This window comes from Xyrauchen texanus, chromosome 19, assembly GCF_025860055.1.
Source record: "Xyrauchen texanus isolate HMW12.3.18 chromosome 19, RBS_HiC_50CHRs, whole genome shotgun sequence".
Classification (NCBI taxonomy): Eukaryota; Metazoa; Chordata; class Actinopteri; order Cypriniformes; family Catostomidae; genus Xyrauchen; species Xyrauchen texanus.
Genome location: NC_068294.1, coordinates 19,182,013 through 19,239,757, shown reverse-complemented (window position 1 = coordinate 19,239,757; position 57,745 = coordinate 19,182,013). Strand labels below are relative to the sequence as shown.

At 38.1% G+C, this 57,745-nt stretch overlaps 4 protein-coding genes across 5 annotated transcripts; 3 read left to right on the top strand and 1 right to left on the bottom strand.

Annotated features, from left to right (window-relative positions):
• Positions 1-9,658: 9,658 nt before the first annotated feature.
• spdl1 (spindle apparatus coiled-coil protein 1) lies at positions 9,659-20,527 on the top strand. The gene is made up of 12 exons (XM_052150209.1): positions 9,659-9,765; positions 10,157-10,321; positions 10,442-10,618; positions 10,729-10,923; positions 15,613-15,762; positions 16,309-16,407; positions 16,813-16,923; positions 17,029-17,169; positions 17,264-17,367; positions 17,454-17,641; positions 19,383-19,671; positions 20,236-20,527. The coding sequence occupies exons 2-12, from the start codon at positions 10,157-10,159 to the stop codon at positions 20,363-20,365; spliced, it is 1,749 nt and encodes a 582-aa protein (XP_052006169.1). The 5' UTR covers positions 9,659-9,765; the 3' UTR covers positions 20,366-20,527.
• Positions 20,528-23,832: 3,305 nt separating this feature from the next.
• Positions 23,833-28,374, top strand: sil1 (SIL1 nucleotide exchange factor). 2 transcript variants are annotated; one of them, XM_052149808.1, is made up of 9 exons: positions 23,833-24,168; positions 24,251-24,383; positions 24,552-24,660; positions 24,778-24,883; positions 24,959-25,147; positions 25,275-25,396; positions 25,479-25,575; positions 25,696-25,860; positions 27,712-28,374. In XM_052149808.1, the coding sequence occupies exons 1-9, from the start codon at positions 24,040-24,042 to the stop codon at positions 28,078-28,080; spliced, it is 1,419 nt and encodes a 472-aa protein (XP_052005768.1). In that variant the 5' UTR covers positions 23,833-24,039; the 3' UTR covers positions 28,081-28,374. The 2 variants fall into 2 exon arrangements, with proteins under 2 accessions (XP_052005768.1, XP_052005767.1); XM_052149807.1 differs by lacking the exon at positions 25,696-25,860.
• Positions 28,375-28,444: 70 nt separating this feature from the next.
• On the bottom strand, positions 28,445-31,349 carry LOC127659393 (serine protease inhibitor Kazal-type 1-like). Its single transcript, XM_052149186.1, has 4 exons — positions 31,209-31,349; positions 29,175-29,197; positions 28,938-29,050; positions 28,445-28,676 (listed from the first exon to the last, which is right to left on the bottom strand). Exons 1-4 carry the CDS (start codon positions 31,255-31,257, stop codon positions 28,622-28,624), a joined length of 240 nt encoding a protein of 79 aa, XP_052005146.1. The 5' UTR covers positions 31,258-31,349; the 3' UTR covers positions 28,445-28,621.
• A 1,858-nt stretch (positions 31,350-33,207) lies between these two features.
• Positions 33,208-54,142, top strand: csnk1a1 (casein kinase 1, alpha 1). The gene is made up of 5 exons (XM_052149744.1): positions 33,208-33,883; positions 34,257-34,363; positions 47,754-47,880; positions 48,016-48,114; positions 54,053-54,142. The coding sequence occupies exons 1-5, from the start codon at positions 33,761-33,763 to the stop codon at positions 54,140-54,142; spliced, it is 546 nt and encodes a 181-aa protein (XP_052005704.1). The 5' UTR covers positions 33,208-33,760.
• Positions 54,143-57,745: the final 3,603 nt, after the last annotated feature.

Here is a 57,745-nt window from a genome sequence, read left to right as displayed (position 1 = left end):
ATTTGGATTACTTTTAGATTATGTCGGACCTAACTCTTGTTTATTTGATGTCATGTGCATTTGAGTAGGATAGTCTAAATCATTGTGACTTAATGCTTAAACTTACTTAATGAATGAATCAAAAATATAATTGATATGCTTTTTGTGGTTCACTCTCAATTTGTCGGTCACTAAGTGGGAAAAAAGGCTATAAAGGGCCATGAAACATAAAAACACATTTTAACTGATATGCTTGTTTTGTCCAAAATTGCTAAAAAGATGGTGTGAATTATTCTTTTTTAGAAGAGAAAATTGTCTTCCAGGTTTGAATTTTTTTTGTCCAGTTTTCCAGAATCAATAATGACTGATTATTCAGCAATTCATCAAAAGTCACTGTATATACATCAGCAGTGTTTAGTAACTTGCATAACTATTGGTCATGAGAAGGCATGGTCTAATCTCTTTAGTGGTGCTTTAGTCCGCACAATCAGAACCATGGATCACAAATGTATTTAAATGGGGCAAAAATATGAAGGAAGTTGCATGGAAGAGCCCTAGTCCTTCCATCAGTGACAGACTGAAATATGTTTCAGTTTAACAGGCATTTCTTATAGTTTCTAGAATTATGGGCCGGAATCCTGGGGTGCGTTAAACAAATGTGTTCTTATTCCAGTACTTTCAGCATTACAAACACCATCCATGTGTTCTAACAGATCAGACCAGTCATATTTGTGAATCAAAGTCATGCAAATGATCATAAAATGTATCATTAATGCACTAATGCAATCATTTCAGCATTTATGTGTTGATTTAATTGTGAATATGAAATGACATGTATTTGTTCATATTAATGTGCTTGACAATACCATAGCGACACATGGTTATATGACACACATAGTGATAATTCAAATAATAATAAAATGTGTTCGTCAGGAGTTGTTTAAATATGCAATATAAAGTTGAAAATAAAAACATTTAAGCACACCTCCAAATGATTCTTTAGACTATAGACTTGCTTTCAGTGGACAGAATATTACATTTAGGAAGGCAGAGTTTACATTGCACAGTAATGTTTTGCCCTGTCTCTCTTTAAAAGTGAAGTTATTTTTGTAAATCCAGTGGTCAAATGTTGAGTGAGTCCTCTTCATCTTCAGTGTAATTATAGTCATTTGATATCAGGTCTGTGTGAGCATATATGTACAGTGTGATTTAATTTTTTTTAACCACAAAGACTCGATGAGGCCAATATAAGATTTAAGAATTAGAAGAATTAGATTCTTGAAATTATTTCTTAATGTTAGTAATAGATCTCTACATATATTAGTTAAGAACAAATTTACACACATTAAAACTTAAAGTATGAAAGGAAATCTATATACTGTTTAGCCTTTTCACAGACTGTGATGACTGTCATTATTTTTTTTATTGTATATTTTGTGCACTTTGTGTAATATTACCCTGGCATAATATATATATACAGGTCCTTCTCAAAAAATTAGCATATTGTGATAAAGGTCATTATTTTCCATAATGTAATGATAAAAATTAAACTTTCATATATTTTAGATTCATTGCACACCAACTGAAATATTTCAGGTCTTTTATTGTTTTAATACTGATGATTTTGGCATACAGCTCATGAAAACCCAAAATTCCTATCTCAAAAAATTAGCATATCATGAAAAGGGTCTCTAAACAAGCTATTAACCTAATCATCTGAATCAACTAATTAACTCTAAACACCTGCAAAAGATTCCTGAGGCCCAGCCTGTTTCATTTCTCAAAACCGCAATCATGGGTAAGACTGCCGACCTGACTGCTGTCCAGAAGGCCATCATTGACACCCTCAAGCAAGAAGGTAAGACACAGAAAGAAATTTCTGAACAAATAGGCTGTTCCCAGAGTGTTGTATCAAGGCACCTCAGTGGGAAGTCTGTGGGAAGGCAAAAGTGTGGCAAAAAACGCTGCACAACGAGAAGAGGTGACCGGACCCTGAGGAAGATTGTGGAGAAGGACCGATTCCAGACCTTGGGGGACCTGCGGAAGCAGTGGACTGAGTCTGGAGTAGAAACATCCCTGCATTCCCCAGGTCAAGCCACTTTTGAACCAGAAACAGCGGCAGAAGTGCCTGACCTGGGCTACAGAGAAGCAGCACTGGACTGTTGCTCAGTGGTCCAAAGTACTTTTTTCGGATGAAAGAGTCTGGAGGAAGACTGGGGAGAAGGAAATGCCAAAATGCCTGAAGTCCAGTGTCAAGTACCCACAGTCAGTGATGGTCTGGGGTGCCATGTCAGCTGCTGGTGTTGGTCCACTGTGTTTTATCAAGGGCAGGGTCAATGCAGCTGGCTATCAGGAGATTTTGGAGCACTTCATGCTTCCATCTGCTGAAAAGCTTTATGGAGATGAAGATTTCATTTTTCAGCACGACCTGGCACCTGCTCACAGTGCCAAAACCACTGGTAAATGGTTTACTGACCATGGTATTACTGTGCTCAATTGGCCTGCCAACTCTCCTGACCTGAACCCCATAGAGAATCTGTGGGATATTGTGAAGAGAAAGTTGAGACGCAAGACCCAACACTCTGGATGAGCTTAAGGCCGCTATCGAAGCATCCTGGGCCTCCATAACACCTCAGCAGTGCCACAGGCTGATTGCCTCCATGCCACGCCGCATTGAAGCAGTCATTTCTGCAAAAGGATTCCCGACCAAGTATTGAGTGCATAACTGAACATAATTATTTGAAGGTTGACTTTTTTTTTGGTATTAAAAACCCTTCTTTTATTGGTCGGATGAAATATGCAAATTTTTTTAGATAGGAATTTTGGGTTTTCATGAGCTGTATGCCAAAATCATCAGTATTAAAACAATAAAAGACCTGAAATATTTCAGTTGGTGTGCAATGAATCTAAAATATATGAAAGTTTAATTTTTATCATTAAATTATGGAAAATAATGACCTTTATCACAATATGCTAATTTTTTGAGAAGGACCTGTATATATATATATATATACATACAGGGTTGGGGAGTAACAGAATACCTGAAACGGGAATATGTATTTATAATAAAAAATATAAGTAACTGTATTAAACTACAGTTACAATTTAAATCATTGGTAATCAGAATAAAGTTACCTTCAAAATAGTATTTTGATTACTGAAGAGATTACTTTGCATTGTATTGTCATTTGTTTCATTTCATATTTAGTCTTTAAAGATTGAAACCAATTATCCATTTAAATGATGCGATCCAAAGTGCTTTTGAACAGCAGTGAATGATGTGTTACATTCATACGAGCAGACAGAGAATTAAGTCACAAGAAATAGATATAAACCTTGTGTAAATTGTCCGTTTTACGCTAAGCTAAAATGCTATTTCTAGTCATTTTACATGCACGTTATAGACACGATAAAAAAAAAATTTTGCAATAAAATTCACGTTGGATCGTCATTTCTTTTTTTCTAGTAAAACCTTTGATATTAGGGCAAAATTTTTATTCTTGATAATAATTTTTGTATTGTTTTCCTGTAAAAATATCAAAAAATCCTCAAAATAAGATTGATTTGATTTATCTTGTTTTAGAAACAACACTGCATAAGATATTTAGGTTTTTCAGAGAATGTATTTTTAACATGTGTATTTTGTTTTACTGTACTGTACTGAGTTTTTATAGTCAAAACAAGTAAAAAAATCTACCAGTGCTGAAGAAGTAATCCAAAGTATTTATAATGCGTTACCGACTTTGAGAAATATAACAGAATACGTTACAAATGACATTTTACAGCATGTATTCTGTAATCTGTATTGGAATACAAAAGTAACCCTCCCAACCTTGTATATATTTTATAAAATGCTCTAAATGTATAAAACCAAATTGGACTGCTGATGGAGTGACAATACATTTCGCATCTTTCTCTCTTCTGACTACCATATCCATCTCTCTACTTTTCTCTTCTGGAAAAATTGTGGAAACAGAATAGTTAATTTTTAATGGTATATTTTTTCCTTATGATGTTGTAGCCAAGGGAATTTATCAATAACATTTGCTATGGTTTCCCATGCACCTCTAGAGAATTTTACCCATGTATACTTCCACATTCCAAACCCAGAAATGTGAAAAGTTTTCATTTTTGTTTTGTTTGGGAAAGTACTTCATGCTCTCACACTGTATTCAAATATCCTCTCATGTTTAGGTGTATATACTGTTTGTGATACTGTATATGTAGAATAATATACACACTAAGAAATAATAAAATCATTTGAGAATTAATTTTAACCATGTGAGGTCAGTGGTTAATTGTCTTGAGATCACTGGAAATCTTCCTTGTATGGCAATTTAATATGTTTCATTGAGAAGATAGATGGGTGATGGGTTACCTATCACTCATCGTAAAAGGTGAGCAATAGGAACTTATAGACAAAATCTGCATAACAGATGAAGGGTCTGGATCCAGCACCTCACAGATATTTGGGGGATACTTAATGTTGATGTGTGAAGATAAAAGTCTTTGTATGAGAGTGTTCTGACCTTTAAACATGCAAAACAGAACCATCGTCTAAGTGTGAGATGGAACTGACACAAAGTTTCAAGCTGTTACAGCTGCATATGTTAAGCTGTTAGATGTTGGTTGTGGTTAGGCTTAGACTAAAGGGGGTTGGTTTCTGATTAAGGTAAAATAACAGAAAATATAATAAGACTTTAGACAAAATCACCTATTTTCTACAGCAAAAAGCACAAAACTGTTGAAATACTCTTAGAGTCCAAAGAGCAATGCTGAAGAAAATAGGCAACCAATAATAAATAAAAATTACAATACTAAAATATTACAGTCTGTCTTTAATCGGCATGTACAGTCAGCCAGAAAACGTACAGTATTTTGTTCATAATTTGCTCTGATAAAAAAAAGAGCCCTAGTAATTTCATAAAACAATTTGCATTTATTTTTTTGTCCTGATATATTAAATTATTTTAAAATATCTTCTCTAGAATGAACATGTTTTCAATTTCTGAGTAAAAAACAAAAACATTTGAAATATTTGTAAAAAAAAATTAATATTCATATCATGTGGTGTGACCATCTAGTGAGCTTGTTTACATGGACACCAGAAACTCGTAAAAAATAATGGAATAAACTAATAATACGTTACTGACCTTGAGAAATCTAACGTAATATGTTTCAAATTATATTTTACAGCATGTATTCTGTAATCTGTATTGGATTAAATTTTCAAAAGTAATCCTCCCAACCCTATATATATATATTTTAGAAAATGCTATAAATGTATAAAACCAAATTGGACACAAATATTAAATTTATACCAAGTTGTGTTTTAAACTAATTTTTAAAGATTACCCATTTCTTTCACCATATTTGTTAATGACCAAGATGCTAGCAGTGGTCAGACAATTAATTGTTCAGCATTATTAGGACTGCTTGAAACTGCCTAGTGATTGATGCGGTGGTACTTTTCTCATGGGGCCTGTTTACACCTGGTATACAACAGTCTTTGGTAATCTGATCACAAGTGGTCAGCCCAGTTCACTGTCTGCCATCTGTATGTTGTTTACCATCTCAGTTTACAGAGGAACTGGTTGCCAATGAATTTGAAGCTGCTTGGCAGCGTCCACAGCAACCCCATCAATGTTGATTGTTTCACACTTCCTGAAGTCAACAACAATTACTCTGGTAAAAAGTATATTTGGCATAGCATGGTGTAACCATTGATGGTCAAGGAGGAGGCGAAGGCAATTGCTCTTCCCAAGTACGTATCTTTAATGGCCACAGCAGTGCTCACAGCTTTACACACAACAGTAAACAAACTTTTCAATTCTCTTAGTGCTTCTCTCGTAGCTTCTTGTACACGCCAACACTGGATTGACGTGTGTCTCTCTCCGAGACTGGAGGTTTAATGGCTGTTTTTATGCCACTCTCTCCGTGCTCACTGAAATTAGAGACAGGTGTTAGACATAATTTAGCTCAGGTGCAAGCGCCCTTACCACTTTCTCCCCCGGATGGGCACTTGACCACAGCCCCCGCTGCCACATACCCCCACCGCTCAACTCAGGCCGGGGCGCCATCCGGCCGGCCACGGGCAATCCAGGTGTTAGTATCCTTCATGCGGTGGAGCCATTGGAGTGGGGCGTGATCAGAGCAGAGAGTGAAGGTAATATCGGAGCGCGAGGGCCGCCCACTTCATGGCCAGACACTCCTCCACGGTGCTGTACATGGTATCCCTCAAGTAGAGCTTACGGTTGATGTACAGCACCGGGCGCTCTTCCCCCTCCACCACCTGCGAGAGTATGGCCCCCAGCCCTCTGTCTGAAGCGTCCGTCTGCAATAAGGGAGAGAGAAGTTAGGAGCATGTAAAAGCGGCCCCTCACAAAGTGCGGCTTTGACCTGCGTAAACGCCTGTTGGCACTGCTCAGACCATTGGACCGGGTCTGGAGCCCCCGTTATAGTGAGATCAGCCAGCGGGATGTGACATCCGAATAATTTGGCACAAACCTCCTATAATAGCCAGCCAGCCCCAGGAACTACCTCACCCCCTTTTTGGTCTTAGGTCTTGGGCAGGTCGCAATCGCCACAGTCTTGTCAATTTGGGGACGCACCTGGCCATGACCCAAGTGGAACCCCAGATACCGTACCTCCACACGCCCAATCGCACACTTCTTGGGGTTTGCCGTGAGCCCCACCCGCCGCAGTGACCTCAGGACCGCCCTCAGATGTTGCATGTACCGCATGACCGTCAGTCATTACTGTAGATGATGATATCATCTAAATAGGCAGAGGCGTAAGCCGAATGCGGCCGGAGGATACGGCCCATGAGACGCTGAAACGTAGCCGGGGCCCCAAACAAACCGAACGGAAGTCACAAATTGGTGCAATCCGAGCGGCGTGGCAAAGGCTGTTTTCTCACGGGAAATTGGCGTCAAGGGGATCTGTCAATAACCCGTTGTTAAATCCAAGGTCGAATTAAACCGAGCAGTACCTAACCGATCGAGCAACTCATCAACACGGGGCATCGGGTATGCGTCAAATTTAGACACCGCGTTGACTTTTCTATAATCCACACAGATCCGTACAGACCTGTCACTCTTGGGAACAAGAACAACCGGGCTGGACCAATCACTGTGGGATTCCACAGGATCAGAGAAAACATGAACATGGGTCAAGAACAGGGTCAAAACACATACAACAACTGACAACCAATGATACAAACAACAGGGCTTTAAATACACAAAGGATAATGACTAAATAAAACACAAGTGAGGACAATGAAGGACAGCTAGCAGGGAATTATGGGAAGTGTAGTCCAGGAACAGATGACAGGTGAGAAACACAGGGCAGACACCAGTGAATCGTGACAAGTGGTGCGGACCCTCTTCATGTATAATAAAATAGCTTTTATAAGGTTACTAATATGACTGGAGCCATCATTTTAATGTGAGTGGCCATGATTTCCTACATATATTACAAAATAACAGTTAATGTCTTTAGCAGTTAAACTTTTTTAATATGGAAAAAAATGACTGAATACACCATTAAAAGTCTTATTAAAAGCTAAAATACTTGAAAAAAATATGTTGACATACGTAGTTTGGAACAGGGTCAGAAATGACCTGGGGCTAGGGGCAAAAATGCCACAGACAGTGATAGTGAACAGTGAAATTAATTCAAAATGTTCCGTAATTTAAAATGTTGGGGCAAAACATTTTTCCTTGTGATGAATTCTTGTCATAACTAGACTGGACTACTGTGACGCTCTCATTGCAGGCCTCCCTGCATGTGCAATTAGAACTCTGCAAATGATCCAGAATGCAGCAGCATGCTGACACAAACACACACGACGGACATGTCCGTTAACGATCTCTCTCTCCCGCACGATCCCCTGCAGTCGACCTTTATTCCTCACAGAGGCATAATTAGCCTAATACGGGACCGGGTGTGTAGGATCACGACCCAGCCCGCCCTCCGTCCTGCCACATACACACATATATATATATATATATAGTACCATTTACTTGATGGTTATACCACTTGACATATGTTGAGTAGCCTGTTAATTTTTTTTAATTTATTGTAGAAAAGGCTTTAATTCTAGATTTATTATTATAAATTAACATTTGTATTACATCGGACAATTAAATGTTCAATGACCCCCTATAACAATGTACTGAGATAGGTTAGCTACTATTACTAATGATAGATTCTGAAAGTACATCTTGTGCTGTTGATGTTAAGAGTTGATGTGTATCTATCTTATGGAGCCAGAAATATGACAAAACAATTTGAATTCCTCTGTATTTCAGTGTTCAGTTCTTTCTTTATCCTCGCGTGGCTTTACTCTATCACGCTTGCGAGTATCAATAACGCGCGGATTAATGGCGTTAAAATGCCTTCATAATGATGACCATAATGAAGAATTCAATTATGAAACAGTAAAAAGGCGTATACATTTTTACATTGTTATTATTAACAATAATCAACATTACTTAACTGACAAGAACACGTGAAATCTTCCATTTAAAATTATTCTGACAGTCAAACTAAAAATAAATGGCATAATGACTAAACATCAATAGGGAAAACATCAGTAGGGATGTGCACGTGTGAGAATGACAGTCATCCTGTTTTTGTAACGTTTGTTGGAGTTCGGTGTGTAAATTAGCCATTAAATACAATAATCCTACAATTTGCATGAAATTAATCATATAATGTAATCACGCCTGCTAAATCACACACATCTGAATGTGTGTGATTGTTCGTGATGTTCATGTCTTGAGCTCAAAACTCACTTACAAACACCAACAAGTGTTTGAAATAACATCCGACTTGGATCTGATGTGGATTCTGATCACAGAACGAAGCAGAATTACATTCATTATTGAGCTATATGTGATGCTTACTCTTACGCATACTTTCATACTAAATATACTTTATACTAAAACAAATACCAGAGACCGCTTAGACAAATGTCTCATGTGCTGAGAATGTGCTAACCATAAAAATATAAATCATAAATGTTTAAGAACCACTGTCACTGCGGTTCATGGTCAGAATGGCGACCTTTTGAATCACGCTCACGCAAGAGAATTATTGCACCTCGACCTGCAATTGGCCAAAATCCTCCGTTCGTCTTCTCCGAGACCCTCTACTCTTCCCTGTGGAACACGGAAGCTTGATCTCTGACCCACTTTCTGTAGATCAGAATTTCTGCAGATTCAAATTTATAATATTGAATTTAGTGTTCTGAGTTTCTTCTTCATCTTGAAAACTTGAAGCTGTATTTTTTAAAACGGGATATTTACAGTGTAAGAATTCAGAACCAAACATTTGCTGTTTGAAAATACATATTTATAAAATTGTGCCATTAAAAAAACCCAATTCAATTTGGTTAAATATGAAATGTCCAGGATTGGAGTTTAAAAAATTCGAATTCAAACCTATTTAAAATACAACGTAATATTACATTTGGCAAAATCACACTTATAATTCAAATTCAAAAGTCTATAATTCAAATTTACACAATTCTAATTCAAATTGTTTTGTCGTATTTCTGGCTCCATACTATCTATGGTGTGACTTGCCACTAAGTGGCACTAGAAAGCAATGTTCTGTGATGGATTACTAGAATCTCGCGTTTTCTCGCGATATGTGATAGACGACTGCTGCAGAATTCAAACCAGCAGTGTGAGGTTGTCTGGCAGAAAGGCAGTTGGGGCGGTTTATTCTTCAGAGAAAAAAATATATGATCGACTATGTTTTAAATACCAAGCTCTAAAGGTAAATATGCAGACATGATTTAGATGTGACAGTACCGAAACAGACGCTCATCATAAAGGTTACAAGATGTTTTTGATGGAAGTTTAAATAGTTAGCCAGACGCAGTGAACTAATGGGAGTTAACGATTTGCGTCTTGATATTTCAGCTTTGTATAACTAGAAGGCTGTCTGTTTATACATGATGTATCAGTATTAAGAATTTGTATTATTTTACTCAAATACGTTCAAAATTAAAAAGACAGTAATCTTAGCATGCTTCTACATTGCTGACCACATACACACTTTAAAAACAAGGAGCACCTCAGATTTCATAACATCACTCTCTCTCTCTCTCTCTCTCTCTCTCTCTCTCTCTCTCTCTCTCTCTCTCTCTCTCTCTCTCTCATTTCAGATGTCAGATCTTGAGAATGAGTTTAAAGCGTTGCGAAGGAAGGTGCAGGAGGGTGAAGAGGCTCTTCAGAGGGCTGGACAGTATGGACTTCAACTCTTGGATGATAAAATGGATCTACACAACAAACTGGAGGAGCAGCGAATTGAGATGTCCAATGTCATTGAGGTATTGGCCGATCCAGGTTGGCAGCATTTGACCACCAGATCACCGCAACATGATGCTTGACCAATAAATAGTGACTTAAATATGTTACAGTGTCATCTTGTCAGTGTACTTTAATTGCAGGCCCTGGAGCAAGAGAAATACTCTCTGCTTAGGGAAGTTGAGTTAAAGGGCCGCATATTGGAAAGTCTTCGTTCCGAATTTGATGTTGTCAAAAACCACCAGAAACATCAGCTGGAGCAGCAGCAAACTCTTTTGGAGAGGAGTCATGCTCTTGAGATCAGTGACTTAAAGAATAAGGTCAGCTCATATGTTATTGTAGGTAATGCCTCAGCATTTGGTTATGAGAATTTTTGGTTCTTAAGGTAGTTTATTTTCCTGAACAAAATGCTAATGATTTGTCTTTTTAGGTGGAGAAAATGAAGGCAGATTTAGAGGAAGCTCAACTGGCTGGGAAGCAGATGAAGCACAAGCTGGACCAGCAATCTGAAGCACTGAGCAGCAAAACTGAAGAGCTGCGTTTCTTTACTGAGCGTGCACATGAAACCATGTCCTCAGAGATCCTGGAGCTGCAAGTGCAGAAGATGGACATGGAATCAGTAATGGTAAAGTCTAACATACTCCGGTATGTCTTTTCATGGAAGAATATCAAATATTTATAAAAAAATAAGTAGTGCTGGTCGATAAGGCAAAACATTTTAATCACATTTTTTTTTTTTTCTAAATTAAAGCTACACTATGTAAGATTTTTTGTTAGAAATAATTAAAAAAAAAATTTAAAAAAGAGATGGAGTTTATCTTGCTAGAAAGGCAAGCTATTTTATTAAACCGATTGTTAGCCAGGTAGCTCTCTTAGTGCAGTAGTTCGTTAGATAGCGTTAGCCACTATAATGTGGCATTTTATTATGGATAATGAATCTGCAGTGCTTTCATTTTCGAGGAAGGAAGGACAATGGAAAAACTTTAATGCTGGTAAAAATGCCAATCTCTAAACTAGTTACTACCTTGGTCTATTTTCCTTGTAATAGTTTCCAACATTTGATTTTATCTGATGTGACTAGCAACCGTCATGTCTAATGTCATTGTTGTAAAGCTGTTTATCTTAAAAATACAGCTGAATATATGATACTTACCTGCTCATAAGGCATATTAATATATGGCTTTTTCTTCCCTCTGTTATTTATTTATTCACTTTTTGCGGGGAGGCGGAGAGTTTTGTTGTCATTAGTGGCATTCTGATAAGATGATCACCTGGAACCTTGGTTACTTCTCAAACCACAAGATTCGTCTGCGCAGAAGAGCAGAGTCGAAGCCCAACTCATGTAATTACCAAAACTATGTTCCTCCGCAAGTAACTTGCAGTTTTTTGCTTCAACCACTCGAGAGCAAAAAGTTACATAGTGCAGCTTTAAGGATTCATAAACTCTGAAACTTTAACGTCATAAAAAAATGCAGGCAACCTGGTTGGAGAAATGAAAGTTCTATTCATTATAGAAAAAAATAGGAGTTCAAGAAAAAAAACATTAAAAAACAGAATGCTCCACACAGGAAGTTGTCAACATTGTGTACATATTAAATAAATTGAAAACTAAATATTCCAGATGTTCAGAAATAACAGTTTAAAATAAGAAAACTGCTAAATAAAAGTTAGCTACAAAACAATATTTTGAGTCCAGACATCAAAACAATCTATAATCTGCAGAGTGATCTATACTCACTTTTAGAGCCAGCTAAACGCTACCTATCATACTTACCGTAATTTCCGGACTATTGAGCGCACCTGAATATAAGCCGCACCCACTGAATTTAAAAAAAAATATTATTTTGGACATAAATAAGCCGCACCTGTCTATAAGCCGCAGGTGCCTACCGGTACATTGAAACAAATGAACTTTACACAGGCATTAACGAAACACGGCTTGTAACAAAAATAAATAGGCTTTAACAAAACACGGAGTGGCAGCGGGGGCGTGGTCAAGCGCCCGTCCGGGAGAGAAAAGCCGTAAGGGCGCTTACACCTGAGCTAAATTATGTCTAACACCGGTGTCTAATTTCAGTAAGCATGGGGAGAGCGGCATAAAAAGGCAGCAGCCACAGAGCCTCGAGAGTGACACACGTCAGTCTAGTGTTGGCGCATAGAAGAATTGAGAAACTTTAGAAAATTGAAACATTGCTGTGGCCATTAAAAGCCTTACCTGGAACGTCAAGTGCCCTGCTGAAAACTGTCACACTGGTGCCCGTGTGACAGTTTTCCCAAGAAGGACACGTGAAGCAAGGCACTTGAAATTAGACACCGGTGTTAGACATAATTTAGCGCAGGTGTAAGCGCCCTTACAGTTTTTCTCTCCCGGACGGGCGCTTGACCACGACCCGCTGCCACACACGGCTTGTAACAAAAAATAAAACATTTGCAGTAAACAGTAGCCTACCAAGAAAGTCATTGTCACTATCTTCCTCGTCCTGTGCACTGAAACCACTGAAGTCATCTCCTTCGGTGTCGGAGTTGAATAGCCTCAGCTTTAGTTGTCTTTTTGCAGTCAATTCATCACGCTGCTGTTTCCAACGTCTTATCATCAACTCATTAAGACCAAGCTCCCGTGCAGCAGCTCTATTTCCTTTTCCAACAGCCAGATCAATCGCCTTCAACTTGAAAGCTGCATCATATGCATTTCTCCATGTTTTTGCCATGATGAGGGTGACAAAATCACTACCGTAATCAGAATGATGGGAAGTTTGAGCACGCTCGATTTAATCTAAACAGTAAACAAAAAAAGTTGTTTGACCTTAACCTGTTCGGCAATTTCATTGGTCTAATGAAAGCTTCACGCCGCCAAAAAACTTGAGCACGTCACAGAATTTATTTTTTTTTTTTATAAAATTTGAAAGCGGGAAAAATCCATATATTAGCCGCGTCATTGTTTAAGCCGCGAGGTTCAAAGCGTGGGAAAAAAGTTACGGCTTATAGTCCGGAAATTACGGTACTATTAGTTGGCAAAAATGGTTGGTCACCTACCAGAGTCAAGATGTATACTACAGTTGTTAGTACAGCATGAATCCATCTAGCTGTCTCGCTTCATTGATGCTGTTCAAGCATCCATTTGTGGTTGGTATTTAAGAGATTTAAATACTTTAATTTCAATTAATTCCAGGCATCCAAGGAGCATCCAGTCACCGAACAACATGGTCTACATTTTAATAATGGCGTTCTATTACAATCACATTAACTTTATTAATGTTACTTGTATTAAAGTCACTATGAATGAAGTGTCACCCACTGTTGTTTTAAATGAGTTTGACAGGTAGCTGGAAATGTTCAAGGGACAAAGACGTCACTTCCTTAAACCAACGAATAGCCCCGAAATTATCTATAGTACACTTGAAACATGTCACAGATCAAAGCAATAGTTAGAAAACTATCTGAAATATCATGGTAAAAGAGGTGGTGGCTATAGCCTTTCCATATGATTTGGTACTAAGAGCTTGTAACTGTCATGTAAATAAAGCTTTATTATGAATAATACACCTTTATAATAATACATATGTACATTTTTCACAATTCCTGACATTTAAGCATAGAAAACATTCTCTGTCTTATGTCAGTTAGGATCACTACTTATTTTAAGAATGTGAAATGTCAGAATAATAGTAGAGAGAATTATTTATTTCAGATTTTATTTCTTTCATCACATTCCCAGGTAGTCAGAGGTTTGCATTCACTTTGTAAGTATTTTGTAGCATTGCCTTTAAATTGTTTAACTTGGGTCAAATATTTTGGGTAGCCTTCCACAAGCTTCTTACTATAAGTTGCTGGAATTTTGGCCCATTCCACCAGATAGAGCTGGTGTAACTGAGTCAGGTTTGTAGGCCTCCTTGCTCGCACAGGCTTTTTCAGTTCTGCCCACAAATTCTACAGTCTATTGGATTGAGGTCATGGCTTTGTGATGGCCACTCCAATACCTTGACTTTGTTGTCCTTCAGCCATTTTGCCACAACTTTGGAGGTATGCTTTGGGTCAGTGTCCATTTGGAAGACCCATTTGCCACAGAGCTTTAACTTCCTGGCTGATGTCTTGAGATGTTGCGTCAATATATTCACATAATTTTTCTCCCTCATCTATTTTGTGGAGTAAACCAGTCCCTCCTGTCGCAGAACGCCCACACAACATGATGCTTCCAACCCCATGCTTCATGGTTGGGATGGTGTTATTTGGCTTTCAAGCTTCACCCTTTTTCCTCCAAACATAACAATGGTCATTATGGCCAAACAGTTGCATTTTGACTTCATGAGACCAGAGGAAATTTCTCTAAAAAGTAAGATCTTTATCCCCATGTGCACTAGTAAACTGTAGTCTGTCTTTTTATGGCGGTTTTGGAGCAGTGGCTGCTTTCTTGCTGAGCGGCCTTTCAGGTTACGTCAATATAGGACTTGTCTATCTATTTCCTCCAGCATCTTCACAAGGTCCTTTGCTGTTGTTCTGGTATTGATTTGCATTTTTCGCACAAAAACAACTTTCATCTCTAGGAGACAGAATTCATCTCCTTCCTGAGTGGTATGGTGGCTGCGTGGTCCCATGATGTTATACTTGCATACTTTTGTTTGTACAGATGTATGCGGTGCCTTCAGGTGTTTGGAAATTGCTCCCAAGGATAAACCAGACTTGTGGAGGTCCACAAATATTTTTCTGTGGTCTTTGTTGATTTCTTTTGATTTTAGTATGATGTCAAGAAAAGAGGCACTGAGTTTGAAAGTTGGCCTTAAAATACATCCACAGGTACACCTCCAATTGACTTAAAGTTGATGTCCTAAACGACTTGCCAAAACTATAGTTTGCTAATATGAAATTTGTGGAGTGGTTAAAAAATGAGTCTTAATGACTTCAACCTAAGTATATGTAAACTTCTGACTTCAACTGTGTATATAAATATAATGTTTGCTAATATTTTTATGTGAAACCTCGATTTAAAAAAACAAAAATCAAAACGTAAATTCAAATTTATAAGTAATGTCTGTTGAATTATGTGCTCCATTCATTTAAACACATTCAAAAGCATGAGAGCGGAGTTCATCCAAATACATTTTGTGTGACATCATATCCTGTCTGTTGCGCTGTCCAAAACAATTTAGCATGCTCAAAGTCTAGTGTGACTGTGGCTTACAACATCTACATCAACGTCTTGATAATTTTACAGTGATAACTTGTAGTTGTTCCATTGTAAATGGAAGGCTGTGAAAGTGTGCCACTTTGGTAGTTGGTCAAATTTAAAGGTACTGAAGTGTGGGACATTGCCTTTCAGGAGACTTTAGAGCAGGAACTTCAGGAGGCACGATACAAAGAAGAACAGCTGAATTTGGCCAACACGACCCTCCAGAGGCAACTGGAGAGACTCACAGAGGAGAAGGAAGAGAGAGAGAAAGAGGCAGTGTCCTGCTATAATGCTTTGGAAGTATGTAAATAAGCATTGTCAAGTTAATGTGTTTGCTAAATATTCATTATTGGTTGAGTTAAAGTGAATAATGCAGGAAATGCTCTAGACCAAGATTTCTGATACTAAAATGTTGGTCCCCATGGAACCACTTTTCAAACTTTTTGTGCTGATTTTGGGGAAATTCTACATAATGGATTAAAAGTCAAATGTGTTAAACAGAGTTGAAAGTACTACACTTGTAGCTAAAATCATTATCAAAGTATTTGATAAATATATACAACAAATACACATGCAAGGGGCAGTAGGGTAATTTGAATGACGGACATTCAAATTCTGCCGAAATCTGTGGAGCTTTCTGCGAATTGTGAATGCGCTGTTTCCAGTCCGGCTTGCTGATGAAAAGTTTTTCTGCATTACTTCCTGCATTTCTGTGTAAATTCTTGATTAAAAGCTTTTTTATTGTGTTGTATTATTGTAACTACTTGCACAATATGCATAAAGTTGAATCTGATTTTGAGGATTTAACTGGAATTGAAGGCAAAAACTTTGTTCTCTCCAATGTAGAAAGCTCGTGAAGCCAACCAAGATCTTCAAATCCAACTAGAACAAGTGTTGCAACAGGCACAGGATCCCAACAGCAAAGGCAATTCCTTGTTTTCTGAGGTACACATTATGCTTTTTATGCCATAAGTGTTTGTGGGCAGTAATTCCCCAAATGCTCTGGCATCACATGAAGGTCAAAAAGGAGTGAAGTTTCCTGCTGGTATGGAAAGCATTGCATGACTGGCTAAAGGACCTATAGGATTATTCCTCTTGGCATTATTCCCTCCTGTTTAAAATAAGGCATGAGTAATTGAAGAAACTGTACCTTATTTTCAAAACAATACAATATTAATTTAGAAAGGAAGATAAACCTATAACAAAATGGCAAATATAAGCTTAGTCACACTAAATGCTCCAGAGTATAATAGGGTTTCATACATCATTACAGGATAGTTAAAAAGCATTGTAAAGTATTTTAAGGCATAGGTTGGTGTGCCATGACACAAAATATGTGGATTTGCACAGGTAGAGGACAAAAGAGCAGAGATGGAAAGGCAAATGAACAGCATGAGAAGACAGTACGAGTCTCTACAGAAGCAGCATGTTCTCACCAAACAACACATGCACCGTATGAAGGTAAAACACATTAAGGCTATTTGCGAATGGAATAGATATTTAATTGACATTTTTCCACATTAGCAAAGGGAATCACATCTGTTTTCCTTCTGTCTGCTGTTTTAGATGCAGTTAGCCACCCTTATGCAGCTGCAGGGCAACAGGGCCGACCCAGCCCAGCTTGAACGATTGCAGTTCATGTTATCTGAAAAGAACAATGAAATAGAGACCTTGATGATGAAAGTAAGAGAGCTGGAAAAAGCAAAGGTAAGTCGATCATGTTACATATTACTTCCCACGTATAAATGAAACATAGTAATTACAGTTTGGAAAATATTGCTAATAATTCCTTTACCAACAGGTGTCTGTAACAGACCAGCATCAACCTGTCCAGTCTAAAGAAAATGAGCTTGTGGATGAGACTTACTACACAGATCTATTAAAAATGCAACTTTCAAATTCAAAGTGAGTGTTCTATTACAACTTATTTGCACTGCTGGCAGACAGCACTTCAGCAATGTTTAATACAGTTGTAAAATGTATTTATATAGAAAAGATGCAGAGAAACTGAAGGATGAGTTATCCATGGCAAGAATGAAGGGTCTCTCTGAAAGTCAGAGAGTGTTGGAGTTAGAGAGGAAACTCTATGGTGCAGAGCAAATGCTGAAACAAAGACACAGTGACAACATGAAGCTCCAAGTCAAGCTTGAAGAACTACAGATGAAATACACACCGAATGGTAATTACAATCTTGAAAAGTTACATTGTAGAATGACTGAGTTTTAAAGGAGTAGTTCCCCCCCAAAATGAATGTTCTGTCTTTATTTAAGCACCCCCATGTTAAAGAAAAAGATCTGTCTATACAATGACAGTTCATATTGACCAAGCTGCTGAAACGATGTTAATTACCACATACGTCATTGGTAAAATGACATATTCCAAGTTTTCTTAAGCCATACAATAGTTTTGTGTGAGGAACAGACTGAATTTTAAATCTTTATTAATTTGCAAATCAAATAATTTATGTAAATTAATTATTCATCTCTTTAATCAAATGTGGTACCTATTGTGCAAGTTTGACATCTTGACTTTGTTGACCAGACACATGTGAACTGAAGATGTTTGATGTTATTATTAGAACTTTTCCAACTGCAGGGACTAAAGCCCATTTTAGGTACTTTGTGTGCCTGTTACTGTGTGGTTAACTTGCATCAAGAAGTCTTTAAGTCAATGAGTGTATTGAGTATGAGTATTTCAGTACAGTAATTTATGTCGAGTCATAAGTAAGGAATAATCCACAGTTAGTTGTGCGTTAAACGATTTTCAATACACAACGTGGAGGCAAAGAACCTTGGCCTCCACAAAGTGCATTTAAAATCGTTTAACACACACACCTAGCCTTGGATTATCCCACTTATACCATAGCATTGATTATTTAAAGCTGTCATTAATTAATGCAGTGCACATTTTGACTGGAAGAATAAAAAATAATGGTTAACTTTGTCTACAGGTTGTTAGATCTACAGTTCTGGCAGTTTTAAATCAGAAACAGGATAAAGTAGTGCAATAATATTGTTTTTTGGAGACCAAACACTTTAAGAAACTGTGGATTTAAATAATCAATCCAGAAATAATAATACCCACATAATGTAGAAGGGTTGGCACTCCTGATCCAAAACGCTCTAATCCTGCAGACTTTGACCTCTGAGACATCTATATAGTATCCATTAAGGCTGATTGATTGAATTAATAATAAAATGGTGATATGGTGTTACTCGATTTCAAAACATCAAAAGGCTGTGTGTTATGAAACAAACTCCATTCAGAACTTCAGTCAGCGATGTGTGATTGCTGGGTGTCCTATAGCGGTTATAGGTGCACATGTTGAGTAGGGCAGCCATTTTAGATTAATATTTATCATATTGCAATATAAATCATCTTGTCTTGTCTTGCCGGACAGAGAAAGACACATTTGATGGGTCCCGGTTACCTTCTCCATTACTGTGCAAAACAGCTGAATGTCAAACCATACTTTCCTAATAAACATTTTGGGTGAGTAATACGGGGTTGATGAACACTTGTCTTTTCTGGGTTTCGTTTAGCTTCACTGTTGATTTAAAGATGACCCTGCACCCTGATGATGTTCCTCTTTAAGAGTTCTCATCTAGATAGTTTCTAAAGGAAAAGTGTTGGTGAGAAGACTGTTGGTGAGAAAGGGCCTAACGACATCCTTTTTGGAGCTAGATAGATGTGGTCACTATGAACTGTTGTGGAGATTCTTAAATGCTGTTTTTGTGCTGCTCGAAATAAATAACAGCATATGGGTTTGGAATGATATGATAGTAAGTAAATAATGACAGAATTTTCCTTTTGGGTGAACTATTCCTTTAATGTGTAAATTAGTTCACTGCTGTAGTAATTTATCCATAGGCTTATATAAAATGCTCTGGAATGCCTTACATGTAACGTTGTGTATTCAGAGGTGAATAAATCACAAGTACAGAAGCGTCGCCGTGAGAAGTTTCCAGTAGTCACTACAGAGGAAAAGTCAGCACCTAGCAAAGAGGAAACTGTGACAATGGATATTGAGCCAGCCAAGACCTCTAGTGGAAATACAGAGGAAAAAGCTCTCAGTCATCCTGTTGAGAAGCCCACCGTGGTCCCGTTACAGTCTGCACAAACCACAGAGCCCAACCCGGTCTTGCCTCGTGAAAACAAGTCTGTCCGAATCTGTGAGGATCCCCCAGTCTGCATTCCTGATGCACCCAGGTCAGTGCCAACCTCTGCATGCCAACCCTTCTCCCTTCTGCCTCACTGCTTGAACTTTACCATCTTTGTCATCTCCCTCTTCCTGGGTTTCATGAGGACGCTCACTCCTAGACAATCTTTTCTTGATCTATCGCTGCCTCTCAGGAATCCTGTAGCTCGGTGGAACTACTTTTGACATTTAATCTCATGTGATCCTGGCTTAATTGTTGGAAATTCTTTATTAGGAATAACCCCTTGAGAGGTACCACCAAGATTTGTATGCTTAATGGTACACTGCAAGAAATGTCAAGTTCAAAAGTGTACTATATTATCTTTAAGGACTGATAACTCAATGGGAAATGTCATTTCTTTAAAGGGATGGAGTGACATTTATGTCTGCATTTCAACTGTAGGATAATTTTAACTGTGACATTGAAATTCTAACTCCTGTGGTGATAGTAATAATGTTAATTCTAACTCCTGTGGTGATAGTAATAATGTTAATTATCACTTTTAGCACTATCTGTATTTTGAACCACCACAAACTGAATGGTTTGCCTGTATGTCTCCTGTTAATGTCTGCAGTAGCAAGATTGACGATCAAACACACAGCAATGAAGAAGAGAACTGGAGAGCTGAGAAAAAGAGGAAAAAGTACCAACCTACCCACGTTAACTCAGAAAAAACCATGGCAAGCGAGTGTGCTCAACAGTAGTGCTAATGTAAATTGTAATTGTTTTATAGTTTGTTAAAGAATTTTGTCAAGTTTATGCTTGTAATTAAGATATTTTTTAATAATAATTTGAACCATAACATGCACATGCTTTACAGCACATCTTTAATACATTTAGCAATACCTCTGTTATGAACTATTTAAGCCAGTTGAACATTGAATAAAAAAATCTGAAATTATACATTTTGGTGATTAATGCTTTGATGTTATAAACTTGCTTAACATACTAATGTACTGCACTTGCAGTATAGTTCTATTTATGCAGAATAACTAACATTTGGGCAATAAGAGAGCTCAGACTTTGAGACACATATGATTTGATAATATACAAACTAATGTGGTATCTGGGTAACGAGGAACATTTCTGACATTAAAGCCCTATAGGTTCTGCTTCAGCAATAGTTTGCGAAGCACTTCTGTTATATTTCTGCAAGTCAAGTTAACAAATCAAATTACTTTATTGTCACTCAACCATATACACAATTGCAACAGTGGGTGAAAATCTTGTGTGCAGTTCCGAGCAACATAGCAGTCATGACAGTGATGAGACATATACCAATTACAGTAAATAACACAATTTACATCAATCTAATATACACATATTACACACAACACAATGTACAAATAATAATATACAATGTACAGTATACAATACACACAATATAGAATACACAGTATACAATAAAAGTAGTATATACAGTGTATATATATATATATATATAATATACAGTAGGTTGTATGTGCTGTATTGACATCCAGGCTGTCATTTGCCAGTGTGTTGTTAAGAGAGAATATGCTTTATTACAGACAGTCCAGTGTAAGATTACTAAAGTGCAGTGCCGATTATTGATCGTGAGAGATCAAGTGTTCAAAAGTCTAATTGCTTGGGGGAAGAAGTGGGTCCTGATGCTGTGATATCGCCTGCCTGATGGTAGCAGTGAGAGCAGCCCATGACTCGGGTGGCTGGAGTCTCTGTTGATCCTCCGAGCTGTTTTCACACCGCCTGTTATATATGTCCTGGAGGGAGGGAAGCGCACCTCCGATGATGCGTCTGGCAGTTTGCACCACCATTAGCAGGGCTTTGTCCATTAATTACATATATTATTTATTGCCCTTTCTACAGAAAGATTGTACAAAATTAAACTTTATTTAAAACTAACATTTTAACCTTTGGACATCGAACACATGACACGTGTAAAAATATGTGTAGATGTTTTCAAAATTTTGGACATAAGTGTGCCAGTGATTTTACGTTTTGGTTTGTATTTTGCTAAGAATCAACAACAAAAAAATTCTGTAGAATAACAGTTTGTTGGCTTTGTTGTTTTTTTGTTGCATTTATAGGCTAGCAAAAAAAAAATCTAAACATCTAAATTGTTTACAAAATTTTTTTTGTATATTTCTTATTTAAGAAAACAGAAACACAAACAATTTTACAAAAAAAGTTGCATCAGTGGAAGCTTGCACATGTTTAAATATAATCATTTACATCACTTGTACATGGGAATACAAAATACATTTTATATATATATATATATATATATATATATATATATATATATATATATATATATATATCATTCAGGGGCAGGAAAGATCTCATCAAAACATGTAGGAAAATAATAAATAAAGAAAATCAATAATGTATCTTATAACTCTTATTAAGCACTTGATTTCTAACAAGAATTCTGCAAACTGAAAAACTTGACAAGTGTTTTCTAGGTCTCTGTTATTGTTTTCAAAATAAACATAGATTGTCTTTGATACAAAATCATATTTTAAATGTAGCTTGGAAAAACAAATGAGACTCAAATCATGCCAAAATCTGATATAACAAGAAAAACATATGATCAAGACTCACAAAAGATACATGAGCTATTCACATCAGAGTATATATAAAAGTAGGTTACAAGGGTACATCTTATGCAAGATTTTAAAATGCACATCTTTGATTTTATAAGTCTTTATAAGTTATTTTCATACGATATTTATAGGGTAACAACCATGCTTTCTTCCAATGTATGTTGTTGATGATGATATAGAGTTCCAGTGGAATTTTCCTCTTGGGGAAATAGAATATTGACGAATAAATAGTATTATTACATGTTTTACTCACTGATCTATATATATATGTTAAATCCATTAGCATATTTGTCCTCGCATATCTGCACATTTTTATTGTAATGTTCAGTTTAATAGTCAATTTTTGTGTGTACATGGAAGCTTTTGTTATTGAACAAATAAATATGTATGATTTCCTTGAGTGTCCATATGTCAATAAACTTATTTCTGATTATGATTTCAAAGATCAGGGGATTGTTGAAATAATTAAATGCTCACAAGCTGGTATGTACATATTCCAGAAATAAATGCAAATGGATAATTCCATTAAGTAAAGGTAAATTAATTGATGTGTATATATATACACACACACATACTGCATGTGAACTTGTGTGTGTGTGTATACTATAATACATTTTTACATTTGGTTCTTCTGAAAGAACTCTTTATTCTTAAAAGAGGTACTGTCTAGTTACAATAGCAACACAAATTTAGTGGTTTTTATTAACAACTTTAAAACTTGTTGATGTGCACACACACATTTAGTTAACATTTACTATATAATCTAGTTAATAATGTTGAAAAATTATGCAAATGTAGAATTTGTCAACATTATGAACAATGAGCATCAACAGGATTAAACTGAAGGCAGAGAAACTTTGCATCCTGTAACAATCTGCAGATGTCGCTAGTGGATACTTTTACTTTAAAAAGGGGCATAAATACATTTTGGTGTTGTATTTTTACTGTTGATTATTAAAGATTATGATCGTTATGCCAACTCTACATGGGGATAACGACTAATGTGTGCTTAATAGGTACACAGTCATAAATTACAACCTGTGGGCACCTTAGCCACATCCTTCAGTGAGTGTTGTTTCACGGTTAAACCCCGGCCCGCACAGGCCGCGAAGCCCTCTGTCGGTAAGGAATAGTAAAATGGCCGCCAGAGCACTTCCGGTAGCTTCACCGACTGTTATTTTGTTGTTAATTTATTTTATTTACTTGTAATATTTTGTATTGATATTGTTTTATTTTTATACTGTTCTTATTGCAATTATTGTTATTGTCATTCTGTATTTGATTATTGTGTGATTTTGATAAAAAAAAATTGTTATAATAAATAATAAAAAACCTACTGCTGTGAGCAATCCAGTTATATATATAGATCAGTGGTTTTTACTCCGTAAAGAAACGCTTTTCAACAAATGGGGAGAGAGCACTGATCTATATATAGATCAGTGGGAGAGAGGCTCAACTTTGTTTGCGTCATGAGAACGTGTTTCCTTTTGTAGCCAATCGCAGTGTCCGAATACAATGACGTTCATCAAAACACACACCTCTCTTTGTTTGATTGGTTCACGTATCCCATTTAGACGGTTAGCGGAAGTGCGCATGCGCTCTGCGGCATTACTTATCAACAAAATAAATTAAACAGATTTAGTAGTTCGTACTGTAAGTTGAGCAATTTCTTTATGACCTTTTAGAGAAATTAATAACCGAGTTTGGGGGTGGGTTTTATTTTCGGATGGTCTCGTGTATATGTTAGACATGCGATTGAACCCCACTGTCTGTGGAATTAGAATATAACGCGTATGACGTTTTCTTTGTCCAATATAACGATGACCAGACGTATAATGCAAAGCAAGAGGAGTAGCAGTTTTGGGGTGACGATAACTCTCTGGCTTTATGGTCTTCATCTCATATGTGCCCACAATGTGAAGGTGAGATCTGCTATTGGGATGTTTAAAAATATTGTATTTAATTTTCTGTACTAACTTAATAGTAGCATTGTTTCGCTTGCAGTCCCCAACAGCCCTAACTATAAAAGAGGACTCTGGTGATCTTAACCAGGTTGAAGAGACACAGTTAGATGATGAGGATCCTGAGGACCTGGAGGTGTTTCATCCCACAAACAATTGGCAAACTCTCAGACCAGGTGTATATTCCAATAAGCCACAGAACTGGCTGTTTATCTTCAAAACTGTTTAGTTTTAAATAGTTAGATGAAGCACTTGTTCTGCTTTTCGTGATTATTAATGGGTGGCTGTCAAAGTTTGAACAGGTGTGACTCGATGTGTAACTCTAATTATACTCCATTCTTTAGGTCAAGCAGTTCCAGCAGGTTCTCATGTCCGACTGAATCTTCAGACTGGGCAAAGAGAGGTCAAGCTGGGAGAGGAGGAAGGCTTCAAATACTGGAGAGATGGAAATAGGTACTGTGGAACGAGATATGTAGTATACTAAAATCAATACATGGGTGGATTGAGGTGATGCATTGTTATAAATACTGGTGTGATATTGTTATTCCTCATTTGTCATCTTCTGGTTAGGCAAGGAATGATGAACATGCAGACCCCTTCATTCACAGCTCAGGAGTTGAAAGAGGCTCTGAAATATTTAAAAGAAGGAACAGATGATTCTTCAGGCACTAAACAAGTAGGATCATTTAATTTCTTTATCCACTTTCATTTGTTGCTTATTGAGTGCTTTACTACTGATGTTTGGTTTTAGGATGAAGAAGAGGTGAGGGCCAAATTTCGCCCCATCGAAGAGCTGAAAAAAGACATGAAAGCCCTTGACATGCTGATAGAGACAGATGTTCAAGTTATGAAGAGACTTTTAACCCAATTCAATGATTCTAAAAGCACAAGTGAAGAAAAAGTCGCCGCTCTTCTTGACCTGGAGTACCTTGTGCATCAGGTGATGCCTCAATTACAGCTGTGGAACAATTGCTTGAAATTTAGTTAGCAGTTTCTGACAATTGTCGTATCCCTCGCTGTTCTCTCTGCAAATTGCAAGATAATCTTTTCTTTTTTTTTCCTAACAGGTGGACAATGCCCAAAATATGGTGTCCATGGGAGGAATGCATCTGGTTATAAATGCTTTAAACAGTACAGATATTCGTCTTCAGGAGAGTGCTGCCTTTGTGCTTGGATCGGCTGTTTCAAGGTGAGTGCCACACTTGCAATCAAAAAGAGCTATCTAAACACAATCCATTTAGAATTTGTCACAATTATCTGAATTTTTCTAGTAACCCATCAGTGCAAGTTGAGGCGGTGGAAGGTGGTGGATTACAAAAGCTGCTAACATTGCTTGCCACTCAACGACCAATGGCAGTTAAGAAAAAGGTATGAGCCAGCCAAAAAAAACCCTGGACATTTTACTGGTTTATGGCTAGTATTAAATAGTCATTGTCATAGCTAAATGAATATGAATATTCCCTCACTACAGAATTTTATTTAATGCAGGTGTTATTTGCTGTGGCCGCACTACTGCGTCAATTCCCGTTTGCTCAAAGTCACTTTTTGAAGCTTGGTGGTTTGCAGGTGCTTGCCGGACTGTTTCAAACACCAGGCGCAGAGGCCCTGCGTGTGAGAATCATTACAGTCCTCTATGATATGATCGTTGAGAAGGTTGGTTTTTTCCAAAGCACATTCTAATGCTTCGATCTTTATTCCTTTAAGCCAGTGATTCTCATTAGAAAAACTTTCAGTTTAAATATTTTTGCTGAGTAATGAAAAGTTACATTCTTAAATGAAAGAAAACATTATGTGAATTAACTTTTTGTCACTAGGACTACATTGTTCACTAGGACTACATAAGCAGTGGTGGTGGCGGCATAGTGGGCTAAAGCACTGAACTGGTAAGCAGAAGGTTGTAGGTTCGATCCCCACAGCCACCACCATTGTGTCCTTGAGCAAGGCACTTAACTCCAGGTTGCTCCGGGGGGATTGTCCCTGTAATTAGGGCACTGTAAGTCGCTTTGGATAAAAGCATCTGCCAAATGCATAAATGTAAATGTTTTTATACTTTGTGTTCCATCAATACATGAATCCATGATTTTCGAACCCCTTTCTTTCAAAACGAGTATTACTTTTTTAATCTGTGAGACAAACGAATGAGAGCTGGTGATTGTGACTGTCAAGCTCCAAAAGTACATAAAATCACCATAAGTCATCTATATCACTCGTGCTCTATATTTCAATTATTCTGTAGCCATGCTATGGTCACCCATTCGAATCTGGTGCATGCATTGCCGTAGCTAATGGGGTGAAAGTAGGTAATGATTCTAGGGGCCCACAGGGTTTTTTTTTTATATGAAAGAGGCCCTGAGCAATATACGTACACTCAGGGGGCCCAGAATCAACCCTTCACTAAGCCCCGCCCTAAAAGCGTTTCTAACCAATTCTATCTTGGCAACTGTTGCCATGCACCATTTCTCTGTCAGGTGCTTGCTTTTTTTTGCAATGAATGTCTACTGGAGTAATGTGTTTGAGAAGTTTTAATTGGAATTTTATAGAAATTATCCAATAGTTTTTTTTTTTTTTTAAACATTGTTGCTGTGTCACTTAATAAGTAATGGTGACACAAGTTACTTAGAGGATTCATGCTGTTTTTTTTTTCTTTCTTTTAAAAAATCTTTAATTTAAACTCAGTCCTCAGTCTTAGTCCTCATTCCCAAATGAACAATTATAACATCAGCTAGAACACCTACATCTAGTCCAAGGTAAATTAAAGCTAATAACTTGACATTAATTCATTTACGTATTGAATCAGGTCTTAATAAAGGCGATCGTACATAAAAAGTTCACAGCATCATAGTGAATGTGTTATAAGTCGTTATAAGCAGTTCTGTTCATTTACATTATGTTATCGGGTGTGTATCGCCCGACGCTTTTCTCTTTTCAAGTTACTGTGATAATCGTTGGCCTCAATTCTGATTCACAATCTCTGCAGTTTTCAATTAAATTACTGTGTAGTTTAACAATTTATTTGACAAAAACATCAGATAAATATGCTTTTAAAATGTCACTTCATTCCAGCCCACGTAAGAATAGTAACAATTCAGTTCACTGCAATCTCCCATTTATTCCTATGGGGAGTTCTGCAAAGCAAGCAATGATAACCAAGGGGGCGGGGCTTAGTTAAGGGTCAGTTCCGTGCTAAAGCCCTGCGCAAACAAAGACATATTTGTTCAAATAAGTGCAGCACAGGATGCACTGCAATACCAGGTAAAAGTGTAAACCAGGCTTAAAAAAAGTGTTAAAGTGAATGAGATTTGAAAGATTGAGGCAGTCTTTGTTGAGAACCACTGCTTTGCAGCAACATATCATAACCGCAAATTAGCACCATGTCAAAAACAACCAGTTTGTGCAGTTTGCTTTATTTTTAAGTTAAAATGACACCTTTTCAATGTAAACTGTATGTATTCAGCACCTGAATCAGACATTTGAATCAAACCATTCTTGTGCTTTGCATTGTAGGAGCTGATATCACAGGCAGGTCTGGACATTATACCAGATTCCACTCACCAGGAACGTTTGCGACAATATGCTGAAGTGTCCCTTCTGCCTGTGTTGGTAGAGCAGGGGTGGTGCGGCCTTGTGCCTGAGCTTTTAGCTTCTTCCGAGCATGATTGGAGAGAGAAGGCTCTGCGCACTCTGCTTGCCATGATGGCTCAGTGTCAGACTCCGTACAAACAGAACCCCACCCTGACCACTTCTCTTAATGAACTGCACAAACAGTATAAAGAACTGGCCCTCACAGAGCAGGACATAGGGGAGCAGGATGGTTACTTTGGGGAGATCCTGGCACTTGTGAACGCTATGTTGTTTAAAATGCAACATGTGTAGAATGGGACAGCTGCTTTCTCGGAATATCAAGAAGAAATAAAAGGCTTTAAAAAAATTGTGAATGATGCATTTGTCTAGTTGGTCCATTTAGGAATGTGGATTGCCACCATGTTCTGAACACTTTAAAGAAGCCTAAAGTTATGTACTGTATACAGTACATAGATGTTGCATAGGTGTCTAGAACTTTAAAATGCTCAAAGGAAATCAATCAGATTTATGTTTTAAAAGACATGCATTAGCTAGTGTGTTTTTTTTTTTTTTGCTTGGTCAAAATGAGTCGAAATAGGCAAAGGAAGACATTCAAAGAATGAAAGTGGTATGTTTGAAAGTATAGTTTTAATACTTCAATAATAAATGAGAGCTCTTAAATGCTTGATAGTTTTATTGCTTTACATAAGGCATTGTTTCATAAAGTTCCAATAGTGTATAACCTTAAAGAGGTTTACAGGCTAATCTATGATGGAGCGTCATGCGCAGCTGGTTTTTAATGTATTCCAACTGGAAAGCCATTCTGGATGCTATAGCTGTAACAGCAGTGAGTTCAGGGGGTCTCACATTTTCCTTCAAACATTACTCTGACTTTCTGGTTACGGACACTAAAAAGAAAAGAAGATGCATTGTTTAGAAGTGCCACAAATGCTCTGCATTGCAATCGGGATTGCTACAAGTTTGTCCTCTTCAAAATGAAAACTGTCACATGTTTGTTTATCAAAGCTTGGTAGGTTAATAGATAATTGATTCAACACTGACATCTGGACATACCCTGAGTTTTCTCACATCTCCTGCATCAGCCTTCTCAAATAGTTGAATGGACATGAATATTTATTTTATACATCATTTACATTCAGTGGACCTACCTGTTGTCCCAACAAAGCATGCACTCATTTGAGTATGTTATTCTATCATCGCCACACACTGGATTGTACTCGCGGGAACACATGCCATTATTAGCAGACTCTGTACATATGGCCTGTTAAAGAGATATTAGAGAGATTTCCAGGTTAAATCCACGTATCTTAACACTTTACCTCCATTGTTCTTTATTATAAGCAATTAGTTATTTCAAAATGACGAGGTTTCACAAGTGAGCTTACCTCTCGGGGCTGCGGCTCTGCCACTGTGAAAAGAATTTTGAAAAACATGATGATGGGAAATGAACCATGAAAGGCACATACATTTCACAGACAAGGGCTTGACAAAAAAATGGTGCTAAATATGTAAGTTTTGTTTTCTTTTTAACTTACTATGTGTTTAGCTTGAATAGATGCCAAATTCTTATATTAGCTACTTGATGTACACTCACCTAAAGGATTATTAGGAACACCTGTTCAATTTCTCATTAATGCAATTATCTAATCAACCAGTCAAATGGCAGTTGCTTCAATGCATTTAGGGGTGTGGTCCTGGTCAAGACAATCTCCTGAACTCCAAACTGAATGTCAGAATGGGAAAGAAAGGCGATTTAAGCAATTTTGAGCGTGGCATGGTTGTTGGTGCCAGACGGGCCGGTCTGAGTATTTCACAATCTGCTCAGTTACTGGGATTTTCACGCACAACCATTTCTAGGGTTTACAAAGAATGGTGTGAAAAGGGAAAAACATCCAGTATGCGGCAGTCCTGTGGGCGAAAATGCCTTGTTGATGCTAGAGGTCAGAGGAGAATGGGCCGACTGATTCAAGTTGATAGAAGAGCAACTTTGCCTGAAATGACCACTCGTTACAACCGAAGTATGCAGCAAAGCATTTGTGAAGCCACAACACGCACAACCTTGAGGCGGATGGGCTACAACAGCAGAAGACCCCACCGGGTACCACTCATCTCCACTACATATAGGAAAAAGAGGCTACAATTTGCAAGAGCTCAAAATTGGACAGTTGAAGACTGGGAAAATGTTGCCTGGTCTGATGAGTCTCGATTTCTGTTGAGACATTCAGATGGTAGAGTCAGAATTTGGCGTAAACAGAATGAGAACATGGATCCATCATGCCTTGTTACCACTGTGCAGGCTGGTGGTGGTGGTGTAATGTGTGGGGGATGTTTTCTTGGCACACTTAAGGCCCCTTAGTGCCAATTGGGCATCATTTAAATGCCACGGCCTACCTGAGCATTGTTTCTGACCATGTCCATCCCTTTATGGCCACCATGTACCCATCCTCTGATGGCTAATTCCAGCAGGATAATGCACCATGTCACAAAGCTCGAATCATTTCAAATTGGTTTCTTAAACATGACAATGAGTTCACTGTACTAAAATGGCCCCCACAGTCACCAGATCTCAACCCAATAGAGCATCTTTGGGATGTGGTGGAACGGGAGCTTCATGCCCTGGATGTGCATCCCACAAATCTCCATCAACTGCAAGATGCTATCCTATCAATATGGGCCAACATTTCTAAAGAATGCTTTCAGCACCTTGTTGAATCAATGCCACGTAGAATTAAGGCAGTTCTGAAGGCGAAAGGGGGTCAAACACAGTATTAGTATGGTGTTCCTAATAATCCTTTAGGTGAGTGTATGTTGTCATCTCTTTAGACTGAAGCCACAGACTCAAAATTATGTGTTTTATAAACAAAGTTTATTAAAAATGTTAAACAATGTCTTTATATTTGTTATTATCTTTATCATTTCTAGAAACAGCCTTTAATGTTCCTGGGCCTATTTTTGTTTAATGGAAATAGAAAATGTTTTGGCATAAAGTTTGATCGAGATTTTGGTGATACATTTAGGGATCTAATCTTATGTCAACAATTGGACTTTTTTAATTTTATTTTTTTTATACCATCTAAAATGTAGCTGTCCTATATTTGTTTTCCCCTTTCTCAAATATATATTGTTATTTAAGCTTATACAGCAAAAAGACAAATGCCTTTTGAGAACAAAGGTATAATTTCATGTCCCGGTTCTTAGAAGTGCAAATAACACTTACAATTCAACATCCATAAGTGAAACAACACATTGTGGGTCACTCTGTTATGCTTATTATGAGATTTCAGTGCCCAAAGATGTATATTAAAGACAGCAGTAGCCTGGCTAATAAGAAATCTGGATTTTGTTTAATAATTGGTTTAATACTAAATAAACCCCTGTTCAGTCTATGTAGCTTAAATCATGACAAATTTGATACTTACCAGAGAGGCAAATGAAAACAGATACACAGATCAGGATAATCAACTTCATAGTCACTTTGGGTATGCGTTTTTGTGTGTGAAACTCCACAGGTGTTGTTCTCTAGCCAGAGCTCTGTAGTCATATAGCTTTTGTAAATCAACCAACACTCCTCCCTCACTTTTATCTTTTCTGCCTACCTTGTAAGAACCTGACTGGTGACATTCATGTAGTGATCCTACAAACAATGACTAAGGACAGTCAAATACCTTGATAATGGCTTTCTAAGTTTCTGTTTGTCTGTGTCGGTTTGTGAAATATTTTTTTAACCTATCAGTAGATTAAACAGAAGTATAAACCCTTCTTTAAGTGCCTTGGACTACTAGTTAATGACTAATGACATTTGAGGCTAAGGACATTTGTTTGTGGTTTTGCAATGTTATTATGGAGGCCTTTGTATGTTCAAAACAAAACAGTTAAAGATGAATTATATTTAAAAAGAGCATCAGAGAGCTGATCTTAAACATAGCTATCCCACTTTTCTAGGAGAGGCGCAAGACTGGATAATAAAAGTTTTTTTAAAAATGGCCTCATTTTACAAACACGATGTAAAAATCCCTATACATGATTGTTGCTGACAATGATGCATCATTATCTACAGTTGTTTTCCTGTTCAGTAAACATTCATGTTTTCAAAAGCTGCATGACCTCCACACACACACTCATAACTCTCCAACTTTTGCCTTATTTTATTGATAGCATCCTATCAATTTGGGATGTTTCTGTTCTCTGAGTTTAGTTTGTATGATGAGTTACAGGGTACAATGGGGCTAAAGGCCCCTAGGGTAAAAGGCATGATTTTATTTTCACCCAAAACACTAAACAGCAACAGAAACTAACACATTACTTTCCTTAAAACCTGTTTGTCTGCATACATGTTTTTCTTTTTGTTCTTTTGTGTTTCAATTATTATAATCAATAAAAAATGTTTGTCACTGTACACTGCAAAATATTCCTGATCCAGGAGATCATTACATGCAATGTCTAAAGTTTGATTTTGAGGTCATTTGATTGAATATTTAGCATTTTTTAAATGTTGCAAATGAAAGTAGCTAATGAGAATCCCTGAAATGATCACATTTATTTTGAGCAAAAATACTTTTTTGTCATTTTTAGTTTTGTTAAATTTTTTTTTAATAAATGTCCAATAAGTGAAAGGATAGTATTTGGGATAAAAATCCCAACTGTTGTAGGGGCTAAAGACCCCCATAAAAACATTGCTTTTCTTAAGTGGGACAAATAGTTTTGTTTAAAAAGAAAAAGGACAAAAAATGTCATAGTGATTTCACATTGACTGATCCTATCACAATGGAGATTAATTTGTTTATATAATACTTGAGATGTTATGAAATGCTAAATGAGATTGAAATTAACAGGAAATTGTGCACCCTTTCCTGAAGTGGTTATTTTGAGTAAGCATTATCATAATTTGTTACTCAAAAAAGCATTTAGCTGTCTGAAAAGTATGAATTTAACAAATGTTGCCCTTTGACTATTGCCCCTATATTTAAACAATATCACTATAAACACACACACACACACACACACGCATATATGTATGTAGCTCCATCAATATTCAATTAAAACATATTATTTTGTGTGTTTTGTTCTTTAAATCTTGATGCACTTTTTTCTTAAGGTGTGCCTTCATCCCCATTGTACGCTAAATCGTATGTTGTCCAATAGTCAACTTTCCATTAGGAGTTTAAATCAAAGGTAAATAGTTCAGCATTGTTACGAGAAGGCAAATAAGTACATATGAAGCAAAGACAAAAAAGGACTGCACCCAAACGTTTGATGGCACAATCTGATTAAACCTCACTAGGTGGCATTAGTGAGTCATGGACCACAGCAACTGGCTTTACGATAAAAACACATCACCAAATCCCCCTGCTCGTTCTCGCATGTCATGACGCGCATTCCCACTGACATCACGCGCGAACACCTCCCCTGCCCGCGGCGGCGCGCTTTGGCGCGATCTCGCTCCTCTCTTCAGCTCAGCAGAATCTGTTCATGCTGAGACGGACAAGATGGCGAAGTGAGTGGGTTGCGTTTCGAGAAGAAAGCAGCGGCTCACCACTTTTTCTTCAACGTTAAAACGTCGGTTAACTAATGTACTTTTTCATAAACGGGTGAGACATCGCTAAGAAGAAAAGTCGCCCCTCAGAGCGAGGTGATTCGAAGAGAGCGTCGAGGACATCGACTTCTCCGTGTCCTTTTGGCTAAGCTGCTAGTCAGCTACTCGGGTAAATGCTCTAGCGAAAATAAACCCCGCATCCTCAGGGAAATAGCCTTGTTTTTTTACTTGCATGAAAAGGCAACACACCTGTTAAAACCAATGTTCGTTATCATCTCCATTTCGTCGTTGTGATTAGTTAAGGACACGGCTAGAGAAGAAGATCCATTTTAAGCTAGTTAGCATTGTTTCTACTGGACTGAGTCTGCAGGAGAGAAAAACGTCAAAATCTCACCCCTTCACACCGTTTCAGAGTATTTCTCGGATTTCTTTTAGGACATGGCCAGCAGCAGTGGCTCGAAAGCCGAATTTATAGTCGGTGGGAAATACAAGCTTGTTCGCAAAATCGGATCTGGGTCCTTTGGGGACATTTATTTGGCAATCAACATCACCAATGGAGAGGTAAAAAACTAAATGGATGTGTAATTCTTCTGTTAAATGGTGTGCCATGAAGCTGGCTGATGAGATGGGAAGATTGAGGGCTTTTTTTTTTGCTGCCTCTGGTTGTCGGATGTGATGACCTGGACAGAACCATTCAAATGGACGCTGAAAGTATAGTTTCCATAACCTTGAATGTTTACAATTTTGTAATAGTTTGTAAAAGTTTTCATACTCCATGATGTGTTATTGCTGACTTAATACACTTGGCTCTTCTAGTTAAACGAGTGAAGGACTACATACCATTAAATGCATCAAAATGAATCAATTTGCCACAATCGTTAAACCATTTATATGGCATAGATTAATAATGAAATTGTGTTTTTAATATTTTCAGGAGGTAGCTGTTAAATTGGAGTCACAGAAAGCCAGACACCCTCAACTCCTGTATGAAAGCAAATTGTACAAAATTCTGCAGGGAGGAGTCGGGATCCCTCACATCAGGTTAGTACATAGGACTCATATAAATCTGAATAATTAGTTGGCTTTGATTACACCGGGATTTTCTGTAGTTTGTTTTGCGTTAGCTGAACTAGTTTGATCTGGTTGAATTGGGGGACTAGCATAACATTCAAAGCGACGGGAACAAAGTACACATCTATCAACGGATAATACTCATTATGACGTAGACGTTTTATTCGAATGGTTTCGTTTTGATTGATCGTTTTAATCTGACTGGATAGTTTCAAAACATTCATGAGAGGGTTAGCAAGCTAACTAGTCCGTTCGTTAGCCCTAACGTTTCTATGAACCGCGTGAAACCACAGTAATTAAACATTGCCTTTAAAATCCATGAACTGTTCTTTTAAGATACTGTATAATGCAGTTCATGTAATACGTTTAAATTATTGTATGCGCTAGAAAGTAAAGAGTAAGAAGTGATTTGGAAATGGCCGCTGCTCTTTTGTTGTGTTTGTTCAACATGTCCTCCCTCTCGATCAGAAAATGGCGGATGAGGAAAAACAAGTTTCAGGGCCTAGTCAGACTGCTGCTCCTTTCTCAAGGTGACTGAGCCATATACACTCTTAAAAGAGTAGTTTGGTTTTGCCACGTTAATATTTGCGTCGTTTGGGCCTGCTGTGCTCAGATGCTTTCAGCAACTATTCCTATAAACATGTATTGTATATAAAACTATGGCAAGTCTGTTTTGGATCCGGTCATAAAAAAAAATCAGGTTTGTCTTGTATTTGTTCAGATTGGGATTGTAACATTATGGCTACATGATGCACAATATTTGTCACTACTTTTAGCCTAACCCTGGTTAAAATGTATTCAAAGTTTTAACTGGTTTAAAGATTTTTCTTGGCTGGTTCCTCATGGCACCTGTGCGGGTGAATCCAATAAAAGGCCTAATGTTATATAAAAGGTAGTATTTGATTCCTCTGTTGCGTCATTATTAATATTAACCAATGCTGAGTAAACATGTAATTACACTGGCACTGAGACTGCTTTCAAGATCTTTTTGATGAACCTCACCTCTCTGCTCCATCATACATAATTACTCTGGTAATTACACATAAATTAACTTTGTTACTAGTACTGATGTCAAATCAAAAAGATAAGAGATGGTATTGGTGTATATAACGATTAGAATAGCCTTAAAGAATGGTTGCCTAATAAAGAGTTTGTGACCCATGATAAATTAACCTCAATAATGCATTGAAAGCCAGATATTGTTTACCGACGTGTCAAATTACACGGGCAGCTAAGTATGTGCATTGACAGAAGATGTTTAATTGCAGGTAGCATATATTGTGAATGGTGGGTAACTAAGACATCTCTGATTCAGAATGGCACAAGAAATGCTATAAGATACACAGACACATGCTTTAAACGCATTTTATTATATATTTGAGACCATATGACAGAAAAGCCATCTATGCACATATATGATGGACTGTTTGTTCGGAGGCGTGCATTCTTGTGGAACATGTGCATGTAGAGGGTTCTCACTCTTTGTTTAAGTCTTCTGAAAAAATATTATATTATTTTTGCAGTGAATTTCTTTGCTGAATTAAAGTTAAAGGTTTTTTCCCCTTTAATTTAGTGCAACTAATTAAGAGGTATTTTTAAAAGCTTATTTTGTCCCCTTTATTGTTTGTAAGCATGTTTAATACAATCTTTTAAGTTGGGCACAGGCTGAATAATCAGTTAAGTGGTAATTTAACATTGCAATAATTGTTAGATTAATCCAAATAATCAATAGTTGCATCCCTAAAGGTAATAAATACACCAACATTAAACCTGTAACAAGTCACAGCTGATTGGAAAGCTGAACTCTTAGATCTTAGCTAGTAATTTAACCCTCTGCAATTAAGAGGTGGATAACTCCTGTCATTAATGTTCAATTAATTAGGGATGGGTTGATTTACTAAGCTTTTTAAGAACAGTTCCATAGATGCAGTAGCTGAAAGCACACAGTATAAACTATTCTGAATCTGTATATTAAAGGATAGTTCGCCCAAAAATTAAAATTCTTTAATTTACTCGTGCCATCCCGAAAGTGAATGACTTGCTTGCAAAGATTTTTAGAAGAATATCTCCGCTCTGTATGTCCTTGCAATGCAAGTGAATGGGTACCAAAATGTTGAATCTTCAAAATGCACAAAGACCACATAAAAGTAATCCATACAACAATACAACTGTGGTTAAAACTATATCTTCAGAAGAGATATGGTAGTTGTGGATGAGAAACAGATCAGTATTTAATTAATCTCTTACAATACATTTTCCTCCCTGCACATTAGGTGGAGATATGCATGAAGAATGCAAATCGACAAAAGAATGTGAAAGTGGAGATTGATTGTAAAAAATTACTTCAATATTGATCTGTTTCTCACGAACACCTATCATATCGCTTCTGAAGATTTAACCACAGGAGTGTTTTTGGTTACTTTATGTGCTTTATGGACCTTCAAAGTTCATTGAAAGGACCTTGCTGAAATATTTTTCTAAGTCTTTTTGTTCAGCAGAAAATGTGAAAGTTATACACATCTGGGATAGCATGATGGTGAGTAAATGATGAGAATTTAAATATTTGTGTGAACTTGGCATATCCCTTTAACACTAGTGATTTAATGTGACTTTTTTGTATTATGTGTATTTGAGATTATTGCTAACAAGTGACAAATTTTGAACAAAAAAAACTGTATTATTAACTACCCTAAAAAGTAATAAACCTGTAGGATGAGAGAGCTGAGCATTCTCTTGAGGAAATTGGTTGTTTCCAATCCTTCTATTTTTTGCCACTTTGACCAAAGCTTGTTTTTAGTGAATGAATGAATAATTTTCAGCAGCAAATATGTGTTAAAAAAAAGTGGTTTCAGTCGCAAGATTCCAGAGCTTGGAAAACCTGCTGTACAAGATCTCCCTCCCCCACACTCCCTAAAACCACTCAATGCCTTTGCTAATGAGAGAAAAGAGCATTGTGTGCTCTACAAAAATCTTTTATGTATGCTCAATCACAGGAAAGTGTCTCCCCAGTTTATTGAATATATAGCTACACCAACACCTCTGCATGATTCATAAACTGGCTTGTTTTGAATGGCATTTTAGGGTAAAATGTTCAAGCGAGTTATGTCTACACTATTGTTTCGTTCATTCTTCCCTTTAGTTTTGCTTTGCTAAGAGGAAATTAACGTCCCACAGAGAGGCCTGTAGTTTCCGTAAGAAAGACTTTACTGTACTTTTGCTACAAAGTTCTGTAACCACTGTGCAAAACCTCTTTTTGCAATTAAGTAACTTATAGGCTACACTGCAGTATTGGGAGCTTGTTTGTGACATTTTAAGACTTCCTTCCTATTCTTTAGTATTTTAATTGTTGTTTTTTATTCAACGAAGTTAAAAGTAGACTTGTGTTTTGCTTCGAGCTAGGTGATAAAGCGATATTTATTGCGTTAAAAAAAGCTTTTGAGTAATTTTCAATATTTAGCCTGTTGTGCATCTAAACCAGGGGTCTCAACAGGGGCAGTACCACTCCCCCAGTTGGCGTTCAAAGGATGCCATGGGATGCTGAGAGCAAATTAGTAGAGAGGGGGGCATAAGGTTACAAATGTGGGACGTTTATCAGTCATAATAATCAGTCACCATGGTCCAGATGGAATCAATCTGGGGTCCTGACCCATACCTTGATGACTGGCGCAAGACATAATGATGATGGTTGCACCCTCTCATCGTCTTTAGTGAGCAGCATTACAGAACAACTGTGCTGTGTACACCAGATCAATTGAATTTTTTTCTCTAGAATCGAACATGCTTCATTTATGCCCTGTACGCTCTGCATGCGTTGCCTCTTTTCCCTGCATGTGAGTAGACATGAGGCACCACATAAGTTAGCTTGGTTCCAGAGCACCTTTAGACCAAAATGTGTTTTCTTTCTAAATGTATCTTTATTAATCAGCATGTTACGAGTCTTTAATAAAAAACAAATAGGTTTCTGTTCTAATTTTGTGAAAGTAATCTGATGTCATCATCTCTGGCTTGTAGAGGAAAGATAATAAAATGACTAGTTTGTAGCCTGATCTTCCACAATGAAAATATATAAATGGTTCATTCAGTCTTTTACATTTTCTCTTAAGGGATACGCCTGAAAACCCATACAGTATCATTTTTCAGTAATAGACCTGTCGCAATTATAAAATAACCATCTGATCATTTGAGAACTTATTATTATTCAAATTCCATGCCCAAGTAAGGGAAAATTAAGCTTGTATACTGTTTAAATGCAAAGAATGGCACGTTTGTGTTTCGTTCAGTTGAAATCAGAGTCCGAGCGTTTCTGAGCTGCAGTCAGCAACCAGATCCTGTCCAGAAGATTGTGTGAAGTGCTTTGATGTCAATAGAGTCTCGCGACAAACTCATGAAAATATAAACGAACATGTATAAACATTTTGATATAGTGAACGCAAAGTGATCTGGTTTCACTTTAATTGAACGTGTAATGGCAAATGTTCCTGGTTCAGATAAGCTGTTAACACGCAGTGACAAAGAGGAGACACACACTAACTCCTTATCTGTGGAGTAATAAAATTATGAAATGAAATCTCAAAGGTTTTACTTAATGACAAATAAGGGCTTGTGGTTTTAATAATCAGAGCCGTAAAATAATGCATGAATGTGAAGAAATTAAGAAAATATATATTTTACTATGAATAATAATTAAAATATCATAAAACGTATAAACATTTTATTTAAAAATTATAAAATGTACGAGTTAAAAAAATCAAGTATAAATATAACATTTACCAAAGCTAAAGGTGACCAAAAAGAGAGACATAATTTAAGAATTTAGAAATATTTTGATATTTTTGTCATTCATACATATTTAAAGCATTAAATAGAAATCATAGTTATTTTATTTATATTTTTCAAGTGAAGTATAAGGTGTATGAAGAACACCTGTAGGAAAAAAGCACACCTTAAAAGCCCTTAGTGAGACAATTAATCGTCACAGCCCTAAAACAGGCAATTAATCATCATACTCGCCATTATTTGTTTGACAAATAATAAACAGCCAAATTTTGTAATCATGACAGCCCTCAGTAAAGGGCTTCTATTCCCCCATACTTGCTATCTGAATGTAGCGAAAAATAAAAATAATTTTAATGTAAAAATGACATGCTGTCATTGTGCTTTAAAACGAACAGATGATATTTTAACATTCATATCCAACTTGATTGATAAACTATAAAAAAATATATATATTTTGGTAGATCCCTCAGACCCCAAAGCTTTGGCTGTCTCTAGGCCCCAAACGCAGTTTTATATAGACTATTTTGACTGTTTAGAATTTATGTATTTTTTTTCCTGCCAACTATATCATGATAATATCGACATTGAACAATATGAAAAAGGATGTTGTTATTTTTGGCCATATCGCCCAGCTGTTGGTTGGTTTAAAAAAAATGAGATTGATCAAACACCTTTCGATTGACTGTAAACATGTGTAGCCAGTAAAATCTTTCCAATGTTATAAGTGAAATGTCTTGGCAAATTTTCAGCATGTATCATCTTAAAAACATGGATCGCTGTTAAATGGTGTCAGCTGTTTTCAGTTGGCATGGATTCAAATACTGCCAAGATATGAACATTGAACTGCAAAACAACTCCTAAGATCCTTGCAAAGTACTTGTTTTATTGTCATTGTGAAACTGTACAGTAGTGGCTAAAAATATTGGCACCCATGATAAATAGGTGCTGTGAAAAATCTTCATTGTTTATCCTTTTGATCTTTCATTCAAAATAATTACGAAATATCTAACCTTTTATTTGAAGTAGAACAATTAAAAGAGGGGAAATATCTCATTATTAAACAAATATTTTTCTCCAAAACATGTTGGTCACAAATATTGGCACCCTTAGAAATTCTTATTAGTAAAATATATCTGAAGTATATTCCACTTCCTATTTTAAATTTTTTTTGTGCACCTGGGTGACTAGGAACATGACGTTTCTTCCTGTTTCACAGGGGTATAAATGAGGTGTAACTGGCCAAATTCCTTTAATCATCAATCACCGTGGGTTAGACTAAAGAATTTAGTTCTGATGTGCTGCAAAATGTTGTTGATCTTCACAAAATGGAAATGGCTACAAGAAAATAGCCAAAGCATTGAAAATGCCAATTTCTACCATCAGCACAATAATTAGCAAGTTCCAGTCAACTGGAGATGTTAAAAAGTGGCCTGTAAACGGACATGTGTCTATATTGTCTCCACGCACCGGGAGGAGGATGGTAGAAGTGGCCAAAGAATCTCCAAGGAACACAACTGGAGAATTGCAGAAATTAGTTGGGTCTTGGAGTCATAGTCAAAAAAAAAAAAAAAAAAAAAGAAAAGAAAACTATATATATATATGTCAGACATCACTTACACCACAAGTTGTTTGGGAGGGTTTCAAGAAAAGAAAAAAGCCTCTGCTCTCATCCAACAACAAACTCAAGCATCTTCAGTTTGCCAGACTCTACTGGAACTTCTAATGCAACCTGGTACTGTGGTCAGATGAAACAAAGAGCTTTTTGGCAGCAAAAACCAGAGATGGGTTTGGTGCGCACAGAGATGAAGTACCCAATGCCCACAGTTAAATGTTGTGGGGCTGTTTTTCTGCCGGAGGCCCGGGACATCTTATTCAGATACATGGCATCACAGACTCTATCAAATACCTACACATAAAAATCTAAACCTGGCTGCCTCTGCCAGAAAGCTTACAATGGGCCCTGGTTGGTTCTACCAGCAGGACAATGATCCAAAACAAGAATCAATATCAACAGAAAATTGGTTCACTGACCACAAAATCAAGGTTCTGCCAAGGCTATCTCAGTCCCCTGACCTGAACCCCATAGAAAACCTGTGGGGTGAACTGAAGAGGAGAGTCCACCAACATGGACATCTGAATTTGAAGGATCTGTAGAGATTCTGTATGAAGGAATTGTCTCAGATCCCTTGCCAGGTGTTCTCTAACCTCATTAGGCATTATAAGAGAAGACTCAGAGCTGTTATCTTGGCAAAGGAAGACTGTGAATAAAAGAGTACCAATAATTATGGCCAATGCATTTTGGAGAAAAATATGTATTTACTAATGTGATATTTCCCCCGTTTCAATCAATACTTGTAAAAAAAAAAAAAAAATATGAAAGACCAAAAGGATTTTTTTTTCTTCTCCACAGCCTTATTTGCTCATTTACCATGGGTGCCAATATTTTTGGCCACTACTGTAGGAGCTGGTTGACCGGCACAGACAGCTGAACAGACACTAGTCTACTGTTGCACCTTGTGTCTCCATAATACCTCTTTGTTTGGTAGACTATTGCATGATGGTTGCTTGGCGACGGCTTTTGCAATGGGTTAGCTAAATGTGGGACTCTTTTCAACCTCCACCTGCTGAATTGTTTTTATTTGAGTCCAGGTGCCTGATAGTGCAAGCTACTCTAAAATTAAAAAAAAGGCATCCAGTTATTTCTATGCAGGCATTTGCTATAAACGATTCAAGCAGTGCCTTACACTGTCTTGTTTAATTCTAACTATATTTCATCTTTAGAGAATCTGAAGAATACTATGTTTCTCTGTCTGACCATCAATGTAAGAAGAATGTGTTTGAAGAAGTTTGTATTAGATGTGTGAATCTTCACTGGCCTCACGATTTGATTAGATTCAAAGGGTAACGATTCGATTATAAAACCATTCTCGATGCATCACTTTGCATCTTGTCCTTCAATATCTATCTTTTTTCAGTTTCTTCAATTTATTTTTTACTATCTATTTTTTCCCTTTCAGCTTTTTATTTAACAGCGGTTTTAAAAATCAGAATTAGTCACTTTTCATAAAGTGGCCTTTTACATTGAGTTTGAGCTGTGAATAAAACAAGGAATATCTACAAGATTAAATACATTGTTCTATAGTTTAAAAGAGCATCTCAGTTTTTCAATGTTTTTATTTAAAACCTTAAAAAAAAATCTCTTGAAAGCACATACAAAAATATTGGTTCAAAACACTCCGAATACTATTACTTAGAATTTGTTTAAGCATTGTAAATAGTTACATTTATAGTATTTATTATTTAAAATTAATCTATGCCATTCTATTAATTGTAATTGAGCACAAATGGAGTTTGCTGGTCTAGGATGAGATATATCTGTTTCTATGAGTGTGCAGCTGTCGCTTCTCTCCTCACCTGCACAGGTGATGAGTAAATCGGTTTGAATAGCGCAGTTGTTGCTTCAGAAGTTTATCAAGTGTCCCATATGCACTGTTCTATCTGTTTGGTCTGCGAGTAGAAGATAAAACCTTTATCAGATGTGCGCACTGTCCTGACAAACGAGTGACAGGCAATGACAAAAGCCAATGAAATGGAGAGTGTGCTCAAGAGTAGAGAAAGGCATCGGGGGACAAAAAATTATTAAATGAAAACATCACCAATGTCTACCGAACCGATGCCTCGTCATTATTTTCTTCTGTGTTTTCCCCCGTTGTGTGCAAATCAGTGCAATTATGGGCGCAAGCTTGTCTTTTATGTTGTTTGTTGGCTTATCACAAATAAACTCCTGTTGCTATGTGCTAGGGTTTGTGATAGAATTTTGGGATTGTAGTTTCATTCGGGCACAAATGGTCGTATGTTTGATACAGCTGGTCTGCAAACAGACATGTTTGTGCACTTGACTTAGGTGTATGCACTTAACTTAAGCCATTGTGTCCACATCTGTCTTTGGCAAGAGAATCGATTCTGATTCTTTTGAGAATGAATCGCGATGCATCGCTTTATAAACTAGAGCTGTTGGACAAAATAGTTATAGTGTTATAAATCGGGGGGTCGGCAACCTATTGCACTTGGAGGGGTAATCACTGGCACGCGAGAGAGGAGTAGGCTATTTTATTTCTATGCAGTCCTACGCACCTGCGTGCCAATCTGCCTTTTGATGTAGCCTTCCTCGTGATCACGCATCTTGTTTTAATTAGCAGAATGGGAGGCTAAACGCTACTAAAGTGTGATGAGAATGCAGTACAGTCAACAGACGAGCCAGCAGCGCTTGACTTTCGGTAAACTTAAACAATTACTTGGGTCTCGTTGAGCGGATGACAGCCTACATATTAGTTTTATATTTGTTGCTTTTTGTTTTCAGAACTACACATGCTGTAAATAAGAAGACACCACTATCAATCCTTGAGATTTTCAACCCAAAGTACACGCTACATAAGCCACAATGACGGTGACTCAAAACTACATTAAATGATTAAAAGTGTTAAACACATCGTGGGGTTAAAAAAAAAAATCTGAGTCTGATTCAAAATATAAATTAAATCTGGCAATAAAGATTTAGGATTCGTCGGCACAGCCATTAACAAGGATTTTTTTTTAAATAGCACTATCAAAAAGGTTGCAGACCCCTCGTCTAATTCATTTCATGCGGTTGGCACTATGGGATTTCTGTGGTGTTTATTGCTGTTGCATTATAAAAAGCATTATTCTTGAAGAAAATTTTGTCACTCTTCCAATCTCAGAAAAATTAGAGTGCAAAAATATGGCACTGTAAAAATAAAAACTTTTTTCCTGACTAAAATTGAGGGTTAAGACTTAGGGCTGTACGATATGGCCAAAAAAAATTTATCTTGATTTTTATCAAACTTATGAATGTTTCACAATTCGTTTTGAAAACATTTCAAATTGTATGTTCTTTATTAGAATGCAAGCCTTGTTGGATAAGTCAAAGTTCTTTTCATGATAGGAAACATAGGTGTGCAAGATAAGTGTACCACAAGGAAATGTTGTCAACAGAATGTACATTTTAAATCTAATAAACCCAGATGTTCACAAATAATAGAATAAGAAAACGTATCGGTTACCTAACGTAACCTCGGTTCTCTCTAGCTTACGCTACGGGAAAGATTCATCTTTTCTGAGATAATGGATACAAAAATTAAGGATAATTTTTTGGCTTCAATGTCAACGCAGTGCGGCAGCTGCAGACCTTGAGCGGGCTAGCTAGCGAGCTCATAGGTTGCTCTGCGGCAACTGCTGCAGCCTATAGACGAGCTTGGGCTGAACTCGCATCCAATGAGAGGCGTCCGCGACTCACTGCATCAAAGCCCGCCAAAATGGGCGTGACTAGAGTGCATATAAGCGTAGTTCGTGAGGCTGGAACCCTGGTTTTCATTGACTGAAGCGAAAAGTCGCCGTGGGCGCGAAGCACGGCCGGCTACGCAATACTCGTTTCCTCATCTAGAGAGAACCGAGGTTACGTTAGGTAACCGATACGTTCTCTTACGAGAGGTTCTCTCGTATTACGTAAGCTAGCTTACGCTACGGGAACCCATTGTCAACACCATGCGCCAAGCATCCACTGTATGAGCCCCAGGGAATTAAGGGGGACCCGGGGAGCCATTATGAGTGGGGAAATAATATTTGGCCGGCAAGAATGCGGGTCATTGATTGTGTAATACATAAGCACATAGTGGGAAGGGAACGACAGAGCGGCGGTGCCGGTCTGTGTGGAATGTGTCCCATCAGTGCAGCTCACCAGGGAGCTGTAGCGTATTAAACCGCTAGTAGTTTTGCCTGCAGAGCGGGCACTTCCATATTGTAAAATCTGACAAAGGTGGAGGGGAAGTCCATCCCGCTGCCACACATATGTCGTGAATGGAAATCCCGCTGGACCATGCCCACGAGGATGCCATGCCTCTAGTGGAGTGAGCCCTAATGCCCTACGGGCATGGCAGGTCTTTTGACGCGTATGCAGCAGCAATAGCGTCCACTATCCATCTAGATAGTGTCTGTTTCGAGGCGGCGAGACCTTTGGTGCGCCCTCTGAACGAAACGAAAAGCTGCTCAGAGCGTCTGAAAGCGGCGGAGCGCACAGTATACAATCTCAGTGCTCTGACCGGGCAAAGGAGATTGGCGTCGCGTTCGCTATCGGGTGCTGGCAGCGCCGATAGGGAAATGACCTGTGCTCCGAAAGGAGTACCGATCACCTTGGGAACATAGCCGTGTCTAGGCTTTAAAATGAAGCTTGTCCATGTCAGACAGCATGGGACAGGCTGTTCTGTGAGTGACTTCCCGATTGAGGTGAATGGGGAAAGAGTCACGTCTGTTAAGTGGTGCGCAAGCATAGCCACGGGCACGGGACTTACATACAGAGAAGTGTTTGCTGGCCGTGTGACAGAGCGGGCAGAGAATGGGCGCGCGCACGTATTCGTGAGCGCATTTATTGACTTAACACTCGAGTGGTTCGTAACCGCTTTTGAGTGTGCTCTGATGGGGACACGGAACGTGTAATGCTTGTGTGTAGAGGTGAACACTGGATTGTGGACACATTTTCTACACATAAGGCTGGTCGTGTGACAGAGCGGCCAGAGAAAGGGTTAATAAGCGCGCCCAAACACTCGAGCGGGTCGTAACCGCTTTATGTGAGTGTGCTCTGATAGGGACACGGAACGTGTAATGCTTGTGTGTAGGGGTGAACACTGGATTGTGGGCACATTTTCTACAGAAGGCTTTATTTTGGGTCGCCGTGGAAACGGCGTTTGAGTGCAGGCAAGCGGGTAATATCACCGGCTTGTTGGCTGCTGAATCCACCACTGCAGTAGCCTGAGAGAAGGGGACTGACAGGGGGCGAAGCTTTGACGGTGGTCCGGCCGTGGCGGGACTGGGGTCCTGCTGGATTCCTGGGCCGAGGAGGAGGCGTGTGAGCCTGACCACTCCTCGCTGTCCGAAGCCATGATGGAACAGCCGTTATCCTCCGCTTCTTCGTCCGAGATGGCAGCAGAGCAGCCGCTCGGCGGCAACTGCGCGTCCCGGGTGGGCGGGGAGGGTGAAGGCGATGCTCGAGGGAGGGGCTCCGGCGAGGCAATCGCTTCTACCACTGGTTCCGGCAGCCTTTGAGAGCGGCGCTTTTTTCTGCGCGGCTGAATGGAAGGCGGTGCAGCGGCTTCGGTCCTGAGCCCGCAGGGTCGACATCGGAAGCTCCTCGCAGAGATCGCATCCGCCTTGAGCGAGGGCGAGCTCTGCATGCCCCAGTCCCAGGCAGAGAGCGCAGATGACGTGGCGGTCTCCGGTGCTGAGAGGGGCGCTGCATGAGGCGCAAGTGGAGCAAGGCATCTTTAAAAAAACGCTCGTACTCTTTTGTGAAGTTCGTAAGAACTAGCTTGCTTTAAAAAGGATACGTCGCCTTATGGCGTAGCTCGCAGGACGGCTGAAGGTGGCGAAGACGGCCGGCTTCTTCGAGAGCTGTCCACGCTTGCTTGATGCCCCTCGAACGGCGACGCGGCTTCCAGTTCAGAGATGCGAAGAGCTTCGCTGAAGAGATGAAAATCAGGGTTCCAGCCTACGAACTACGCTTATATGCACTCTAGTCACGCCCATTTTGGCGGGCTTTGATGCAGTGAGCGCGCGGACGCCTCTCATTGGATGCGAGTTCGCCCAAGCTCGTCTATAGGCTGCAGCAGTTGCCGCAGAGCAACCTATGAGCTCGCTAGCTAGCACGCTCAAGGTCTGCAGCTGCCGCACTGCGTTGACAATGGATACAAAAATTAAGGATAATTTATTGGCTTCAATATCTCAGAAAAGATTAATCTTTCCCGTAGCGTAAGCTAGCTTACGCAATGCGAGAGAACCTCTCGTAAGAGAACTGCTAAATTCTTCACCAGTGTAGGTATTCATTATTTATAAACCAGGTCCATCTGAAAAGTACTCATTGTAGATCAACCAATTTGTTTATATTCATAAACCCCTGCAGATAGATGCACATTCTAGGAGTTCATGCTGAGCAGTGCAGCAGTATGAAATTAATTTATTACAATTCAACTAGCAAAGTTTGTCAAAATGATCGCTTGCCAAATGTTAGCTGTAGCTACACTACTGTTCAGATCGTGAGTGGCATTAAGACAAGCGCTATGAATTCTTTTTCTCTTCCTTATTCAGTCTTTGGTGGATTTACAACATACCTAACTATAGTGTTTGCAATATTTTTGGCAAAATTTCGATTAAAAAACTGCCCAGCCCTATTAGGACTCTACATAGTCATGTCACCAAGCTGGATATGTTGGTTGCCATTGTCTTCAGATTGTGACATATATCTAGCACTTCCTTAACAGATAAAATGTATGCTTTTATATTGTCTAAATATAACTTGGTCTATAACTTTTGTACTAAAATCCCATTATGTATACATGAGTGAAGTGTCCTGCATCATTGAATTTATTTGATGTAGACTCAGATTTTCAGCTCATTCTCAGCACAGCTTTTCACAATTCTCAGTATCCACTAAATTGCATTAGAAATGGCATGCAATCTAAGGGTCATCTGTTGGTGGTGATGATGATATGTAATCACTTTTTTTTTTTTTCTTCAGGTGGTATGGCCAAGAAAAGGACTATAATGTCCTAGTGATGGACCTGCTGGGGCCAAGTCTGGAAGATCTCTTTAACTTCTGTTCCCGCAGATTCACAATGAAAACTGTCCTTATGCTCGCAGATCAGGTTAGACTGAGCCTTAAGGTTGTTGATGCAAGGATTATTTGGCAAAAGGAAGGGATATCTTAGACTTTATAACGATTATAAAAATATTAAAGTGTGCTGTGGCATGATTTTTACAAGGATATTTTTCTTTCACAGATGATTAGCAGAATCGAGTACGTGCACACAAAAAACTTCATCCACAGAGATATCAAGCCAGACAACTTTTTAATGGGTATTGGCCGTCACTGTAATAAGGTAAACATTCATCATTTTTGTCAGATTTATGCTTTAAATGTTGTCTGGGAGGGTAGATTCAAAAACATTATGAGATGAAATGCAGTTAGTTTTAAATCTTTCCTATTCTGTCGAGTCACGACTGATTGTTAAAGCAACCCCCCAATTCAGTATGTGCTTGTGGATGAACACTGAGCCTGAGTTTATGTTTGATGTTACTCTGTTGGTTAGGGATGGCTGGGTTGTAAACAAAAAACAACAACAACAACAAATGTGGTGGCTAATCCTATGACCAAACAACTTGCATTCCTTAGACACATTGTTTACAGATTAACACACTGGTAGCTTGGAAATGGCCTGATGGTTGGGCTGGGGAAATGTGTGTACATGGATTGTATATCTTTCACTCCTCAAAAATGGATCTTATGCATGATATGTGTATTGTGGTTGGTTTTTATTTGTTTCTCTCTCAGATTGAGAAGCCTTCGAAGTGCTTTGCACTGTTTTATTTTTCTCTACAATTGTACAAGTTGCCTGATTTTTATTTTGTTTCAGATAATTTGTAATTTTGAGCCCTTGCAGACAGGCAACATTTGACAAAGTTAAAGCATGATGAGCAAAATAACTGAATGACCTACCAGTACAAGCTCTGATGGTCATCTAACAGTTCAGATACTAAAGGTCTGGTACTTTGAAAATTCAGTAAAGCCTGTATTACCATTTTTGGCAGTGCTGTCTGGAGTAAATGTTTATCATTGTGTGTCTGTGTGAATGCCAGCCTCAAGCTTTTATTTTTATACATACACATATAATTGTCACTTTTTTTACTAAAATTCCAGATGCACACAATCCGCTTTTGGATGTAACACTGTTGACATTTCACCCTGGATAAATCTTGTCGAGAAGTGCAGTCAGCTGATGGGAAAGATCTGATTTAGCTCTTGCTTTGTAAAGCCCACTCTCCTTTGGCTTGGAATCAAAAGCACTATCCACTCCCATTATCCACTGCTTACATCCTGACACGTCTTATACAATCATTACCACTCTTGATTGACTCCCCAGTAAACTTATTTACAGGAATAACACATGCTTAACTTTGGGAAAGAGTAGAGTATGTTGACATTTCTTGACCAACAATGGTGCAGGCCAACGGGTGACATCAGTTCCACAAGAAAGCAAGTCTAAAAATGGAAGTGTTTGAGGGTGAATTGTTAATGCAGTGATATTTTCTTTGTTCTCAATTGGGAGGCAAGCAAACACAGTTTAGATACAAATAATCAATAAACAGCTTTTTAGCTTCTCAATTTTATTGCATATCCACCTTTTTTCTGACTTCTCCATGGGCCATTGTGGCGAGAGACTTCTCGGATGCTACACACTTCTGCTTAATTTTTGTTATCAGCGAGACTACCTTACTGGTGATGGCGAGCGGGTATGGGTCTGGATAATTATGCGTTGATATAGGGTTTTATAACAACTACAGGTGGCTTAACTTCTGGAAAATCAATGTCACAATGATAAGTCCCTCAAAAGCTGCCAATGCTGAAACATCGATGAGTCGATCCAGATGTAATAATCAGAGGTTGCATTACCGTAATTTCCGGACTATTGAGCGCACCTGAATATAAGCCGCACCCACTGAATTTTAAAAAAAGTATTTTGAACATAAATAAGCCGCACCTGTCTATAAGCCGCAGGTGCCTACTGGTACGTTGAAACAAATTAACTTTACACAGGCTTTAACGAAACACGGTGTGGCAGCGGGGGCGTGGTCAAGAGCCCGTCCGGGAGAGAAAAGCGGTAAGGGCGCTTACATCAAGTGCTGAAAACTGTCACACTGGTGCCAGTGTGACAGTTTTTCAGCAGGGCACTTGACGTTCCAGCTAAGGCTTTTAATGGCCACAGCAATGTTTACAATAAATTTTATAAAGATTCTCAATTCTTGGACTTCTGTGCGCCAACACTAGACTGACGTGTGTCACTCTCTCTGCTGCCTTTTTATGCCGCTCTCCCCACGCTTACTGAAATTAGACACAGGTGTTAGACATTAGCTCTGGTGTAAGCGCACTTACCGCTTTTCTATCCCGGACGGGTGCTTGACCACGCCCCCGCTGCCACACACGGCTTGTAACAAAAAATTAAAAATTTGCAGTAAATTTAGCCTAGCAAGAAAGTCATTGGTCACTATCTTCCTCCTCTTGTGCACATGAAACCACTGAAGTCATCTCCTTCGGTGTCGGAGTTGAATAGCCTCAGCTTTAGTTGTCTTTTTGCAGTCAATTCATCACGCTGCTGTTTCCAACGTCTTATCATCGACTCATTAAGACCAAGCTCCCGGGCAGCAGCTCTATTTCCTTTTCCAACAGCCAGATCAATCGCCTTCAACTTGAAAGCTGCATCATATGCATTTCTCCGTGTCTTGAGGGTGACAAAATGACTACCGTAATCAGAATGATGGGAAGTTTGAACGCGCTCGATTTAATCTAAACAGTAAACAAAAAAGTTGTTTGACCTTAACCTGTTCGGCAATTTCATTGGTCTAATTAAAGCTTCATGCCGCCAAAAAACTGAGCACGACGCAATGTTTTTTTTTTTTTTAAATAAAATGTGAAAGCGGGAAAAATCCATATATTAGCCACGTCGTTGTTTAAGCCGCGAGGTTCAAAGCGTGGGAAAAAAGTTGCGGCTTATAGTCCGGAAATTACGGTAAACTAATTCTCAGTCACTTGCCTTTTTTTTTAATTATTCATTTTGGAAGGTAACAAAGTAACATTTAAACTAGGGCTGTCGATTTAACACGTTATTCAGTGCGATTTTAATTTTATTGAAAATAACGCGTTAAAAAAAACGTATATAATCGCACTTCCCCTGGACCGTATAGGGCCCTATAATTTCCGCGATCACGGAATCGCGGACTGAATCGCGGAATTGGCAAATTAACGCGGAATCTGGTGTAAACGCGGAATTTCGTGGAATTTTTACATTTGAAATGAAATTCTGTTTTTGTGTGGGAGAAGAACGTACATCTGGGGGAAATGCACACCGAGGGACGCAAATCTGGGCGACACAACCCCTCCCGCTCCGTCATTTCAGCTCCCCCTCACCCTCCCCCATCAAAACAATGAAAAAATGGCGAAGTGGCTCTCCACAGCTCCGCTTTCGGCGAAAAAGTTGAGAAACACGACGCTAAGCCCTGAGTACAGAGCCGAGCAGTTCCCTCGTAACTCAGGGAGTACTTGCTGTATTTTGCCTTGTTTTTGATGCACTTTAATGTACTGTATGGAAAAGATGATTCTTTATGAAATGCTTTATAATTCTGAAATTGAGAGGTCCTATTTTTTTACTTGAAAGAAAAAGCTAATGGAGCACTTTTATTTATAACCATTGGTTCATAACCATTAATATTTTGTTAGTACTTAGAGTGCAGTGTTATGTTGCATCATGCAGTAAAAGTACTGAGTAAATGTGATGTTTGTGACCTCAATAAATTTAAGGTCATTCCTGTTTTATTTGTGTACATTTTAATCATTAACATTAAAAGCACACTCTTTTTACGACTGAAATAACAGTAAAGGGTAAAAAAACTGAATTCGCAAAAATTAAAACGGAAAAAACGGAATTTTCAAAAATTAAAACGGAAAAAACGGAATTTGGGAAAAAATAAAATGGAATTTGGGAAAAAATAAAACAGATTTTATAGGGCCCTGACCATAATAAGGAAGATTCCAGAGAAATGCAAGCTTGTAGTATCACCTGTTTACTCCAGAGGGCAGTAAGTGAAAGTTCAGCTGTATGGGCAACGCAGAGTTTATACAGTGAAGAAAACAACCATCCAGCAGAAACATGCGTTACGTTCTTGCGTTCAAAACACTTGATTGAGCGCAACTTCGAACTAAGAGATCTCGAGGTGTGTTATAAAGTATTAAACTATATTTAACTTGACACAGTGACTTGAAAATGTTGTTTATGATGCAATGCTCCCGAGACGCTACACAAGCATGTGTGATGCAGGTGTACATAGACGGGTCTTTAAACAAGCCCTCAAATTCACTTGTGAAATGGATTGCTGTGAACTGTATGCCAATGATTGGCTTATGTTCAATAATATAGTAGTAAACAATACATTGTAAAGCCGCTTTTTGTATTGTCTTATCAATGATATATATATATATATATATATATATTAATCATCTTCATATTTCATGTCGCGCTGTGAGTGTATGTGAATGAGGGAAAGGCCAAGTTGTTCTCGGCAGAGTGCATGAGAAGGCGACACTTGTTTATTCAGAAATAATGCAATGGTACGTGGCACAAATCTGAAGATTTTTAAATGGATTGTTACCTATGAGGACATACATCCTCTTTTCATGGACGTTTCCTTTTTTATTTGATTTTTTTTCTAACCCTAAGCGACCAGTCGAGATTTCTAGATTCCCTAAATGTCCATGATTTGGTTGTATTCATATTGAACTGCTCAACAAAAAAACAATTTAAATCTAGCGCATCATATGCAAATTCTCTCTCTCTGCATGCTGTATGTCTGTCTCTCTCTCACATACAGCTTGCAGAGAAAGCTAGAGTCCAGTAACTTTACCATGTAAATGTGTGTGATTGTGTACTTATTCAGGCATTGCCATCGAAACGGAATGTCCACACGGTGCCTTTACTGAGAAAGGGATTTACGTTAAGTAAACACCGACTGTTCACTTGTTTTTGTCTGTTAGTGAAATTTCAGTGCTTGGTAATGGGGGAGCTATGAAGCAGAAGTCTGTAGCATCCGCATTGGAAGAAAGTGTTAATCATAATGTGTAATTTAGCTGTCTGTGAAAAAGGTGGATAAAAGAACAGAGTTAGATGTTTTGCAGTATATTTTACTTGCGAAATAGTCCCTTTCCAACATGCATACTATGCTTTAGCGCGCCCCCCCCCCAACTCTCCAAACAATTGTTTCGTCACATTGTGGATAACTGTACACAGCTCGGCACCATTGTAAACTAATGGCTTGTTTTGTTGCTTTATCCTGGGCTGCTCTATTAAAATCTCCACCGAAAGTCACTTCCACCGAAGCTGTCCCATCCTGTCTTTTGTAACAAAACTAAAACTGTTTTTGCAATAATATGCAGGTTAAGTCATGCACCTCTTAAACTGCATGCTTTTTTTTTGTTCTTTTCTTCAGAGCTTCGTCCCTACCTGATTTGGCCTCCCCACATGCCAAAGTATTCTAGCCTCTTCCTTACTGTAGGTGGTCAAATGATCTATCAATATATTTTAAATGTAATAATGCAATTTTGATCCTTTCTTGACAGATTCACAAGGGAGTTTAAAGGGGCGGGCGGGGGAGAGTTTTGGTGGGTTGTATTTGCTCTCAAAGCTTCTCATGCTTAATTTTAAAACATGTGCCCATTGCAGTACATGGCCTTAGAGTTTGCCCTTCTTAACCCTAGTTGTGCCATTGTCTCGTTTGCCTCACACTAGATTTGGCTGCACCCAACTGCCTTAGGCTAACTGTTAATTACTGTATGGCACAGCTAGTGTTAAATGCTGCAGAATGTTCATGGAAAAAGTCTTGGCAAAGTCAAAAAAGAGAATCAGGCTTGGGAACAATTGGTACTGATGAGATGAAGAACATTGGGTTGGGTGGCCAGAGGTGCCATGTAAAGTTTGCCTCTGTGGTTCAAGAACCAATGAGGCAAGTGGGCCCTGTTTATGCTCTGTAATAAATGTTGGCTAGTATCTGAGCCTGGGCTAATGGGCAGAAGTCTGCCATTAGCAGAGCCTCCTCTGAGTTTTAGTTAGGATGCTTGCTGGTGGATGAAGGATTGCCTTAGGCTTTCTCTTCCCCTCCCTCTGCTGCTCCTCGCGTTCATTTTCTGAGCCTTGGTGTTGCCTGTCTGCGCTGGCCATGTGCGGTTATCAGCAAATACTGTTTGATGCACTGCACCCTCTATTGTCTGTTCAGTGTTTAGAATCTCCAGTGGGGAAGAGGAAAAGAAGCTTGGCTGTTAGTTCTTCTCAGGACCCATCTTTCTCAGGATTAAACCAGGTCTGAACCCTCCTGATAATCCCCCAAAATTCTTTTGATTTACTTTTGCTTTCGGACTTCTTTACCCATTCTAGTTTTACTTTTAAACAATAACTTTCAACATTTGTTGGCATTAAACCAGACACACATGCTAAACAGAACTAGATATTAACTCCTAATACAGATTGCTGCGATCTCTGCATTTGGCACTTCGGGAGAAAACGTGTGTTTTGTCGGGGTAGAATGAGTTCTAAACTAGTATTCCCAGTCCTGGGGACTTTTCAAATAGTTTTTTTTACTATATTTTTTTAAAACCTAGATTGTCAGAGATTTAAGTTGATGACATTTAGCAGTATTAACATTTTGTAAAAATAGCTGCAGCTTGAGAATTCCAAGTACTCTCAATGTAATTTTTGCAATCAAGGACTTTGATGCATAATAATTTGAATGGCCTATTTTCACTGTATTGTTGCCTTTCACACAAGATTTTCTTGTGCTGGCGGATCCCCCAACGCAAGTTCTTGAATGAAAGAGAGATTGAAATATACGATTGCTAATGTGCTTGCCTGTCAACACGTGCCACCATATTGTTTACATTGCAGTGTAGCAAGGGATTCTAAGTCCGTCAAGCATAAAAAAAATTACAAATCGATTCCTTCCACATTGTTGCACCGGAAGTGGTTAGAATGAGTGACGGACGGAATGGGAGAAGGCTCGAGTGGACAAACAAGTTTATACATTCTTTAATTTCACATAAGAAAACAATGTCGCATCGGTGCACGAACCTGACAGCTCCATTGTTAATGGCTTTAAACTCTTATTTTGTGATTCTTTGAATATTTTGAAGTCTCGTTACATAGGCAATGATTCAGTTTGTCAGCAGGACCTTGAAAGTGGGACATAGGCTTTCCCCCATAACAGTAACTGATTGTGTTGGCCTGAACAAGCCATTGGAACATCCTGTCAGGCAATTGCACAAGAAGCCACACAAAAACTGTTGCCTGGTTTTGACTGGGTTGATATTTTAAACATTTGGTGTTTACAGTGTAACTGAAATCGTTGCTTGTGTTAAGAAATGTGCTCCTCCATTTCAATCATTAGTGACCTGTAATTTTTCAGTCAGCTCTGTTGGATAATGCTGGTTTTAGAAAAAAGCCCATTTATCCAGAATATGTACTCTGCCCTTAAAATCAGGTTTTCTTATATCAGTTGCTTTGCTTTTTTCTATAATCTTTAGCCCCCTGATATGCAGTTAAAATGGCAAACTGTCTATAATAATGTTTGCTTGTATTTTGATGGTAATAATGGCGAAGTACTTGTAGTTTGTGCTTTTTGAGATGCGAAGGTCATCTGCATAATTTGAAAATCTGATTAAAGTGCTTTGGCCAAAAAACAGTTATTTCTTCCTCTATATTTTGCATGCGTTCATGATATCTTTTTGACTTGACTTTGACTTGAGAACCAGTGATTCAAGTCTTGACTTAAACTGCATGACTGGACAATGACTTTAATGTTTTTATTAACATTATTTTCAATAACTTATAAACAGTAATGAAATGCGTTTAAATCCCACCAGCACCACTGATGTGTATCTGCAGTTAACAGTGCGCTCACAACTCCAAAATGACCGATGATTCTCGAGTTCCCAAAATAATTTCCTTTTGGATTTAAAGATTTTAATTGGACCGTGTTAATAAAAAAGTATGAAAATACGCAAAAATATTGGAAACAACCACCACAACCTCGAATTTCATCAGACATTTCAAAAACCACAAGGAAAGTTAAGTAAATCATTTCATTATCCAGAAAGATTAATATATAAAATTACTGTTCAAATGTTTGAGGTTGTCAGTAAATTACAATTATTCACGATTAATCTCATGTTTTGTAGCACAAGTTTGAAATTACTCGACATTGCCTCTAAAGGTGTGTGTGCCTTTTCTAAACCTTCTCAACAATATACCATAACAATTTGTTGGCAATATAAAAACATAACAGGCAGATATGCAGTCCCACAACACGATATAAAATGTGACAAGTAGTTTAAAATATACTGAATTACTCTTGACCACCTCCCCAAAAAACATTTACCATCTCCAACGACCCCATTTGCCATCATGCAGGTATCAGTATGTGGCAACAATTAAGAACTAAAGACTATTATAAATGCAAAGATAATTATAATAATCATCATAATAAATAAGCCTAATAAATTCCATTGTGTTCCCAAAAAATGCTGCCGAATGTGTGTTATCGAATGTGTTTCTATTGCGTTTGTTAATACGGTTTATGCTGCCTAAAGAAAATAAAATGAAACTCAATTTTAGGTTCAAGGTATTACTTGAATTAATAATTTTCGTCTTTGTTTCTTTAATACGAAGATACCTGGTATGTAGTGTTGTCAAAAATACCGGTTCCCCGGTACCAAGTCGGTACTCAAACAAAAAATTATTTACGATACCAGAATTTCCGAAGGTAATGCAGAGGCGGGAACTTTCGAACGCTCACAACAAGCGAAAGATGACGACAAGCAAAGCTGCTGCGGAGTCTCAACTGAATCATGTCGAAATGAAAAGTGGAAAAAGCCAGGTAATTTGAGGATGATGAAAAGGGAAACCTCACAGATCAGCAAAAACCTATTTGTAAACGCTGCTTTCGCAATTTTCTGACGATAGGAGGAAACACATCAAACTTAATGAAGACAGACACCCGGATTTATTCAAGCAAATAGAGCAGGCGAGTTTAAAAGCATATATCTTTTGCATTAGGTCTGAAACGTTTAGTCGGCATTATCGACATCGTCGAAAATTTTCGTTGTCGAATAGCCGTTTGATCTCATTTAACGTAACATGAAATCACATTAAACTGTAATGATATCGCGTGAGAGCAGCAATTCAAGCCTAATGGAGGAAGAGTTACATAGGTCAGTCCAGATGCACTTGAAAATTTCAGTTTATTTTATGTAGATCCCAAAGTATTAGGGAATGATTAAAAAAAAAAAAGTACATTCAAAAGCATGTACCGTTGTGGAATAAGCGGAGGCGGAGCTCTTTAAAGGAAACATCCCATCGTAACATCTTAAATGCAGTAAAATTGCTTTATTAAAGTTCAAATAATACAGAAGCAGGTCATGTTAATAACTAAAAACTCAGAAACTGGCATTTCTCTGTGTGGTCGGTGCCTCTTCTGTGAGTTGCGCGAATGTCCCGATCTCAGGGTAGAGATTGAAACTTCACCGGCTGAGAGAGACTCTGCCTCGGTCGCTCCTCCCTAGAGCGCGCACGCTAAATGCAGCTAGATTAGAATGCGGTTGTTCGCGACTTAATCATAATATCTATATATATATATATATGTCACTGTGCATTTCTTATCATGAAGAAAATTGGCAATATGCAGCCTTATTAATAAGAGAGCACTTTGCACATTTGTTTGGAAATTGTTTTTTATTAATTCTATTGTATGCTTGTTTATTTAGGCTTTTTTTTTGTACTTGGTAAAAACTTAAATTAAAAGTTGCAAAAGTTGAAGGAAATCTTATATAAGTGGTCAATCATACTGTAAGCATACATTGTTCAGTTTTGTTATAATTAATAAATAATATATTTATATTAAAGTGTTGCTCAATGGCAT

Excerpts from the sequence above, each read along its gene's own strand:
- spdl1 (XM_052150209.1), top strand. The coding sequence starts at position 10,157 with ATGTCAGATCTTGAGAATGAGTTTAAAGCGTTGCGAAGGAAGGTGCAG. Across the intron at positions 15,763-16,308 it reads CCTGCTATAATGCTTTGGAA|AAAGCTCGTGAAGCCAACCA; the intron begins GTATGTAAATAA and ends TCTCCAATGTAG. Across the intron at positions 16,924-17,028 it reads AACACATGCACCGTATGAAG|ATGCAGTTAGCCACCCTTAT; the intron begins GTAAAACACATT and ends CTGCTGTTTTAG.
- sil1 (XM_052149808.1), top strand. The coding sequence starts at position 24,040 with ATGACGTTTTCTTTGTCCAATATAACGATGACCAGACGTATAATGCAA. Across the intron at positions 24,384-24,551 it reads TTGGCAAACTCTCAGACCAG|GTCAAGCAGTTCCAGCAGGT; the intron begins GTGTATATTCCA and ends TCCATTCTTTAG. Across the intron at positions 25,148-25,274 it reads TGGAGTACCTTGTGCATCAG|GTGGACAATGCCCAAAATAT; the intron begins GTGATGCCTCAA and ends TTTTCCTAACAG.
- LOC127659393 (XM_052149186.1), bottom strand. The coding sequence starts at position 31,257 with ATGAAGTTGATTATCCTGATCTGTGTATCTGTTTTCATTTGCCTCTCT. Across the intron at positions 29,051-29,174 it reads CAGAGCCGCAGCCCCGAGAG|GCCATATGTACAGAGTCTGC; the intron begins GTAAGCTCACTT and ends TCTCTTTAACAG. Across the intron at positions 28,677-28,937 it reads ATGCTTTGTTGGGACAACAG|TGTCCGTAACCAGAAAGTCA; the intron begins GTAGGTCCACTG and ends TTTTCTTTTTAG.
- csnk1a1 (XM_052149744.1), top strand. The coding sequence starts at position 33,761 with ATGGCCAGCAGCAGTGGCTCGAAAGCCGAATTTATAGTCGGTGGGAAA. Across the intron at positions 33,884-34,256 it reads TCAACATCACCAATGGAGAG|GAGGTAGCTGTTAAATTGGA; the intron begins GTAAAAAACTAA and ends TAATATTTTCAG. Across the intron at positions 48,115-54,052 it reads TTGGCCGTCACTGTAATAAG|TGTTTAGAATCTCCAGTGGG; the intron begins GTAAACATTCAT and ends TTGTCTGTTCAG.